We start from the raw sequence: 72,089 nt of genomic DNA on the forward strand, positions 1-72,089 counted from the left end.
GAGAGATACTGAACTAGGTTCATGTTAAAAATGTAAAACTAAGACTGGGAAGAAGAGCCTTTAAAGGTTTAGTATCCTGAAGTTTGACAAACTGAGGAGATGGCTTCTGAATAAAAATGTGAATTTGAGCCATCAGGAAATGTGTGCCACACAAAAAAAACATAGGTACTAAGTATAAGAACAGCAGTAAAAGAAATGATCACTTAGAACTAATTTGATTTATTAATAAATATATTAGGAAGTTATATCTGCATCATCAGAACATTCAGGCCAGGTTGGACATTCCAAGATGGGTCCAACCACATGTCTTGGCCTTACTCCATAGGGCTTTTGGCAGGGGTGTATGGATCAGAGTCGATCTGATCTGTTTTACTTCCCATTTTACTAGACAGAATTGTGTGCTTTAGGAGATCCATGTCTGGACAGCTTGTTAAAAATTAGAGTATACGTTTTCTGGTCTGCAAGAAATAGCTTGGCAGTTGTCAGCAAATTATTATTTTTCCCTCTCTCTCTTTCTAAAAAAAAATCAAGGGCCAAGAGCCCACAGAGTTTTGTACATATACAAAAGTATCTTAGAGTCGTTTTTTTCCTCTCCTAATGAAAGATAAATAGTTGCCACACTCCCGGTTCTGCTAGCATTCATTACACTATAGATCCATTGAGAAGGAAAACTCTAAAACTGTTCCCAAGAGAATATGTGTGTCCTTACTCAATCAGAACTCACAACGAAACAACTATCATGCCTTTCTTTTAAATATAACAAATAATAAATTGGAAAATGAAACCAGGTTAAAATGTAACATAGAACAATCCAGCAAGCTGTAATACAGAATTGATAGGACATTCTACTGGGACATTTTTACTGCCTTGAAAAAGCCTATGTTTTTCAATGAAAAAAATGTTATGAATTAAACTTGACCTTTTCCTTTACTGTATCACCAATATTTCAAATACAGTCTTTGCTCTAAACTCACAAACGGAGCTTACTAATTGCATTAAATAAATGGTTCTCAATGTCTGGTGTAAAGAACATCAACATTCTGCAAGGGGATTGTCCTTGGTGCAATATTGGGTTTTCACATTACTTTGGTTATGTTATCATCTTTTCATTAAATTAATTTTAATTAGATTGCAGACATGAAAAAATGCCACTGGGGGGAGCTACCTGCGCCAAGCTTCCAGTGGGCAGGACATTGCCAATTTTGGGTAAATGTCAAATGTTTCTGATAATGAACTTTTTGTTCACATAGCAAAAAAGATAGTTTACTTATCTACAATTTATTAAATAAATACTATACCTAACTCACATACAACATCTTGAAGTACAGTGAAGATGCTGCTGCACTGTCAGAATTCAACTAACACTTAGATATAGGCCCAATCAAGTACTACCTCCAGAATGCATGTACCTGTTTGCCATTCTTTTAAAGCTGCTATATGTCTTTTGCCAGTCTAATTTATTTTATAAATTGCTTTGCAGGTGGGACATTTAAATAAAATGAACAATAATGTAGGAGGAATATTTAAATAAAATTAGTAATAATGGCAATCAGTAACAACCACATTTCTTTTTGGATGTGAAGCCAGAAACTTTGTCCTAGATGTTTGCATTTATTCATTGAAAAACAGATTTCTCTTAAGCAAAAATCCCTTAATCAATGTATAGACTTATTTTTCATGCTTTTACATAACATTTCTCTCTTGTATTCAGAAATTAATATTCAATAGTAACAAAGGAAAAGACTTTTGACAAGTATAATCTGGCAAGGAAATGACAAGCTAGCAGTGCAATGATGTTTGAATTTATGAAAATGACAATTTCATTTCTGGTGCCAATTCTATCAGAAATAAACTGAGCTACGGCATTTAGATTTCTATTTATCTAAGCATCCTTTGCTTGCTAACAAGGTCTAATATCCAAACCTGCTTGTTTGTTTGTTTTTCAAATGAGGCATTTTGATAAATAAAAACTATTATTATATCTTCCAAGCATATTCTTATATGATTAATAATTTGAACAACATGGTCAGTAACCCACATTTATCTATGTGATTACTGCAGAATTAAGGAGAAAGAATTTTGAATAAATATGCCAGAAATGATTAAACACAACAGTTGCTGAAAGCTTAGGGGAAAATGTCATTGAGTTAACTATGAAAACCTCATTATAATTAAACACTGTAAGCATTGAACATAATATTCTGAAAGATGGGGTATCAACAGCAGAAACATTAATTGTGAGTTCTCTTTTCTCATTCACTGTTACTTGAGTGAGTTTTTATATATTGCGTTTAAGCCAACCTTTTGGCTACAGCCAGAGCACATTGTTATTACATGACAAAATTGCATTTGTGATTGGAAATGTTTTTCATTTTGGTTTGCCACCCAGAGTCACTTATTGAGATGGGTGTCTATACAAATTGAATCAATAAAACAGAAAAAACAGCAACTGTGAAGCCAGAGAGGTCAGGTTAGTTTGAATCAAGGAGAAAAGAATAATACAAGTAAATTCTGGATTCCAGAAAAAGTTAGAAAGCCTTTCAACATACATATATATATATATATACAATCTGGCTATCCAAGCTGTCACGGTTATAGCTGGATGCTAAACTCAACCCTGTTCCACTGTATCTGAGTACCCACAACATGCTAAGCTAAAATGTGATTAGTTTGCTTATGTATTTCTTCCAACAGAACCACCATAGATGGGTAATGGAGGTTTAACCTTGGGATAATCTTGGAGTTGCAACTGACAATTGTCCAAGACATCATTCAGAAAGCACACATTTGAATTTCAATATGCATTAAATAATGTAACAAATCTCTAATGACAATTTCACAAAAATGTTGTGTCTTTTAAAATAACTTACATATTGATTCTATTTGCTTCTACATTTTGATTAAATGTCAGAAGTTATGTTGATAGAATGAATGAACCAGAAACTAATATCTTGGTTAACCTTTCCAGAAGAAAAGAGATGATAGACTTTGTAATATGTTCTACCCAATATATCCTTGTCCAGATATCTGTTTCTCTGAGTAGACTATGTAATTGTCTACAGAATACATGAGTGTGAAATTCACTTGCAACCTTTCTTAAATATTGAAAATATTGGATATTTCAACTTTAAGTCAAGCAATAATAAGAGAGTTCAAGTTGTACCTGGGTTCAATTCCTTATATCAGCTAAGCTGATTGGAATAAATCTCACTTGCATTTCAAACCTGGAAAAGTAATTCTCAGTTAAGGGAGGCAATACTGGGATGGATGGATAAGAAGTTTATCTGAAATAATCTTTTAATATCTGTGTTGTTGTTAGTTGCGAAGTTGTGTCCGACCCATCACGACCCCATGGACAACATTCCTCCAGGCCACAGGTCTGCAACCCATGGCTCCAGAGCTCCCAATCTTCTGCTATGTGCAGTCCAAAAAAAAAAAAAGTGGGACTAAAAAAGTTCAACCAATCAATTCAAATATGCAGGGTAGGTGCATATCTCGCCTTGGCTCCACTCTTCAGTCAAACCCTGTTCTGCACATGCGCGCATGTACGTGCATGCGCACACATTTTTTGCGGCTCCCAGTTTATCCTTTTGTGAGGGAACCGGTTCCGAGTGGCTCTTTCACTGTTTCCGGTTGCTGACCCCTGCTCCAGGCCTTCCTGTCCTCTATCGTCTTCTGGAGTTCATTTAAGCTTATGCCTACTGCTTCAGTGACTCCATCCAGCCACCTCATTCTTTGTCGTCCCCTTCTATTGCCCTCAATCTTTCCCAGCATTAGGCTCTTCTCCAGTGAGTCCTTCCTTCTCATTAGGTGGACAAAGTATTTGAGTTCGCGCTGATATTATGTAGCCATTAAAAGTGTTCTTTGAGGAAAGCAATTGCCTCAGAGTTCTTATTTCTATGGGTCTCATCTATTGGAACCATGACATTAAACCAAGGCTCCAAATTTCAATTGTGTGGTGGACAATTGCAAGGGCTGTGTTATGGGGTGGGTGCACGGGTGAATGGCAGGGCAGGTGCAGCTTCTCTGATTGTGGGGGGGGCACAGGTGAAAGGCAAGTCAGGCACGGCTCCTGCAATTGGGGGGTGGTGGCCTGGTATGGGGCAGCAGGTGAATGGCGCATTATCTAGTACATTCATCTCATGTATTAAGCAAGCAAAGCACCAAATGTCTGTCTCAGAAACATATGATTATCATATGTTTGTGAAGTTGAGCCTGCCAATTAAATGCATTTTAAATTTATTTTTTTATGCTGGTTGCTTACTCAATAAATCCCCTCTGTGAATCAGCAACAACCAAAGTAATTGCTGCACAGCGCCTCAATTATTTATTGCCATGGCTGCTGAAATTTCAACTCATAAAAGGGCATTTAATATTTCCTGCCAGTCAGCAGACATATATGCCTCCTGAGAATGCAATCACCTGTCAGCAATCACACACCGCTCTTGCACCACCATGGCTTCTCCCTGCCACCCATCCGATTGGCTGGTGGCTAACTGTCCCATGTGGCCAAAAGCCCATCACAAAGCGGGCCTCAGCAAATGGGCCGGGCTGAAGGGCGCGAGGTGGAAAGTGCAGGGCCCATTGGCCAGGGAGAATGGGCAGGGGTGGGCCAGCCAAGAAGGAACGCTGGAGGAAGATGGGAGGAGGTGGGAGTCTGAAGGAGAAGGAAGCATGGCCAAGGGTAGGAGCCTTATGGTCCTACACCCGCCCAGTAGATAGGGATAAGAATGAATGACTGGCCTTAAGATACTCAGGGAGTTTCTCCAGCTAGTACAGGATGAAGGAATCACATAGCATTTAAGAGGGAAATTAAACCAACACATAAATCACACATGGAAGAAGAGTGGCCACTATGATCAGGAGATAAAAGTAGTTGAAAGACCTGTTCTAAAGCTCAGCTGGATTAATGTTGGTGGTATGAAAAATAGGGAAAAACAGCAATTCTTCCTTTCTTATCCATTTCTTGGCCTCTTTTTATTCTTTAGATTGAATAACTCTTTTCCTTTCCTTCACAACATGGCAATCAAAAGGAGGGATATAGTCTCAATGTACAAGTTTTACAAAAGTGTAAAACTTGTACATTGCTGATTACAAAATAGGGCAAGCATTTTGGGTAATGTTTATCTTGTATGCTTATTTTATTTTGATGTTCTACTCCATAGGTTTTTTTTTTAAAAAAATAAGTTTTATTTAGTCTGGTTTGCAGACCTGTAATAAAGAATTTGATTTGATTTGATTTAGTCTCAAGTCTAGTTTAGATTTTCTAGATATACATGGGGTTGAGATATTCAGGGGCCAGAAAGGCTATGGTCCCCAATTATAAAGCTAAAAATATATAATTTTGAATCCTTCACTGTAAACTGCCCAAAGCCACAACTGTTTCAGTTGAATGGCCATATACAGTTCTTAAATAAATAAATAAAAATATCCTGCCAATTTGTGGCTACTTCTTTACAACTTATTGCAGGTCAGAATGTTGCATTTTCTTCCCTCTTTGTGCAGGCAAAGACTGTTGGGGGAATTAAAGCCCACATATCTTCCTTTAATGATAGGCTTGTTCTTTCAGAAGATGTCATATAAGATTCCTTATAATTCCAGTGGGATCCATCCAGGCAGCCTAAAAGCACATTTATAACAGGAAGGGCAACACAGAAGCATAGTTAGTACAAATCCTGCTCATCTTACCCATCACCCAAAAGTCAATGAACTTGTGTCTGGTCAAACTAATTTAAATTTAGGTTTCAAATATCCTTTCCCATCTATCTCAATAAAGGGATGAGAAAGAAATAAAATTTATATATTAGCACATACACTTCACACATAAATCAAACATTTGGACCTCTTGAATGTTGACACTGAATATTGGATTTTTTGGCCTTTGCCAAAAGTCCATCTGGAAAGTGAAAAAGTACACATGGCTGGAGGGGTGGGGTTTTGGTTTGGGGGATTTTTTGGTAGAAGACATGGGGGTTGATGTTAACATTCACAGGATGTCAATGTTCATCTAGAATTTGAACATTCAGCGTAAACTATTCCTTATGGTATATACTTTAATATACAAATAAGATGCATTTTGTAATTAAATTTGGTACTTAGCTTATCTATCAACTTATTCTGATATTTATAAAGAATACATCCTATCCATATGATGCACCATCATCCTCTCACTTTGGAACATCTGCCTATTCTTAGAACTTTATGTTCAAAGACTTTCATCTCATGAGTATTTTGAACTGATAGAGCCAATATAAGAATGATTGACGATTTCTAATTTCTATCTGTTTCTAGGTACAATGGCCACATTCAGAAAGTTGGTATAGTCAAATAAAAAGTACGTATCCCACCTGGATTCACTTATATACATATACGGTACTTAAAATTAAAAGCAGTGAAACCTCTGTATTTTGCTTTTCAACATTTCACAAAAGCCATTTGGAAAATTGATTTCAGCTTTTAAAAAACCTGATTTTTCTTTCATTTGCTGTGTCACACTACAATTACAATACAGTACCTGTTAACCAGATGCTTTCGGAAACAAAGGCCCAAAATGAAAAAGACACTAGATCTCTAATTTAGGGGATGTTGCTTTACATATGCATTTTACTCAGGTGACATTTATTTTTTAAAAAAATCTGGAAAAATTACAATGCATTATTCTAAATGTTCTCTGTAGGCATACTGAATCTTCATAGGCTTTGAACTCATAGATCTGAGCATTTGTAGGGATTGTAGGATAACAGCCTTATAGCCATTATGACAAGAACTTTGAGATGACACCAGGTATTTTTAATCATTGAAATTGTGCTGCAACATTCAAAACAAATGGATTGTGTTTGGCTTTTTACATGATTCACGTTTTATTAACTTAACAGAAAAACAGTACAAACCGAGTATGGGATTTACTGCTTCCTAGCAGTATATATGTTCTGCAGTCATAACAGTGAGACCTAATCAGATTCTATAACATTTTTACAGAAAACAACTTCTATTTGGGAATTGTAAATGTGCTGGTATGGTTATGATAAAACCAGTTTACTGTTTATAAGAATTTTCCTTCCTTCCGTCCTATTGAGTAGTGGGCTTCAGTAGCAAGGAGCAGACCAGCATAGTTACAACATTATTTATTGACTCAAACTAGAACTGGAGAACTGCAGGCAATTGCCTGTAATTTATACTCTCAACCCACAGGGCCTTAACCAATCACAATGCTTGAAAAACCCACCCATATATGCAGGGCTTTTTTCTCATAAAACGCTCAGAACGGCGTTCCGGCACCTTTTTTTGCAAAAAAAAGAAAGAAAAAAGCTCCATCTGAAAGCCTATTGCAGGGCTAGGCAATCTTGGCCCTTTTTATGACTCATGGACTTCAACTCCCAGAAATCTTGAGCCAGCCATGCTGAGGGGAAAGGGAGAGGTTTCCAAGCTGAGTCATGCTGCCTCAGGAATTCTGGGAGTTGAAGTCCTTGAGTCATAAAAGAGCCTGCCCTACAGGAGGACATTAAAGTTATTTACTTTCTTTGGGAACTAAACTTTTAGAATCTAAAACAGCTAATTAAGAAAAGCCAACAGGAAAGAACCTCACATTTTTCATCTGCTTCAGTCTTTTGGAAGGTAAAATTAGATAACAAAATAATTATTTCCTCTGTTAACATCTCTGCAATGAAATCAAACATTTTTCTCAATGTAATATGTCTAATTTAGCTGATGCTAGAAAAAAATAATATCTTTTGTACAGACTTGAAAACTATTTTGAATCTAACCTTCTATTACAACTAAACCACTTAAAATTAAACAATTCTTAAGAATCAAATGTTCTTAATTTGGACTTTACTTTTACTGTTTGGACTGTTGTGTGTTTTGAAAAATAGATTATTTAGAATCTAGTTATGTTGCACTACAGTCTTTAAATAATTAATCTAGTATATACATAACAATATATGATGTTTTCCATGGTGAGGTTAACATCAATAACAACATTTATTAAAAAGGCTAAAATAATTTCTGGTGGTATTATCTGTACATTAAAATTTTGTTTAGTCACAATCTTTCACTTTTCACATTCTGGAAAAGCAGTGGTCATGTATCCTAGCAAAAGATGTTACATATGTGCATAAGTGTAATCAGTAGCATATGCCATTTTTAAAATATCAGACATGCAAAGAAAGAAAAATAAGTCCAAAATATCTGTATTACATTCAGAAATGCCAACTTTGCAACCAATATTTCTCATCCATAACTATGGCACCCTAAGGATACCTGCATACATGCAAATGATTCTCTGGGATCAGTAACATAGCAGGGATTGCTTTTTCCTTCCAGTAACAGATTGCTGGGAAATACCAAACGTGGCCTTGAGAATTCCAATGTTGGTTACAAAATTTTCTGGATGTGGTTGGAAAGAGGCCTAGAAATGCCAGCACAAATATATCACACTTGCTGAATGTGCACACGCAACTAATTATAATCTTCAATTATATGTGATATGCTATCAAGGAAAATGTATAGATATAGCCAGCAAACGTTTAGAGAACCTTTATTTTTCATACACTGCTCGAATTTTAATGCCATGATGATGCACAATCAAATATAGTCAGTCTTTTTTTTTAATCCCAAAGCATCTGTTTGTTAAATACAGTATAACAAAGTTTTGGATGATGGAATTATTTTTTATCTAAGGATAACTAATGATAACAGCTCTTAAATCTGTTATTTTGTTTTATTTTTGCACAAAAAAATTGTATAATTTGCATTTGCATTCATTTACAAATGGAATATGTTGTTAAAATGTATTGGTGTTGAAATAATTAGTGCACACATATACCTAAAACCAGTTTATTGCATTTGGCAATTGTACTAAAAAAATCTCGTTGTCAACCAATATAATTCATTTAATTTAAAATCAAGTGAAAAATTGATTTAAATTATTTTATTAAAACAAATTAATGGCAATTCTTTTATAAGAAGTTGCCTCAAACAAAATCAGTTTGACATGCCTGCTCTAGATAGTTGAATGCTCCAAAATAAATTCTAGACCAGGCCTGTACATGCAGCCTATGAAGCACCCTTGGACAGAGCACAGACTTTAAAAAAAAGTAATAAAATCACCACCACTGCCCTAAAAGTCATGTTGCCTAGTGTCTCCATGGCTTACCATGAACACGAGCTCCAACATTGTGGATGCTCCTTTAGTCACCAAATCATTGATTAGCCCACCAGCATTCCTTTGCAGACCACAAAGATTTTTAATTTATCAGTGTGGGCCTTTCCCTTCTACAAGTTGCACAGACCTCTTCTAGATTTTCCTCTTGCCTTTCCGAGTTAACTCCTTGGTCTGTCATTGAGCAAGAATTGACTTTATAGGGAAGCATATTATCATTTGATGTATATTTAACATATGTTCTACCTTTATTTACCAATTATATAATATTTGTATGCAATTTGTATGCACCTGGCGAAGTTTGGGGCAACTTACAATATTTTTAAAATCATAAGATTAAAACATAAAAGCAGGGCTTTTTTTCTCATAAAACGCTCAGAATGGCATTCCGGCACCCTTTTTTGCACAAAAAGAAAAAAGCTTTTGCACAAGCTATGCTACTCCCTCTATTGGCTTTCAAAAGCCTATTGGCTTTTGAAAGCCAGTAGGAATTGCTGCTGAGCATGTCAAAAGACCTGGCCCGCAAATGTTGCACCGGCAAGTTGTCTGTAGCAAAGGCGATTTGGCAGGAACTTTGTATCTCTCCCTGCTACCCAACTACACTATCTCAACTAGGTAACTAAAAGAGGACAAGGAGTGGGAAGTGGGTTCTGCGGAGTCCATTGGCACTCCTTCCTTGTGCTCCCCTGCGTCAGCCAGGCTGGTGGCCTACCTGGTGCTGGACCTGTGCCACCATCGCCTCGCCCTGCATGCCTAAGTGGCTGCCCTGCATCACCTGGCCCGCACCGCCTCCGCCGCTCGCCCCACGCAGCCCCACCATATAGAGTGGGCCCCGCTGCTCCCACAGCACCAGCTGTGCCAGCTCCAGCACTGAGGGGCAGCCCGCCACCAACACACCTCTCACCCGTGACCATAGCAACGCTCCCCCTGCCCCCCGCCTCCTGCGGCCGCCAAGATGAGAGTTCCGGCACCTTTTTTTTTTTTTTAGAAAAAAAGCACTGCATATATGAATGTTCAAAATTTCCCTCCAAAACAGTTGGAGTTAACAGTCAGGGTCATCTAAAGGTTAGTTTCATTTTAGCTTCATAAGCAGTTGGAGTTAAGTTAGTTTTAGTTTAGCAGGGATTAACACATCTTTATATATATTCAATACAAAACACCCCTTTCCCCTAGGATAGTTATCATCCTCAGTCTGTTCAATATTAATAATCTTTGAGATAGGCCATAGGCCCACAGATCCTGGTGGACCGCTGCAATGTTATTGGAGAGTCCTGTTCAAGTGGAGTATTATCCATCTTCAGTTGAACTGAGTCATGATGGCCATTTAGATCGCCCATGAGTCACAGTGGCTCTACAGCCCTTCGTCCTTTCGTTTCCCCAGAGGTGGCCACAGGTGATGTAGGCAAACTTAGAGGAAAACAGTTCTCTTGTGTGTCTGATAAAACCTTGGGATCCTCACCTGGGACTGGCCCGGCCTGCCGACACTGTAACTGATCAATGTGGTGTCTGACCATATGATCATTTTCCAGAATAACCTCATATGACAAAGATCCCATTATCTTAGTTACCCTAGCTGCCACCCCAGGTGCTCCACTTCCATAGTTCCTGGCCCAGACCAATTCACCCAGCTGTAAGTTCCTGGGGGGGTTGGTTGAGCCATCTCTGCTGCTATTCTGTCTGGGTGAAGTTGGTCGAGCTTCGTGGTGAGCCAGTGGCCCCACTCTGCTCTGCTGGGCTGTGACCTGTTGCTGTACTGGGAGTTGTGTGTTGACACAGGAAGAAGTTTGCCATGTGGTGATTCCAGTCCTCAGTCATCATCCGCTTCATTTGGCCTGACCATTGGTCGCGGGATGAAATGGAGTGGATGCTACATGCCGAATCATGTTGGTGTTGAGGAAAGATTGAAACTCTCCTGCCGTGAATTGTGCCCCGTTGTCAGACACAATTACATCTGACAAACCATGTGTGGAGAATAGCCAGCGCAACTCTTGGATGACCCTGGTTGTTGTCATCGATGAGACTGGTACCACTTCCAACCACTTAGAATAACTGTCTACTACAATTAGGAATACCTGCCTTTGGAAGGGGCCCGCAAAGTCAATGTCCATGCGAGACCATGGGGCGTGTGTGGTCTCCCAGCGGTGCACTGGTGCTTGTGGCATCTCTGGTCAGGTTTCTTGGCAGGCCTGGCAACTCCTTACTTGATTCTCAATGCCTTGTCCAAGCCTGGCCACCACAAGTAGCTCCTGGCTAGAGCCTTCATTCGAACAATTCCTGGGTGCCCCTCATGTAAGGAATCCAGCAGCCTGCAGTGAATACTGGGTGGAATGATGACCCTGCTGCCCCACAGCACACATCCCTTGTGGGCTGACAGTTGATTTTTCCTAGAAGCGTAGTGATGGAGCTCAGGGCCTGGCCAGGTCTCTGGCCATGTTCTTAACACCCAGTTGAGAACGTGGCTAAGTGTTCTGTCTGTGGTGGTTTCAGTTGCAACATCCCCTGCATGTAGTGGTGCTTGAGGCAGGTCCTGGATCACCAGGATACGACAAATTGGGACTGGGTCCATATCAGTCTGAGGTAGAGGTAGTCAGCTAAGAGCATCAGCATGGCCCATTTCCTTACCCGGCTTGTGGACTAGCCAGTACAAGTATGCAGCCATGAAAATGGACCATCGTAGCATTTGCAGTGACGGGATCTGCGCTGTCTGTTTGTCTGCTGTGAAGAGACTAAGCAGAGGTTTCTGATCTGTAAAGATGGTGAAGGTTTGTCCATATAAAAAGTCATGGAACTTCTTAATGCCAGCCACTATGGCGAGGGCTTCCTTGTCTATCTGGGCATAGTTTCTTTCAGCTGATGATAACGTTCTAGAATAGTATGCGATGAGGGCCTCTCTACCATCTGGCATCCTGTGGCTTAGTACTGTCCCAATGCCGTATGGTGAAGTGTCACAGGCTAGTGTTACTGGTAGGTTTTCATTGAAATGAGCTAGGATGGAGTCCAAGGATAACAATGATTTTATGGCCTTGAACACTTTGTCTTGGGTGCACGACGAGACACAGGGTGTTTTTTTGTCCAGTAGGTGGTGTAGCGGTGTTGCTAGGGTAGCTTTATGTGGTAAGAAGGAGTGGTAAAAATTGAGCAAGCCCAGAAATGCTTGTAGCTCCCCCTTGGATTTTGGTGTGGGGGCTTGCTGAATTGCCTTTAGCTTTGCGACAGATGGATGGATTCCACAAGCATCGATGCAGAAACCCAGGAATTCTGTGGTTTCCATGCCAATCTGGCACTTTTCCTTCTTGACTTTTAGGCCTGCCTTGCGGAAATGTTGGAGTACTGCATGGAGATGTTCTACCAGGACTGCTGCTGATTCCCCTGTGATCAGGACATCATCAAAATACAGGCAGACACCAGGAATGTTCTTCAGTGTGCATTCCATAATACTTTGGATCAATCCTGGTGCTATGCTTACCCCAAACTGCAAGCACGCACTTGGAATACACCTCTTTGTGTGACAATTGTTTGTGCTTCTGTGGTAGCATCATCTACCAGTAGCTGCTGGTAAGCCTGAGCGAGGTCTAAGTTAGTGAAGATTTGGCCTTCCTGGAGCGAAGCGAGGATGTGGCTCACTACTGGTACAGGGTAAGCGGGCTGCTGTATTGCCTTGTTTATGGTGCACTTGTAGTTTGCACAGATGCAGACGTCCCCTTTAGACTTAACTGAGGTCACTATTGGAGTCTCCAACTGGCTACAGTCCACCAGTTGGAGCATTCCCTGCCGTACCAGCTTGTCTAGTTCTGCATCAATTTTAGGCTTCAATGCAAAGGGAACCCTGCACAGTTTTATTTATTTATTTATTTAATTTATATACCGCCCTTCTCCCTAGGGACTCAGGGCGGTGAACAGGGCAATACATAAAAAACTAGATACAAAAATTAAGATTATTAAAACATAATTAAACAATGCCCATAAAATTGATACAAATTTAAGATTAAAATTCATTAATTAAAAATCCCACCCCGTCCCATCAGGCCAGGCCAGCTTGTTTAAAGAGATGGGTTTTAAGATCGCGCCAGAAGGAGCGGAGATCGGGCGCCATCCGGAGCTCAACCGGAAGATGGTTCCATAAATCCGGTGCACCCACAGAGAACGCCCTCCCCCTGGGGGCCACCAGTCGGCATTCTTTGACCGGTGGCACCCTGAGGAGGCCCTCTCTGTGGGAGCGTACTGGGCAGAGGGAAGTTGACGCCGGCTGCAGGTGCTCCCCAAGGTATTCCGGACCCATGCCATGAAGGGCTTTGTAGGTCATAACCAACACCTTGAACCTCACCCGGAAGACAACTGGTAGCCAATGCAGCTCGCAGAGCAAAGGTGTAACATGGGAGTATCGGGAAACTCCCAGTACAACTCTCGCGGCTGCATTCTGTACCAGTTGGAGCCTCCGAGTGGTCTTCAAGGGTAGCCCCATGTAGAGAGCATTGCAGTAATCAAAACGAGAGGTCACGAGCGCATGAGTGACCATATGTAAGGCATCCCGGTCTAGATAGGGCCGCAACTGGCGCACCAGGCGAACCTGGGCGAAGGCCCCCCTAGTCACAGCTACAATATGGTCTTCTAAGGAAAGTTGTGAATCTAGGAGGACTCCCAAGTTGCGAGCCCTATCTACAGGAGGTAATGACTCACCCCCCATAGTGAGGGGTGGGATATCCTGAATATCCCGAGATGCCGGTATGCACAGCCACTCAGTCTTGTCAGGGTTGAGTCGAAGCCTGTTCCTCCCCATCCAGACCCGGACCGCCTCCAGGCACTGGGACATCACGTTGAGGGCATCACTGGGGTGGTTTGGGGTCAAAATGAAAAGTTGGGTATCATCGGCATACTGATGATACCCAACTCCAAAACCACGAATGATCTCACCCAGCGGTTTCATGTAGATGTTGAACAGGAGAGGCGAGAGGACCGACCCCTGAGGGACTCCACAAGCAAGAGGCCTCGAGGTCGACCTCTGCCCCCCTGCCAACACCGACTGCGAGCATCCCAGGAGATAGGAGGAGAACCACTGAAGAACCGTGCCTCCCACTCCCAATCCCCTGAGACACCGCAGCAGGATACCATGGTCGATGGTATCGAAAGCCGCTGAGAGGTCTAATAGGACTAGGACAGAGGAATATCCCTTGTCCCGAGCCCTCCAGAGATCATTCACCAGCGCGACCAATGCCGTCTCCGTGCTGTACCCGGGCCTGAAGCCTGATTGGTACGGGTCTAGATAATCCGCTTCATCCAGGACCAGAGGGAGCTGATGCGCCACCACACTCTCAACAACCTTCGCAAGAAAGCGAAGGTTGGAGACCGGACGAAAGTTATTCAAAACAGCCAGGTCCAAGGCAGGCTTCTTGAGGAGAGGTCTTACCACCGCCTCTTTCAAGGCGGCGGGAAAACTACCCTCACTCAAAGAGGCAGATATAACCGCCTGGAACCAGCCTCGTGTCCCCTCCCGGGCTGCATAAACCAGCCAGGAAGGGCACGGGTCCAATAAACATGTGGTGGAGCTCAGCTTCCCCATGATCCTGTCCACTTCCTCCGGAGTCACAGGATCGAACTCCTCCCATGTGACATTGACAAGACCGCTCGTGTCCTGATCGCCCGATACTGCCCAGTCGGAGTCCAAACCGGTCCGAATCTGAGCGATTTTGTCCGACAGATGTTGACTAAATTCCTCGGCACGTCCCTGCAAGGGTTCCTCACTCACCTCCTGATTAAGGAGGGAGCGGGTCACCCTAAACAGGGCGGCCGGGCGATTATCTGCGGACGCGATGAGGGCAGCGAAGTAGTTAGACTTCGCCACCCTCATCGCTCGAGATAAGACCTAATATGGGTTCTTAGTCGCAATCGGTCGGATTCAGATCGGCTGGACCTCCAAACGCTCTCTAGGCCCCGTCTCCGACGCTTCATCTCCCGGAGCTCCGCAGAGAACCATGGAGCCCATTGGGATCTGCGCCGGGTCAGGGGCCGAAAGGGTACAACTCGGTCAAGTGCCTCCATGGCTGTCCTTTCCCAGGCTTCCACTAAGGCATGTGCCGAGCTGTGAGCTGAGGAGGCAGGTGGGGACCCCAGTGCTGCCTGGAACCTCTCAGGGTCCATTAAGCACCTGGGGCGGAACCATCTAGTTGGCTCAATAACCCCACGGTGGGGAGTGGCAAAATGGAAGACCAGCCGCAGGAGATGATGATCAGTCCATGACAGGGGCATAACAATTGGGGAGCCCCCACCAAGATCATCTAACCACCGACCAGATAAGAAAACCAAGTCAAGGGTGTGGCCTCCCTCATGAGTCGGTCCATGAATTACCTGCGTCAGGTCCATGGCCGTCATGGAAGCCATGAACTCCCGAGCTAACTCAGATGCTCCTCCCAGGGATGGTAAATTGAAGTCTCCCAAGACCATAAGTTTGGGAAACTCAATCACCAGCCCTGAGAGGATATCGAGAAGCTCAGGCAGGGCTGCTGCTGCGCGACTAGGCGAAAGGTACACCAGCAGCAAGCCCAACTGCGCCCTAGGACCAAACCTCAATAAGAGAGATTCACACCCGACTATCTGAGGAACGGTGGCCTCCTGCGGACATAAGGTCTCCCTCATAACCACAGCCACTCCCCCACCCCTACCCTGAGTCCGAGGCCGGTGTAGCACCCGGAAGCCTGGTGGGCAAAGATCAACCAGGGGGATACCACCCTCTGGGCCCAACCAGGTTTCCGTGATGCAGGCCAGGTCCGCATGCTCACCCTCGACCAGATCCCGGACGAGAGGAGCCTTGTTAACAACGGACCTGGCATTCAAGTACACCAGCCGGAGCTCAGGTGGCTGCACATCCCCGCTCCCAGAACCTCGGGTCGAAGACAGAGGGTCGGAGCGCCTCACCGCTTGTAAATAGCGGAGAGGCCCTCCCGGAGGTCAATACGGCCCTCTGATCTTACACCTGCTGCCATTCCCTATCATCGTGGGAATTGGCAATCCCACGACCCGCTCCAGAGCTCCGGAGATGACCGACCCCGGCTCCCCCTCAACGCGATCTGTCATGGGCCTGGCCTGAACAACAGTTGGCGGATTACCCCCCATCTCCAACCAACCACAACCCTCCCCCCTCCCTAACCCTACAAAAAATTTGGCTAAAAAAGTAATCAGGGGCCTCTTATTAAATTTATATCTTAGGCCCCTGTTCCTGCCCGGCCATCTCTCAGGGTCCCAGCAATCGGGCCCGTCAACAAGAGGCAGATTAAAAGGTAATCTGCCTCTTTTAATCAGATTGGAGTTACTGCTGGATTGAGGTTGAATGAAATGGGTGCCCCTTTGTATTGTCCCAACTCTGTGCTGAATATGTCAGCATATTGTTGGCATACTGCTGCTAGATCAGCTATTTGTGTTCGATGGATGCACGTCACCCTGATGCCTAGAGCCTTGAACCAGTCAGTCCTATGGGGCTGGTGCACAATCCCTCTATGACCACTACACTGAGGGGACCCTTGAACTCTCTGAATTGTACTCTAATGGTAGCTTCCCCCCTTACAGAAACACGGCAAGTCTGTTAGCACTAAGCTTGATGATTTGAGTGGGAGCCGCCATCGGCTATGTTTGCAAATGTGGTCGAAAGTCCTGGAGGATATAATGGACAGGACCGATCCAGTATCTAGCTCCATGGAGCATGGGACGCCTTGCAGTCTTAGTTGGAGTCTTATCTTTTCTTTGATGGAATGTTGGGCCCCTGTGCGTTGGATGCTATGCCTTCCAGAATAGTATTCAACTCTGTTCTGTCCTAGGGGCCATTTCCCCTTGTGCTGCTGTGTCACAGGTTTCGTTTCTCACTGATGACCTCTGCGAATTCTGGCAAGGTGCCCTTGCTTTCCACAGGCACAGCATACTATGTGTGGAATCTGCACTCTGCTCTTTCATACTGTCCCCTGCAGTTTGTGCAGCTCTGTGCGGAAGTTGCTTGCTCTGTGGAGCGTGGCCATCTGGGTGGCTTTCTCTGCAAATGATCGATTTCTTCACTCTCACTGGCCTCCCCTGAGCCTTCTGTGGTCTCTGGGTGGATCGCTGTGGGGCTGGTGTGTGTTTTAGGTGGTTGGAGAGTCTTCATTGCCCCTCTGGCAGCCTCTTCTGCCATGACTTCCTTCAATGCATATTGGAAAGTCAGTTTCTCCATGGCAAAGAGGCGCTGCTGTAATTCTCTGTTATGCAGGCTGCAAACGAGCCTGTCTCTGAGACGGTCTTCCAGGTCAGGGAACTTGCATTGGCGCGAAGTTTGGTGAAGGGCTGCCACAAACTCTGCTGCAGATTCCTTGGATCTCTGCTCATGTTGCTCGAATGCACGGCGCCAGGCAATTACTGAGAGTTTCGGCTCAAAATGTTCCCTTAATTTTTTCTTGAGGTCTGCATAGGCCACAGTCTCTATACTTGCCAGTGCTATCAGGTTTTCAGCGATATTAAACGTGGCTTGTCCGCAGACACATAGTAAGGTTGCTGCCTTCAGGCCATTGTCTGTGATCTGTTTAGCCTGGAGATAGTTGTCTACTCAGGAGACGTATGAGTTCCACTGTTCCGGATGAGTAATATCAAACTCGTTGAGCCTTCCAATTTAGCCATTTGGGGGAGGCCCTTGTGGTGCTGGTTAATGCCTGTACTGCTGTGGTTGGAGCTGTGCTGCACTTTGGGATCCTGGGGACAGATCCCTCAGGTATCTCTGTGCCTCCAGTGTGTCTTACTGGCAGGCAGGACAGGGAGCGTGATCCCACCAGGGCTCTTTACCTGGTCTGATACCCAGTGATTTAGGTATGCCTCCAGTGTGGCTTACTGGTAGGCAGGGGTGAGAACTAAGCTTGCTGGGGCACTTTACCCAGCCTATCACCCAGTGATTTCAGTCTCTTGGTTAGCAGCAGCTCTCTCCTCTACAGCATCCCATCCTCGTTGCTACTATTGAGTAGTGGACTTCAGTAGCAAGGAGCAGACCAGCATAGTTACAACATTATTTATTGACTCAAACTAGAACTAGAGAACTGCAGGCGATAGCGTGTAATTTATACTCTGAACTAACCAATCACAATACTTGAAAAACCCGCCCAAATATGAATGTTCAAAGTTTCCCTCCAAACAGTTGGAGTTAACAGTCAGGGTCATCTAAAGGTTAGTTTCATTTTAGCTTCACAAGCAGTTGGAATTAAGTTAGTTTCACTTTAGCAGAGATTAACACAACTTTATATATATTCAATACATAACACTTCCTGCCTACCTGCCTGCCTGCCTTCTTGCCTGCCTGCCAAGATGAAGAAGAAAGCAGCAATCTGCAAGTTAGGCCCAACTCTGAAATACTGAGCTATTGACCTATGTGCCTATTTTCAATATTTCAATTCTATCAGCTAAGAAGTCAACTTCAAGCAAAGAAATTACTTTTGGTGTAAATCTAATTACAATTAGATTTGTGGCAAGAGAATAGGGAAAAAAATGCAAATGGAAACTAATGAAAAGGTTTGTTTTTTAAAGGATAATAGAATAGAAATAAAATTTAAATAGAAAATTCAAACTGAGCAGGTAGGGTAAAAGCTGAAGGAGATGAACAAAACAAAGCAAACGTTTCTCAGATCATGTTTGGTCAGAAAGAAAAATGGGAGACATGGCACAGAAGAAGAGGAGAGAAAAAGAAAAGAAATTTAGATGAGAAAACAAACTAAAAGCAAAGAAGTTAGAAATAAGAAGAGAGCATGGGTCTCCTTTATCTATAGCAGTATTTTCCAACCTCAGCAATATTAAGATCATCTGGAGAACCATTTACAGCATTATTCTATATCTTTTTGATCCAAAAAGATAAAATAAACCTAAATAAACCTATTCTTATGCTATGCATTTAATAAGTGTGTGTGTGTGTGTGTGTGTCCTTGTTTTAAATGATGATATAATTAATAGTAGTGAATACCTGAAGCTCAGGTGTAGGATGAGGATGAAGTTTCGTTCTCTGAGCTTGTGGGTTGGTTTCCAAACTTTTCATTACCAGGCTAGGTAACATCTTCAGCAAAGTTTAGGGGGTGTCAGTGTCAAGTTTGGAGAAAGAACAAGCTTGGAGAATGAACTTTCACCCTCAGTTTAATTAATTTCAGATTTGGAAGAGGGGCATCATAGGGAAGATATGAAGAGATCCTCAAATTCCAATTTTGAACTTTAAATTTTAATCTGATAGTGTCATTATATTGTAAGGAATCTTTCACAAAAGGTAATCAATTGCTATACCTGCAGCACCCATGTCATTTACGCCACAGTGGTTTGGCTCTGAGTAATAATTTCAAAACTATCTTTAATGTCAAATTCCTCTTTTCCCATTTGCCAACCATTGTGAGAAACAGATAAAAGGTAAAGGTAAAGGTTCCCCCGCACATGCGTGCTAGTCGTTTCCGACTCTAGGGGCCGGTGCTCATCTCCGTTTCAAAGCCGAAGAGCCAGCGCTTGTCCGAGGACGTCTCCGTGGTCATGTGGCCGGCATGACTAGATGCCAAAGGCGCACGGAACGCTGTTACCTTCCCACCGTAGTGGTCCCTATTTTTCTACTTGCATTTTTACGTGCTTTCGAACTGCTAGGTTGGCAGAAGCTGGGACGAGTAACAGGCGCTCACTCTGCTACGCGGCACTCGGGATTCGACCCGCCAAACTGCCGACCTTCTGATCGACAAGCTCAGCGTCTTAACCCACTGAACCACCGCGTCCCTTCTAGAAACAGATGGGTACCCCTAAAACCTTAAATTCCAAGACAGTAGCTGAATGTTAAGAGAAATGGTCTAATAGTACAAAGTATATTGAGAATGGAATCAATTGCTTGACTGGGGTGTGAAATCTCTCTGAAGGTCTTCAAGCAGAAGCTACATGAGTTGGAAAATAATATAACTTTGGCATGATTTTCCCCCAATCAGATTTATGCTATACAGTATTTTACTTTTGTAATATTTTTACCAATCCATCCAGATTAGAAATTGCCTTTAATGACCTTGATTCTCACCCTTTTATATAAGCCTTTACTTATTCTCTTAAAGAGATTTATTGACAGTTTCTAGCTGGAATTACATTTAGACTACATCCAAATGAAATCGAGTTCTTTGTGGTTCAGCCAGTTGCATTAATCTTTAGTAAAATAACTCTTATTATTTTAACATGTCATATGAAATCAGGTCATTAAACAAAACAAAACAAAGTTATGCAAACACAGATATACTATGTGAAATCATTGCCTGTCTTAAGACAATTTAATCAGATTCCTTTCTCATAAAATATATTCTTGGAATTTCTTATTTGTCACCCGCCCTTTTCCATTTCTTCTTGTTTGCTTGCATTTCTTTTGTTCCCCCAATTTGATGTAGAAATGCAAATCCAAGCATGTGAGTTGTAAAACTTTCTAGTCATGTCACAAATATTATACATAAATCTTATTCTTCCCGCATTCACTTCACTGAGTAGTTGGGAAATGAAATTTTAAACCAGCTCCTGCTTTGACCTTATGTTTTTCAGCTCTAACAGAGTTCTGTTTCCATGTGAGCTGTCCATGTCCTGGAGGGCCTCTTTCAGACATTTTAACTATGTGCTATGTCTATATGCTTGCAATTATATATACTGTATAACAGTGATGGCAAATCTTCTAGAGACCGAGTGCCCAAACCACAACCCAAAACCCAGTTATGTATCGTTGGGTGGCGGGTGGGCATGGTCCGCTTGGTGGGCATGGCCAATTGGGTAGGCGTGGCTACAGTGGTAACGGCAGACTGGGTGGAACTAAAAAGTTCAATCAATCAATTTCAACTTTGCAATTTCTTTTTTTCCCCACGAGAAGTTGAAATTGATTGATTGATTGAACCTTTTTTTTGCGCATGGCAGCAGAGGCCTAAAGTGAAAAGATTTTATAAAACCCAGCTGAAGGCCTGGACTGGGGCGATGGTGTGCATGCCCACAGAGAGGGCTCTATGTGCCACCTGTGGCACGCGTGCCATATGTTTGCCACCACGGCTGTATAATATATGAAGCCATTTCCTCTAAAATGTTTATAGGCGCAATTGCTGGTAGACACACTAATTAAAGAAAACTATGAAACATCTTAAAGTAGTATTTTATGTATTATTAGCTGCTTGTAGCTTATATATCTATTGATTTTTCTGTTCAATTACATTCTGTTCAATTACATAACTCTCAGCAATATGAATTCCTGGCTACTTAAGTAAGCAGACACAGAAGGATTTGTAACTATAGAAATGAATACCACCTTTGGATTGGAAACCACATGAATTTTGCCATATAACTAAAAACATGCCAACTCTCTCCTGGAAGATGTAAAATGCAGTCTTTCTGACCACCAAATTCTCTCTATCATTAAATCTTAGTTAATTGTATTTACCTACCATTTTGTAAGGAGATTTTATTAATTCCATTTTCCAGTAAGTTTCTGAGATGTTTGTCTGAATTATCCTTCCATAATTCTCAGATATGGATATAAAAGAAATCTGTTAGGGATTTATTTTATTTCAAAAAGCTGTTATCTGCCAAAACAAATTCCATTGCAGCATGGACAGCAGTAACAAATGCATAAGCTTATATTCATCATATGGAGCAAGGAAACTTCACTTAAGCTAAGATGTATTTGGGAAAGCTTTATTTAAAAATAGTGGAGAAAGTTGCACACTAAAAAGCACACCTATTAGAAAGTCTTATAAATTGCATAAAGTAAATATTGCAGAAAAATACATCCAAAATGAGCCCACAAATGTAGCAGCACCAGTTTCTGTGGTTAGTTCAAGATACTTTAAAAGCCCTAAAATAGGTTAACCATATAGGCATGTAGGAAAAATTGTTCCTCTTTTGAAAAAACATATCCTCCCTTATTACAAATATCCATATTTTTTCTCCTGGACTGATGTTCGACCTCCAATATTTAAGCAAATTTATCCATTTACTGGGAATTTATGCTTCAGGATTGCACCTGTAGTCCCTGAACAAATTAAATGTAATGTCTATAATACTCACAAAATCTCCTTTCACATGCTGACTTTTATATAACAGGTTAACTTTATTAAACATTGAGGGAGTGTTGTTACCAACAGTATTAAATCAGAATCTGAAATTCTGATTCTCTTCCAATACCTTTTAAAATGAGACTCCTAGCCAATCTGCTGATTCTGCTATAAATTACTGCCTTTTTGTATTCGTGACTTGGATTGATGGATCAAAACAATTTTTGGTTACTACCCAAGTAAGCAGAGTACAATTTCTTGGCATTTTAAAGATAGATTGTTAAGAAATTGAGTAAAACTGAATAATATATATTTCATAGCAATCACAAAGATCAGATTTACAAATTTATATAAAACTGTGAAATTTGATGATGTGAAACCCTTAAATTATATTCCAGAAATGTTTACAGATCAGAAAACAGTCTCCTTTCAAGTGCTACTTTGAAGTTAGCACAATCAGCTTTTGGACAACTGTAAGCATGTAAGGGTAGTGGGCGATAAATATTAATCCTCATAAATATTAATGAGAAGTACTTTGAATTTTGAAGAACTCATATTAGTGCACAAGATTATACATGTTTTAGCAGTTTTTTCTCAATGCTCAATTTACATCTGAAGACCTTGGACATATGTTTTCTAACTTATATCCATGCATTCAAAGAATGAAAGTGTAAATGGCAACAAAGCAAAGAAAAAAGAGTGAGTTTAGCATCCACAATGTAGGAATCCTCTTTACTGCCTGCCTAGTTATAGATATACATAGTATGTAAACATGGATATGTAAATGTTTCTATAATTGTACATATGCTTATGAGTGCCTCTTTTTTTCCTGGAAGCAACATGTTATATGTTCATTACTGAAAAGGCAGGTTATCCAAATTGCTGAACAATGGTAAAATTCTCTTTGTCTCTTAGCAGGAGATTAACCATTAGCTCAGCATAGCATAACATTTAATGTTTGGTTTTAACTTATTTATGTTTTTAGATAGATAGATAGATAGATAGATGGATGGATAGATAGATAGATAGACAGACAGACAGACAGACAGACAGACAGACAGACAGACAGATTTTTATGATTTTAAGCCATCCAGAGTTAACCCTGTGGTAAGATGGGTGGCCAATAAATTTTATAAATAAATAGTAAATATACACTGTTCAGTAAGCTATGCTTCTTAAATGGCTAGGATAAACTAGGACAATTGGATTGATTGAACAGATTGATAGATCAATTTGTTCAAAGAGCAGGCAGGTTTCATTTCACAGCATTTCAGCAATGTTAAAGGGAACAATATTATACAAGTCTCTGCGTGCACAGTTGGGAAGTAAGAATTTTTTTGTGGAGATATGTTTATGTGTGGGTGTGGGCATGCACATATATAAAGCAAATAACTTTGTTAGTGAAAATGAGTTAAGTACGTTTCAACTTTAATTCAGAAAACAGATGAGTAGAAAACAATATATTGGGTCAGCACAATGTAGAGCAAGTGCTTTTTTCAATAGTCAAATAGTTTGCAAATTACCACCACCCCAAACTCAAATTGTATGTAGTGCTTTCTTAAAAAAAAATCCAACTACAGATCTGATTCCTCAATCTACAAAGCTTTCTCATTTGGCTGATGATTTCCATGGTTTCATTTTTTCTGGATCTGGCAGTAAAGGCTCATTGAAAAAACCATGCCAACAATCTGAAAAGGAAGAAAGATGTTTAAGATGCATTGTTTGGCAACTTCAGTAACAGTTCAGTACACAGCAAGAACATTTTGTAAAATTCTTGGATTTTGCATGTACTAATGGATCTGCCAGGTTAAAGATTGTTCCAACACCATTTAGAGATATGACTTTCAGAGTGGGATTTTAATGAAACCCATGTATATCGCAGCATAGGAAACTTCAACTTATTCTGAAAGATAGATTGTTTTAAAGGGTGAAGACAAGTGGTGAGATTCTTACTAGTGCTTTGTATTGCAACATTTGTGGGAAAGAGATCAGATTTCCTGAGAGCTGAGAAGATTTTTCATACTGCTTCTTGTCAACATTAGGATTCTTAGAAACCTTACTCATGAATATATGAGTTATTTGCACTTCTATAATAAATTACAGCAAAACAACAATCTTGCATAATTGAATAACTAATGTTTTCTTACATAAATTTTCATGGAATTATGTTCACTACATCAAAGCCATGGAATATATTCCCATGGAAGGAATATTATAGAAAGATTTTTTTAAAATGGATTGTCTCAAAGGTATCACAATATCTGTAATTTGAATTCTTCTGCAACTGTTATAAATGTGGGGATTTGCTGTTCTAGATAAGTGGTCACTTCAGTTTAACAAAAATTAGTAGCAAATGAAAGCAGATGTTGGAACACGTTCATATATGCGCTGCTTCAACTAAATTTAAATTATCAAATGGACTTTTTCACTGGAGTTTAAAAATTGAATTATTTTTTTAGTTCTTCATGAACACTTGGTAGCTTTAAAACTGATTATTTTAAAGCTGCCACGTGTTTATGAAGAGCTAAAAAAATTCAGAACTTTGACTAGAGTTTTGTAATCAATAGTTGAAACAAACACTAAACAACAACACTACATAAAAAGAGGCAGTCATTAAGGCAAGTCTGCTTCACTGTTCCACAAATAAAGGGAATTGGAATTCACTCTAAAAGAACTAGTTATAAGACAGCATAGCTAGTGTACATCAGCTGTAAGAGAAGTAAATAATCTGTGTTTTAGGACGACATACAGCTTCAAGCTTCTATTCTCCAGCCTTTGTGAAGCCTTCTCTCACTACTACACTTGACAACAATTTCTTATTATTTTGAGATAGAAAACATGAAATCTCTATCGAACGCCCTACACAGTAATAGCAGAAATTAAAACAAAAACACAAACCAAAGAGGAAAAGAAAAAGCATCCTCCCTCAATATAAATTCTTGCCTCACCCAATGAAGACTTTACCCTTACAAAAGAGTGTGCGATAGTAATAAGTTGCCAAACATTTACAGTGGGAAGCTCAGAAGTCCAAGCAACTGTTATCTGCAGAGCTAACTATTAACTGTTAAACCGTTAACAACGGAAGTGACTCCATTTATTCAGTGGGCTCAATCTTTTATGTTCTAATTTTGTGTTAACTCCATTCCCCACACACACACAAATTGACAGGACTTTTGAATCCAAAACATGGAAGGTGGCAGCCTAGCAGCAGCCCATTTCTGAACATGCAGAAATATTCTTCATCAAATCACTATCAATACTGTTGATATATGCTCATGCTTTAACAAGTGACTTGATCAGTGTACTACCAAAATTATAGCTTGCAATATGATAACAGGTTGAAATAAGATTTTATTAGTATACCTCAATAAATGCCAGTCCAAATGCTATCCCCATAACTATAACCATATTTTTCTTGAACATTTCCATGATTACAGCTGCACAAGTCTAAAATAAAGGCAAAGACAAATGACATAAGTCACACATGCATTAGCTATTTATAACTTAATAGCCATGTTACAAATTTTGCTGGTGTCAAAAGGCAAAGGAGAAATGAATAATATATCTTCATTTTTGAAAAACTTTCAAGATCGGCTGTGAGATTTTTATATTTCTAATGAAAAAAGTGGATAATTGAATAAATAAATAAGATCTTACTTGTTTTTGATAAGTGTTACAATTGGAACATTTAAGAAACAGAACAGTTTTGATAATTGGTTTCATACAGGTTTAGAAAATCAATCAGATAAAACAACTCTTTTAAAATCTGAACACTAAGGTTAATGAATTACTGAGCCACACGTGAATTTTCAATGAATTCCATATTTTATGTGGACGAAATGTGCAAAATAATAAAAATAAGTTGGCCTATAAAATTTGATGAGAGCTGCCAATTGTGATAACTATTAAGTCATATGAATATTAGTCTAAGTTGTCTCTCAATTATTTTCAATGTGATCATTTTCACAATCCTTCATCAATCCATCATGCATTCTTTTACAAGCATTATCAATGCATTGTTAGACAGAAGATTGTGTATCATTATATAAAGGAACACTTTGATGTATTTGTACTTATTGTGGAATATAAAAGAACAACATGCATGTCCAAAAATTTGATGTGTTCATTTGTTTATTTTATATGACTGCCTATCCATCAAGTGACTCTGATGTCTAACATTAGAAAGTATCAGCTGTTTAAAAAGCTACAAACATATATTATTTCTGGAATCAGTAACTCACATAACACATAACAAACTCTACAAATGATTTGCATATCTTGGCCCAGTGCTTAAAGGAAGGATCTTAAAAAACAACTACTGTACCCATTTTGGTATGATATAGCACTATTTAAAACTACTGAGGGATGAAAACATCTAGATGACCTTAGGCCAATCACTTTCTCTCAGCCCAAGGAAGCAAGCCATAACAAAACACTTCTGAAGTCTTGCCAAGAGAACTGCAGGGACTTGTCCAGGTAGTTGATAGTAATTAAGACTGATTCGAAGGCATCAGAAACAATCAAAGAATAAGGTAATGGAAAGTAACGGAAATGCACGTTATAATACTCATGGTTTTCATTAGCTTTTCCCTAACCAGGATGCTTCCTCGATGAAGAATAGGGCAATAGTATAAACATCCAATCAATGCCTGATAACCAACCTGCATTATTGTTCCCTAGAATGATTCCATGATATATGAATTTGGAAGCCACAAATGGCCACTATACCTAATAGTCATTGATGTACTCATGCAATTTTTTTCCTTACCTTTACATACGCTTTTCCAACACAATAATCTGTACCTATGTCTGTCTGTTCACATTCACATCCCTTGTAAGGATCAGCGTTTTTTCCCCAATCTGATTTTCCATTAAATTTGCCACAACATTTGTACTACAAGAAAAACAATAATGAAGAGTTTAGTGAAAATCAGTGACAAAAGATAGCTTAGCAAATAGTAAAAATATGTTTACCAACATTGTCAGTATGTAGATCATTTCAATGCTTTCATTTAAAATAAAAGAATAAAATTGTGAAGAGAGCTACATAATTTTTTAAAAAGTACAGAAATTAGAAAAATCAGCAATACTGTAATGAAATCATCCAAGCTGAATTGTTCTTTGTGATGGTGTTACAATTAAACGATATTCAAAAAGCAAAAATCAGCATGAGGGGGAAAACTCTCCTGATGCTACATTTAGATAAAGAATAACAATTGTTCTGAAATAATGTCTATTTAAATATTGGTTTAACATACTATGTGTCACCAAGCCTAGGCAGATCTGTTGTTGATCCTGGACCAGTTTTACCTAAAGAGCCGAAATTTGTGTGACTAAGAAAGATTTTTTTAAAAAGAATGTGTAACATTCTATTTCATACATTTCTGTTTCTCTTATCTTGTTTAACTTAAACATCAATAGTTACTGGAACCTTTATTATTTAATTCTTGGAGTGATACAATCAGCATCCTCTTTATATTTCTGAATGAGCACACTTTTACACACATAGCCCAAGTAAATTCTGATATTTTTTAAGGGTGTGTTAGTTTATCAAATGTCTGTTTGTTTTCAACTGTTCTAAAAGGAGATTTCTCTTAATTACATATCACATCTGTTTAAATTAACTGTGCTTTTTAAAAGCATTTTCTCTGTTGTTATGGTCATAAGGCTAAGGGCATCTTATCAGGGCTTTGTACCAGGTCAAATCAGTTGTTATTCCTATGATAGTCAATTTTGAGAGTTGAATTGTGGGTGCCTTTTGCACTGCTATGGGTCTGCAGGGATTGCAGACAGCCTACTTTTCCACTGGCAGAAACTAGACCACTGCCAAGGTAATAAAGTCAGGCTTAGAGAAAATGTTCCTTCTATTCATATTACTAGGTTTTGTTCTGCTTTTCCCCCCCAAGCCTAAGTGAAAAGAGGGGAGAAAAAACAACAACTTTACTGAAGTTTCACTCAGGAAATAAGCATCCTAACAAACATCTCAATTTAATTTCTAAAGACCTAATGGGTTGCTGCTTGTTTCAAGGTCCACAGTTGGGCTATTTCTTTTGCTTAAAATCCTTTGTTTTCTTAGTTTATTGATATTCTTGTTTTCGTGGGTGGGGAGGAATAACCCATTCTAGATTATAATTGAAATCTTCCACATTTGGGGGGAGTGATCATGCAATATTGGAATTCAACATTATGCAAGCACAAGCAATAGAACACAGTCAAACTAGAGTCTTGGACTTTAAGAGAGCTAATTTCAATAAACATAAAGAGAGCTTGGGAAGGATTCCATGGATGAGAATCCTCAAGGAGAAAACAACTCAAGAAGCTTGGGAAATTTTGAAAAGTGAGATAATTGTTGGGGGCAATAAGCTGACTTTGTAATAATGCCGCTTGGGGCGGGGGGCGAAAGCCCCTAATAAGCAGGCATATACATAAAATGAAGGCTATTGCTAAGCACATTGATTTGTGCTTTAAATTGTAAGCCGCCCTGAGTCTTCGGAGAAGGGCGGGATATAAATGGGATTAAAATAAATAAATAAATAAATAAATAAATAAATAAATAAATAAATAATAAAAGCTCAGTCTAGCACAATACCAACAAAGAAGAAAAATAACAGCTCTCAAAAGAAACCAGCATTGCTGCATAAAGAACTCTCTGATAAATTGAAAGACAAAAAAGGACAAGTATAAAAAGTGGAAAGAGGGTGTTATGTATTGGGCTCAATGGCAATACCACATGGGTTGCTGGAGCAGCTAACGGCTCTCCAGCAACCCAGACTACAAGTCTCCAGTGCTGCTATTGGCTGTCCCTAGGCGGCAATGGTTGCTTCAAACCTATTGGCTGCTGCCTAGGGACTAGACTATATATTGGGGCTAGTTACAGCCCAATTCCCAGTTCAGATTCTGCAAGCAAATAAACATGAGTTTTCCTGAACTCACTTGCCTCTTCTTCATTCCTGCGCCAAAGAACCTGCTACAACAGAGGGGCACATAACTAAGGCAGAATATCAGCAAATAGCCTAAGCCTGCAAAGATAAAGTGAGGAAAGCTCAAAATGAACTAAGATTTGCAACAAAAGTAAAAAAATAATAACAACAAAAAATCTTCTTTCAACATGTAAAAAACAAGAAAAAAGTTAAGGAAATGATTGGTCCATTAGTGGGAGAAAGTGGCAAGAAGGTGACAAACAACAGGGAGAAAGCAGAACTACTCAACTTGTTTTTTGCATCCGTATTTACACAAAGGGAAAAAACAGTGCAACCTAACAAAAACAGTACTGTAAAAAACAGATTAAAAACAGAAGTTAAGATAGGCAAGAAAATGGTAAGTGAGCACTTGTCCATCCTAGATGAGTTCAAATCACCAGGACCAGATGGATTACACCCCAAGGTTCTCAAGGAACTGGCAGATGTGATCTCAGAGGCACTGAACTATATTTTTCAAAGATCCTGGAGCACTGGGGAACTACCAGAGGACTGGGAAAAAGCTGAAGTAGTTCCCATCTTCAAAAAAAGGGGAAAAAATATCCAGGAGACTACAGACCTATCAGCATGACTTCAATACCTGGGAAGATCTTGGAAAAGATAATCAAGCAACAAATCAGTGAACACCTAGAGGCAAACAAAGTCATTACCAAAAGCTAACATCGGTTTGTCAAAAACAGATCATGCCAGACAAATCTTATTGCATTCTTTGACCAGATGACAAAATTAGTGGACCAGAGGAATGCTGTGGATATAATTTACTTGGACCTCAGTAAGGCATTTGATAAAGTAGACCACAACCTACTACTTGATAAGATAGAAAAATGTGGGTTAGCCAGCATCACCATCAGATGGATTCATAGCTGGCTGACTGGCTGTACTCAGCATCTGGTCCTCAATGGAACTGCATCTACATGGAGGGAAGTGTGTAGTGGGGTGCCCCAGGGCTCTGTTCTGGGCCCAGTGCTCTTCAACATCTTCATCAATGATTTGGATGAGGGGATAGATGGGGAACTCATCAAATTTGCAGACAACACCAAGCTGGCAGGAATAGCCAACACTCCAGAAGATAGGCTTAAGATACAGAAGGATCTTGATTGGGCACTATCTAACAAAATGAAATTCAATGGTGAAAAAAAATTTAGGCAAGAAAAATCAAATGCACAGTATAGGTGGCACCTTGCTCAATAGTAAGAAGGATCTTGGAGTCCTAGTGGATAATCACTTAAATATGTGCTGCAGCTATCAAAAAAGCCAACACAGTGCTAGGCTGCATTAACAGAGAGATTGAATCAAGATCAAGTGAAGTATTAATACCACTTTACAATGCCTTGGTAAGACCACACTTGGAATACTGCATCCAGTTTTGGTCACCATGATGTAAAAAATATGTTGAGTGGGTTAGGATGCTGAGCTTGTCGATCAGAAGGTCGGCCGTTTGGTGGGTCGAATCCCGAGTGCCCCATAACAGAGTGAGCACCTGTTACTCATCCCAGCTTCTGCCAACCTAGCAGTTCGAAAGCACATAAAAGTGCAAGTAGAAAAATAGGGACCATTACGGTGGGAAGGTAACAGTGTTCTGTGCCCCTTTGGCATCTAGTCATGCCGGCCACATGACCACGGAGACGTCCTCGGACAAGCACTGTCTCTTCGGCTTTGAAACGGAGATGAGCACTGACCCCTAGAGTTGGAAACGACTAGCACGCATGTGTGGGGGAACCTTTACCTTTACCTAGAAAGAGTACAGAGAAGAGTAACAAAGATAATCAAGGGACTGGAGGCTAAAACATTGAAATTGGGTATGTCTGGAATTGGGTATGTCTAGTCTAATGAAGAGAAGGGCAAGGGTGATATGATAGCAGTGTTCCAATATCTCAGGGGCTGCCACAAAGAAGAGGGAGTCAAGCTATTCTCCAAAGCACCTGAAGGCAGGACAAGAAGCAACGGATGGAAAATAACCAAAGAGAGAAGCAACCTAAAACTAAGGAGAGATTTCCTGACAGAACAATTAATCAGTGGAACAACCTGCCTCCAGAAGCTGTGAATGCTCCAACACTGGAAGTTTTAGAGAGACTGGACAGCCATTTGTATGAAATGTTAAGGGTTTCCTGCCTGAGTAGGGAATTGGACCAGATGACCGCCAAGGTCCCTTCCAACGTTGTTGTTGTTGTTGTTGTTGTTGTTGTTGTTGTTGTTCTTGTTTGCATTGGATGAAACTCATTCAATGAGTTTCAGTCCTGTAGAAAGTAGGACTGAAATATTTCTAACTTCTAAATAAACAAAAAGCTAAACAGTTTTGCTAAGTATAAACTAGAGCAGGTACTTGACTGAAAGTTTGGCAGATATCCTTTTGCAGTGCATGTACCTGTATGAAAATCATACTTTGTGATTTCTATGTATGAATAGACATCCTTAAGCCAATTATTTAAAACAAACACTTTCCTAAATAGATACCATTTTCATGTCTTCTTGGGGCTCTAAATGAATGATTTTTGGAACTTTCTCATTTCTATCTTACCAGCATCAGTGTTTCCTGCTAGAACATTCTGCCTCCTCCATCCAGGTTATGCAGATTCAAAGTGTCTCATCATGTTTTCCAAAAGTCATATCAAGTTTTCTTTTATCATCATTCATGAAATGTAATTATCACCAAACTGTGGATCCTACTTTCATGCATCAATTCATAGCTTCTGGCACACATTTAGCTCTTTCATTGATAGCTAAGCCTACATTTTTACTTCCCTGTGTGGATCCATCAGTTCCACTCCACAAGCAATATCATATACCACAAGCATAATCAAAGCCCACTTTTACTCCAAGTAGACTTACATATTGTACACTTGCTATAATCTCTAATATAAAGATCATATTGAAAACCAATATTCTACTGCCTACAACCTATCACCAAGTGAGAGTGTACAGATAGATACTTAAGAAATTGTATTGCATGTTGAACTTCTGGCAATGCTTTTTGCTCTAACAGATATAAAAAGCAAAGAGAAAAGATGTGTTCTAAGTAAGTCTGTTCAGCATCCTGTCATCCAACTAATTCTTCTGACACATAAGCAGCAAAGCTTATACTGCAGTTTTTTCAGTTCTCCACCACCTTTGCTGAATATTCTTCCCAGAAGGGCCATATAAGAGGTGTATACCATTCACTGACACAAAAAAGGGAAATTTGATGAGTTTGTAGCTGCTTCTGCAGAAAATTGAGATTACTTTGTTGTTTAGAAATGCAATGTTAGACAGACAGAAATATTACATTATATTTTACAACCTGTAAGATTAGGAAAAAAAACAGCTTGAGAATATGTGGGCAATATCTCTTTGGTCAGAAGACTGGAAAAAGAAAAGAGATTAAATATAAAAGCCTAACTCTATAGGATTGTTGGCATCCCTAGGCATATATGCACACCAGAGTCATGCTTCAAACCCTATTCTTCCATACTTGCATCCCAATGTAAGATACTAGCATGAAAAGTAATGAGTTTGTGATGTGATATCATGATGCATACATATTCACTTGCCCCATTTTCCCACATCCCTATGTCAATGCCTCCTTTAAACCAAATTAAAAAGGCTATTCTTTTTCCTGATAAGTAAAAATAAAACAGTCAGAAGTGTTCTACAATGATAGATACTGTATGTATCATTGCCTGCTAATCTCTAAACATCAAGTAATAATCTACAGCATTGTTACTAAACCTTGACAACTTTAAGACATGTGGACTTCAGCTCCAGGAATTATTCTGGAAGTACTCTGGAAAGTTGCCTTAAAGTTGCCAAGATTGAGAAACACTGATCTACAGCTTGAAAACAGAATTCTTGACAAGTCAGCAGTGTCATGAACAGGCTCTAGTAGATTACAGTTATCTAAAATTGCCTGGAATACCAGATACATGCATCATTTTCTCAGCTCATTAATGTTACTGGGATTCAGGCATTTTGGTACAGATTATTTGTATTCAATAAAGCTTGATCTTTTGCTATTGTGAAATTAAGGAATGGGAGATGGCAACATTTTTCAAATATAGTTTGATTTTAACATGTTGGAACAAGTGAAGTAGAAATAATAATAAATGTTAATAAAATTAATTTGCCTTTATCTCAAGTTTGTGGAAATGTTCCAGAGCATCCTTATCATTTGTTGAAGCAATTTGCAATACGCCAATTTCCTTCTGGAGAGTCTCGTTTACAACGCCTTCAATCTGCAAATGAATAGATGATACAATCAGCCTGTGTAATTTAATTACTACATAACTTAGTAAGATTGAAGAATGAAATACCTGAGACTTATATACTGCTCCCAAAATGCCTGCTACAATTTGAAGAAGCAGAATCATCAGTAGTCCAATGAAAAACTGATGGGGAAAAAATAAATAATAATCATCTCTGTTTCAGGAGGATGTATTTACATATTGGTTCTTTTTGTAAATGTTCTAAAATGATTTGTAAGATGTTACAAAATGAAAAAACAATCTCTTGAAAAGGTACTTGTTAGGAAAGACTGATAGATTTTGAGATCAGAATGTGAGTATAGGCAAAGCAACATAAGTTCTCCTCTTTAATGTTCAAAAGTTGTATATAAGAGATATTTTAAGAAAATACAACTTTTTATGTATTCAGGAAAACTGAAATTAACTTTCTGTACGTATGTACGATAATTGTACATAATTCTGAAACAAAGCTGCATTTTCTCTAGACAATAATTTTAACAATGCAGGGATGCCATATTGCTTTCCATCCATTAGACCGTGGGTGTCAAACTCACGACATCACATGATGTGTCAAGATGTATTGTGACTTTTTTCCCATTGCCGGCAATGGGGTGGGCGCGGTTTTGGTGTGACGCATCCGGCCCACAGGCTGGCAGTTTGACATCCCTGCATTAGACTAAACAATTGTATCCTTTCAATGAAATGTCCTTGCCTATATGGTAATTATAGTGTTTCTGAATAATTAATGAAAGTAGACCATGTATATTTTAACACATGTTACAACATTTAACCCTAACCCTAACCCTAACCTACAGTAAGTAAGTTCTGAAAAAATGAAGATCCATTGATTTCAATGGGTATAACCGAGGCAGTTTAAATGTCATTCATAATCCTGATTAGTCTAGGCATAAATAATTACAGATACTGTAGATCACTAGTCAACAAGAATGATGGACAATGTTGAATTAAAATAATGGAGCCTTATAAAAGTCAAATTTGTTTTTTACAAGATAGTATGAAAACGATTCATTAAAACCAATGTTTCAGTAGAAAGGAATATCAGAAGAGGAGAGGGGAAGAAAGGATCTTAATTTTACAGCTGACTAGCTACTTAAAACTGTTTAAAGAGTTTTGTGAAGTTCTTCTGTTTTGGTATCTACAAACCTGCCTTTATCACAATAAACTCATCAAAATAAATATATCCATTGAGTCTGAACTTGCTTTCTAATACTGATTAGACCTATCCAGGTGAGGAAATGTATGGAATCATGGAGGCAGGACAAGCTTCTGTCTGATGCAAGGGTAAAACATCTAATTAACTTTGAGATTGTCTACAAATTGCCCAGTTACTTCAGAAGCTGCTCATGACTGACTGGTGGGTTCTTGGGAAAAAGCCTCTTCTGTGGCTCCCAGATTGTGGGATGTTCTTCTATTAAGGTGTATTTATTTAGGAAAATGGTAAAGGCATATCTCCTTTGGCAGACTTCTACTTATTAAATATTTTAATGATTGGAGAAAAACAGTTATTTTCATTCTGAAATCTAGTTGGTTCAGGTTCCTTTCTTGCCTTCTTGAAAAATAGGCGTTCATAATATATGAAGTCTATGTAATCTGTAATCAAAGTTCACATTAGCCTGTATTAGACTTTCTATCTAGTGTGCAGATACGTAACAATACAGGTAGTCTCGATTTACAACCAAAAATTGAGCCCAAAATTTATGTTGTTGAGTGAGATATTTGTTAACTTTTGCCCCATTTTACAACCTTTCTAGCCACAGTTGTTAAGTGAATCACTGCAGTTAGTTAAGTTAGTAACATGGTTGTTAAGTGAATCTGGCTTCCCCATTGACTTTGCTTGTTAGAAGGTTACAAAATCTGTTCAGGTGACCCCAGGATACTGCAACCATCATAAATATGAACCAATGGTCAAGCATCCGAATTTTGATCACATGACCATGGGGATGCTACAATGGTCGTAAGTGTGAAAAATGGTCATAAGTCATTTTTTCAGTGTCATTATAATTTTGAATGGTCACTAAACAAACTGTTGTAAGTCGAGGGCCACCTATATTTATGGACTTTGGCTTAGGAAGGAAACCAGGTATCATTTTTATCTTTCATTTGTAATTCAAATTTTCCCAAAATCTCCTTAAACTTGTATCTTTCCACACAGAATATGGTAATGAATACATTACAGTGTCATTACACTCTTGTCATTGGCAGTGCAAGGCACACTCTAGTGCTTGAGAAATGTCCATAAATCCTACCTAAAACTTGCATTAAAGATCACTTATTGTCTGACAAGATAAATACATGCAGGGTCATTGCTCTGAAAATATTGGCAAAGGAAATGTCACAGAAATTTGAAACTCTACCAGGAGGAGCATGCACTGGCTCTCCTTCATGGCACCACAGCAACCGAGAAACCCAAGCACCATAATTACTGAGCCCACAGCAATGAGGAGATTAACAGCATTAAGCGTGCTTGAGTCTATTTTGAATTCCTGTAAAAAAAAGAAATACAAGATTTCAGATACAATCAATGAAATAGTTAAAGAAGCTAAAGGTCATCTAAAAAGAAAACTAGGAGCAAATGAACAGCTCTCTATTATTCATAGACATAAGTCATATTATCAGCAAACTAAATTGCCCTAAGACAATAACCCACAGTCGTGGCATTTCATTCTGACTGTTCAGCACCCAAGGATATTGCTCTAGTGCTGGAACTCCCAAGGAGGCAGTGGATTGGTTAAGTATGGGCGAGATGAAGTGGAACAGGTCAAGCAGAAGTGGGATTGCCTGGTTTTTAGACAATTCCTAGATTAGACCAGAATGATGAATATTTATGCATTACTCATATCCTGCATTTTCAGTGTCATTTTATTTCCTGGATGACAAATAAACTCATATATTATAATGAAAAGCTAGTAAAAATAAATCTATATATATACAAATAACTAAGGAAAATAAAATAAAATCAACAGTAAAAGTAAAAAAAATATCAAACCAGTAGTTGTTAACAGCTTGAGTGAACCATAACACATTTTGCTCAGTCAGATTAAAAGTGTACACAAGTATTCCTAGGATTGATTGATTGATTGATTATGTGCCATTATGTATCATTTTTGACTCCTAATCATCTCAAAGAGCATTGGAAATACATCATGATGGAGAAAAACTACCTATGTGGGAAGGGCATTTTAATGTGAGGAACTCACATAAAAAAGTCATTTTTCCAGTTATCTCTAGTGGATAAGTCATTTGTTGGTCCAACACAGTCTTCTGGTTGCCTTTGATTTAAGGCTGTAATAACAAGAATCCAGAAAAATCCAAGGTGGACAACCAGTAACCATTTGCTGAAATAATCCATTGTCCCCAAAACAGAGGTAAATATTTAGCCAGGAACAAGCAATTAGATGTTTGATTTACTTTTATGTGTGATATTGAAATCTTTATTGTTTCTGATATTTATTTTTCCCTCTGCAAACTTGTGGCCTATGTGACTTCAGTAAAAGACTAGTTATATCTTTCACTCTGTTCGGAGAATTACATTTTTATATTTATTTTTTTATAATTTTCCCTTTCAGTGTTTTTAAAATCACAAAAGCTACATTTTTCCCTCTTCACCATTGTATATTTTAAACATGGCTACTTAAAATAGGAAAAATAATTTTTACATTAAAGTTTCTTTTTTATATAAAGTAATTATTTATCACCTGAAATTGATCTCAGCTTCCAAAGTGGATTAGGGGGTGACTGCTATAGAATTTATTTCATGTTTATCCACTTTATTTTACTGTGACTTGCCAGGAAGATGCAGCTGTAATATGTGTTGACACCTACAATTATTACTGATAAAAGCATATTTACCTCTTGAATATCTTTGCTGACACGCATCCATATGGAGACTCCCAGAATAATACATCCAATTATCTAATTAAAGGGGGGAAAATCAATAAATAATGAAGACACTACTTAATGCAGACGCCTGAAACTTTTTTTCCATTATTTAATTATTTAATCCCATCTTAATATACATTAACAGTCCCAAAAACCATATACAAACTGATTCTATTAATAAAATAAATCTTATTTTCCAAGTACTGTCTTGGACAAAATGCCCATTTCTCCCTTAAAATATAATTTTGTTTTGAAAAAATTGCTATGACATGCAACACACATAAAAAGATAATGTTGCCATCTTGTTTAACACACCCTATGGAAAACCCTGTGAATTCTTTTTTTGCTTGCTTTTTTATCTCAATACTGTGTTTGATGTTGTTGGTTTTTTTTAAAAAAAGTATATTTTTAAATACCAGACAAAGGGCCTCTGGTGATTGTAACAATGTCCAGCTCTAAGAAAACAAACAAGCAAACAAACAAAAGTAGCACAGTTCCTGGCTGCAAAACAGCCATCCCCAATATATAGCTTATAATATGGTCTGGCAATCTTGCCCCCCAGCATATATGAGATTCAAGGTGCTGGTGATGACCTATAAAGCCCTAAATGGCATGGGTCCAGATTATCTTAGGGAGCACCTGCTGCCAGCATCAACTTCCCATCGTCCTGTGCGCTCCCACAGGGAGGGCCTCCTCAGGGTCCCGCCGGTCAGGGAGTGCCAGCAGGTGATCCCCAGGGGGAAAGCATTCTCGGTGGGCATGCCTGCCCTATGGAATCAACTGCCTGTGGAACTCCGAATCGCCCCCGACCTTCACTCGTTTCGCCGGGACTTAAAATCCTGGCTATTTGAGTTAGCCGGCCTGGACTGAGGGGTTTTATTGTTTTAAATTTTAAATTCTTTTGGGGCTATTAATTTAATTTTATTTTAATTTGTACATTGCACTTTTTTAATTTGCTCTGTAAACCGCCCTGAGTCCCTCGGGAAAAGGGCGGTATATAAATCGAAACAAATAAATAATAAAGTAAATAAATAAATATACCTGCTATACAAGCTTACTTGTGTCAACCACTTGTTTCAGTTCCTCTTTCTGTTACCAAAATGGGCTAGCATTGCATTTAAAAAAATGGCCTATCTCTGCTCTAAAGCTCCATTAAATAAATGTATGCCCTTATATATTCCTACCAGTGAAGGCAGTCAGTTCCTTTTCCTTTCATATTTGAAAATGTCAAAAGACATTACAGGTAGTCCTTGACTTACAACAGTTCACTTTGTGACTGAAAAAAAGTGACATGATCATTTTTCACACTTACAACCCTTCTAGCATCACCATGGTCACATGATCAAAATGCTGACATTTTGGAATTGACTCACATTTATGACTGTTGCAGTGCCCCCAGGTCATGTGATCACTTTTTGCAACCTTCTGATAAGCGAAGTCAATGGGAAAACCAGATTCACTTAACAACTATGTTACTGATTTAACAACTGCAGTGATTCACTTAACAACTGTGGCAAGAAAGGTTGAAAAATGGGGCTAAATTCACTTAACAAATGTTTCACTTAGCAACAAAATTTGGGGCTGAATTGTGGTTGTAAGTTGAGGACTACCTGTATTTTTTCATAGGATAGATTTCTATGAGTTGATTAGATTACTCAACATTCAGGTCAACCAGAAATCTTCATCAGTGTGATTAGTATTACTTGAATGATAAAGGTAAAGGTAAAGGTTCCCCCGCACATATGTGCTAGTCGTTTCCAACTCTAGGGGCTGGTGCTCATCTCTGTTTCAAAGCCGAAGAGCCAGCGCTTGTCCGAGGATGTCTCCGTGGTCATGTGGTCGGCATGACTAGACACCAAAGGTGCACGGAACGCTGTTACCTTCCCACCGTAGTGGTCCCTATTCTTCTACTTGCATTTTTACATGCTTTTGAACTGCTAGGTTGGCAGAAGCTGGGACGAGTAACAGGCGCTCACTCTGTTACGCGGCACTCGGGATTCGACCTGCCAGACTGCCGACCATTTGATCGACAAGCTCAGCGTCCTAACCCACTGAACAATTAAGTATATTATGACTGGGGGGGGATTGTTTCCTTATCCCATGGAAGGGGAGCAGGGACTTTCTTTATTTGAAATACTGGGAACCTGGCCAGCAACTGTACAGAATGGTAGTGTTTCTTTTTGTATGTAAGAGGTCACAAGAGATTAGGAGGGGAAGTTAAGAACTAATTTCTCTGATCATTAATGCTTCTGAATAAATCACAATGGGATTTCAGGTTTTCTTGGAACCTGATCAAGTAAATTTGGATGGATGACAATAAATTTTCCCATCCTCTCAAAGATGAATAGTTAGACATAGGCTTATATGTATAGATGTAATTTTACTAATAATCTATGAATGGAATATGATCTCTGAGTATCAGTAGGATATTTCAGATTTTGAGGAAGTGTCATTGTTGCCATACCGAGATAGCTAATCACAAAATGTTTGTAAAATGCAAGTGAACAATCCTAAAACATCAGTTTATCAAACCAACAATGTATCCAAGAAACTGAATGCAAGGTAAATATGAGACCTCATCTCTAAAAAACAAAACCATTCCTTTAAAATTATATTTTTTTCAGACTCACATCTCAAGGTCTCACTTTCTCTCCCCCACTGCCCACACATAACCATATTGATAAACCACTCAAAATCTGCTAACCATCATCTCACTTTCTTCCATCAAGTTACCAACAATTTTTTCATCCATTCTTTCTTTTACCTCATCTCACATCCTAAAATTGTCTTATAGCATGGGAGGCAGGCCATAACCACAAGTCATTCCTAGCATTTAACTACTTTTAGGACCCTCAAAGTATTCTCAGACTTGGTAGGGCCTAAATGTGTGTTTCTGTATGAAGGGGAGAAAATGAGAGAAACAAAAGAGAGAATTATGGGGTGATAAGCAGTGACATGTTTTAGGCCAAGACTGAAAGTAGTCATTTCACCTCCACCCAATCCCAGACATGTTATTTGACTTTGTCCCTTCAAGATACAGCATGATATCACTTGGCATGGTACTGGCTATTAAAAAAAATGGTTCACTCAAAAATCAAGTTTTGACAGTAAGGGCCACTTTACTCCACAGATTTATCTGAAAATACGTGGCTGAAACAATAACATAGAAATAAAACCAAAATATGTTTGGAAAGTGATAAATCATGGAAGTACATCACCGAGCCAGACTGGACAGAGAACAGTGGCAAATTTACTCTGAAAAAAGGTTATTGCAGACAGAGGTTCCGGAACCGTACCTATCTTAAACACAATTTTTTTGCCAAGTGTTTGAACAGATTTAATTATTCATACCAAATTCTTTTTCATTAAAAAAATCTCCACTTTTTCCTCACCTTGTAATTCATTATTTAAAGGCTACAAGGTGGGATGTCAGTCTGTTTTTGGAGTGGACACTGAGTAATAAATCACAGAAACAGGAATGGTTCAGAAAGAGTAGGAAAGTAAGCAATATGCAACTTTCCCAGTAATTTCTTGAAATTCAGTACATGATCACACACCCAATTTGAAAACAATCATGACTACATTAGGAAACAAAGCTTTAAAATTTGATAAATATGTTGGCAGATAATCTATATATTTGTATTTTGCTACAGAACAGTTATTTCAAAAGGTAGTCAACTTCCAACATTTACACACTTGTCCAGAAAAGTATTATATTTAAGGCTTTTCTCCATTTGTCCCAGACAAGTTTGTTTTCAAACTTAAGTCTTACCACTTTTTGTCCAGTCCTACAAATAACAAAGGATTTATCTTCATCCTTGTCCAGTACTGCTATTGGAACAGGTGACTCCAACTCCTCATAAAATATCACATTTTAAGGCAACCGATATTTCATTAATCATTCTGGTATATATATTTTTCAACTCAGACTTACCCAAAATAAAAAGTTGAAGACAAACATAGAGTATTTCATACATGAGCTCACACCTGCCATCTTTTCTTACTCCAGAAAGAAGGATTCTCAAACGGAAGGAAAATTTCTCAGAAGTGATCCCCTTTAAATCGTTCTACTGCAGAATCAGGAAGAAGTTCTTAGCTGCTTTCTTTGAGCTGACAATAAAAAGGGAAGTTATGAAGGAACAATAAGTTTGTTATTCATATCTGGTAGGTAATTATTAACCAGGCCACTGAACAAAAGCCAACTGGTTTTATTTTAGCTTTTCCTTTCACACACCTGCAAATTTCAAAAATGTGAGCATTGGCCATACAATTACTTTTCATCACTGTTTTAACTGCGAATGGCCACTAAATAAGTAGTCACTGAAAAAGGACTATCTGTACAGAGGTCTAAATTCAGATACAAAAACTGGTGGGGATGAGACAGCATACAGGGCGGAGGTACAAAAACTATCCATATGGTGTAGTAACAACAACTTGCACGTGAACATCGGCAAGATGAAAGAGATGGTGCTAGACTTCTGGCTAAAAAAAGGAGGAACCTGCCCCACTTTATATCGGGGAGGACTGTGTGGAGAGAGTTTCCTCCTTTAAATTTCTGGGAGTCTACCTCTGCGAAGATCTGACCTGGAAAGTTAATACAACCCAGGTGGCTAGAAAGGCCCAACAGAGGCTTCACTTTCTCAGGGTCTTGCGGAAGAACAGGGTAGAACAATGTCTAATGACCCTCTTTTACCGGTCTACTATAGAGAGTGTCCTCTCGTATGGTATTGTGGTTTGGTATGCTGGTCTGACAGCCGTGGATAGGAAAGTATTACAGAGGGTGGTAAGTACAGCACAGAACATTGTGGGTTGTCCTCTGACACCACTGGATGACATTGCCAGGGCTCGTTGCCTTGGAAGAGTGAGGAAAATTATCAGGGTAGGAGATATAGGAGTATAGCCAGCCGCACCAACAGGCTGAAAAACAGCTTTTATCCGTGGGCTGTTAGGCTTTTGAACGGGAAATATTTTTTATAAACTTTATGCAGAATTGACTTGTGAGGCCAGTGTGTGGTGCAATTAGTTCACATGGTATAATAAGATGGAGGTTTGTTGTCACTGTGAGTTGGGGGGTGGGAGCACGAAGGGAGGCTCAGCTAATCTCAATCTATACATGGTTGTACTTTAACAATAAAGTTTCATTAATCATTAGTAGCAATGATTCATTCTGGAGGCACAGGAAACAATAAAAGTAAAAACAAAAAAATGAATAAAATTAATTAGGGTGTGGGACATGCTGGCACACAGGCAGTCTTGATCAAATCTTCCAGATTCTTGAGTGTCTGTCTGAGAGCTTTCTTGAGGCAATCTGTGCAAATTATATTATGGCCAATATGAAACACAACTCTATTATCCTCAACAGAAGATACTTTTTAACAATAATATGCTTGTTGGTGACAACTATACAACTTCATTTCTAGAATGGATATAATGGTTATAGTCTTCCTTACCTGCAACAGCTTTCAACATCTATTTCTTCAATGAGAAGCAAAACATTTTCAAGGAAAAAAAAACAAAGTAAGTCCAGTTGCCTTTTGAAAAGCACGTTTGGGCAAAAGGCTTACTGTTCAACATCAGAAAGATAAACATATGGCCCCAAGTATTCAGAGGTTTGCAGGATTGATTATAATAATATAGATCACAGGGATGACTGTAATAAACCATAATTGCAATATATTGATAAATTTCTTTTTATCTTTTTTTCTTCTTTTATAATTTTATATTCTTTTCCTGTCTTTGATTTTTGTATTTACCATATTTTCCGGCGTATAAGATGACTGGGCGTATAAGACGACCCCCTACATTTCCTGTTAAATTATAGGGTTTGGGCTATACTCGCCGTATAAGACTACCCCTCTTCCAACGCACACCAAATAAAAATTTAAAAACATCAGATTTGATTTTAATATGGTAATTTTAATTCAAATGCTTATGACATGCAGGTGCTTAGTAGGAAAACTGTCACTTATAAACATAAGGCTGTTTGTCATCAAACACGTAAACATAAAAAAGTGCAAGTGGATTAAACTATTATTATAATAATAATAATAATAATAATAATAATAATAATAATAATAATAAGAAGAAGAAGAAGAAGAAGAAGAAGAAGAAGAAGAAGAAGAAGAAGAAGAAGAAGAAGAAGAAGAAGAAGAAGAAGAAGAAGAAGAAGAAGAAGAAGAAGAAGAAGAAGTTGGAGGGGACCTTGGAGGTCATCTAGTCCAACCCCCTGCTAAGGCAGGAAACCCTATACCATTTCAGACAAATGGCTGTCCAGTCTCTTCTTAAAAACTTCCAGTGTTGGAGCATTCACAACTTCTGGAGGCAGGTTGTTCCACTGGTTAATTGTTCTAACTGTGAGGAAGTTTCTCCTTAGTTCTAGGTTGCTTCTCTCCTTGATTAGTTTCCATCCATTACTTCTTGTCCTGCTTTCAGGTGCTTTGGAGAATAGCTTGACTCCCTCTTCTTTGGGGCAGCCCCTGATTCCAGCAACCATTCCCTATTTTCCTAATTCACTTTTTCACTTTTCCTAATTCACTCTAAAGCTTTCCCTGCGCAGAGCCTTAAGTAACACAAGCTGCCTGCAATTAGTGCAGGTTCGCATCCCACCAGACTCAAGGTTGACTCAGCTTTCCATCCTTCCAAGGTAGGTAAAATGAGGACCCAGATTGTTGGGAGCAATAAGCTGACTTTGTAATAATGCTGCTTGTGTGGGGGGGTGAAAGCCCTAATAAACATATACACAGGCATATACACAGAATGAAGGCTATTGCTAAGCACATTGATTTGTGCTTTAAATTGTAAGCCACCCTGAGTCTTCGGAGAAGGGCAGGATATAAATGGGATTTTAAAAAAAAAGACCAAATGGGAGATCCGCTCCAGGTTTTCCAGCCAGCCCGCCCAGTTCCTGAGTCAAATGTGTCCTTACAGCTAAGCTGGTGCTCTGGCTGCTGCCTTCCCCACCTGCCTTTCCATTTGGGATATACTACAGCTGCTCTTCAACTTTAGAAGGAAAGACGCCCAGACCCCAATCTGTAAAAAATCACAGACTGCAGCTTCTTCTCCAATTGGTCCCGCTTTCCCTGCACAGACTAAATGGTAGATCCGCTCCAGGTTTTCCAGCCAGCCCTGTCCCTAAATTTTCAGCACCCGGCATATAAGACGACCCCTGACTTTTGAGAAGATTTTCATGGGTTAAAAAGTAGTCTTATACGCCAGAAACTACGGTAGTTAATTTTTAAAAATATAAAAAAATTGCTGGAACTGGGCAAAAATCTTCTTGGTTACAGCCACCAGTTGCTTCTAAACCAGGAGCTGTGAGGCACAGAGACCCTAAAGTGCAAACCAATTTTATCTTGATTAATGCTAGTTCATTCTGAGTCAACCATGAAACCTCATTGGAATAGGTAGGCCTTTGAGCCCAAAATCACTCCATCTTGCTGGGATTGGGTCTCAACCTGTTCTTCCCATTCCAGAACCTGTCAGCCACCAGGTACCTGGCAGCACTTTGACACTGTGGGAAGTAAGCCCCCCCCCCCAGAGAAAGAAATATTTTTGGAAATATTAAAAAGGCAGGATATTATATTTCCACAAAGGATTTTAAATGCAGAAACCAACACCCCTCCCCCCTAAGTCTTTATGCCCCAAACAGAAACCAGGTCTGCAGAAATGCAGATGCGATAATCTTGTCAGAAAGACTGGAGTCAGGAAACTGGGATTAGGAAGAAAGATCCCTAGAATCAACAATCCCTCACACCAAAAATCTAAGAGTCATCAGCCCCAGCCCCAGGAAAGCAGAATATGACCTTTGGGACATAATAGGATTAACCCACCACCATCAGAATACCAGAAAGGCACACTCAGACTCAGGTCACAGTTCATGCCACAGGAACAACTCCAAACAAAAGGCTCAAGAAGGTGTAAAACCCCACCACTCCCTACTACATGTGCTTTTTCTCTTTTCTTCCAGAGCCATCTTCCTGTCTGGCTCTCCTCTTAAATAAACTGCAACCTTCTTTCTAAAGCAGTTCACCATGTTGTTTATTCCCGGCTTGGACTGAACCATGATGAAGACTTTTCCTTCAACAACACCATCACTTATTTGGCCATGTGTCAAGATGTAGAGTTATAAAAACCTAACCCCACATTGACAGATTATCCCACCCAGAGATTTCATGTGCATTTGAATAGGAGCGGAGAGAGTATCAAGTCTTGTGGCATTTCTTACTTGAAGGACTTAGAGCTCAATCTCTATTATAGAAAATTTCTCACAAAAATTCTTTAAATAACCTTCCTGCCCATCACTCCCCCAGAGTGTGTAGAGCCAAATAACAGATCTAGAGGGTAGCCTCTACAATGTGTCAAACTCGTGAACCACATCTGATTCCTTTCCCAGAGAACTCCTCAAATGTTGAAATCCTCAAAGACAAGTAGCCTCAAGAATTGTACCACCAACCTCCCAATGAGACTCAGCAACACAAGAGGGGAAGCTGTTCTGTCACACAAAAGACAATACAAGAGCAGCATTCCAACCTTAGAGACCAACTTTACTAGTAAGGCCTTACACCCAGTTGTCTGTGGGACAGTGATCTTTAATCTCCCAAATGACAATGCCATTCCACCTTCCTTCCCCTTAGTTTGTGGCTATGAAAGACTTAATTGAGCATATCCCAAGAGGGGAAATGCCCCTGCTTCCAACCACATTTAGATAGTGTAAGATGAGGCAACCTTTACTTTAGTCCAGACATGTCAAACTCGTGACGTCATGTGACGTCGTGCGACGTATCGGAACTTTCTCCCTGTTGCTGGCAATGGGGTGGGCGCAGTTTCCTCATGATGCATCCGGCCCACAGGCCAGCAGTTTGACACCCCTGCTTTAGGCAGACTTGGCATTCAACAACAGGAGCTGGATACCAGGATACCACCCTAATGGAACAAATAGTTAAAATGGAATCTCTATTGCAGGATTCATGTCATTCTTCCAGGATAAGTTACACAGGAAAGACAACTAGATAAGCTAAGGCTACATTAACTTGCAAGTAACTACATATAACTACCCTGCATATCTGTGGATGAATTAAGACACAAAGAGGCGAATGGCATAATTGCCATAAATATGTGAAAGGAATAAAATATTATTCAGAAATTCCTAATGAGTCTAAAGGACATTAGAAGAAGCCACCTGAAAATCCTAAGTAATAATGATTGTCTCTCTATCTCATCTAAAAGTTGACAAGTACAAATGTAACAAGCTGAAAACGCTAGCTTACCTAAACCGCAAGCAAAGGAAATACAGAAATAACTATAGGAGCCGAGCAATGGTGATAGATAGAATGTGTACAAAGGGGCTTCCTGGGACATGGGAGGGACAGTGGTTTAAGGTGGTCCAGCTAGTTTATCAGATGATTAGGGAAGGGGCGCTGAGTGCAATAGGGGAGGGGGGAATCTGCATCGGGGATAGGATATAAAAATGTGTCAAACAGCTCTGTAAGGTGGGACTGAACTCCTGTGTGGGTTTCAGTTCACCAAGCCTTTGCAAACGCTTCTTTTTACATAAAAACTTTTTTACTGAATTCCAAGTGAGTTTGTTTGTTTTGGGATTTTGAGCCACGTTCCTAAGAACTTGGGGGCTCATCCGGGATATCCAAACAGTCCCTGGATCACCAGGAGTGGCCACCCCTAAGGAGACAGGCGCCATGTCGATTTTGATGGTTTCCTGAAAGGTGACCACCCCGGCCCAGTACCCATGAAGAACCAGATGCTAAATAGTGGATTCCAGGAACAAAAGAAGTCAGGTCATTTTTTTTAATGCCCCGAGGGTCCTGGGAGACTGGCAAGACATACACGCCCAGCAAGGTGTGAATGTCCTGAGGGTCTGAAAGGACTGGCAAGGCAAGGAGAAGAGTCAAGTACCAATTGCCAGGAAACTGTGCACAAACCCAGGTAAGAAAATCAGGGCATTTTCATAGTTACCTGGGCAGCTGGGTGAGTAGGCTGGTGTGAATCTGAGACCTGTGAGAGGATGAATGAGATGCCCCGAGAGCCATAAAGGCTGGCAAGGCAGAGTGAGAGCGGACTCCTTTGACCGGAAAAGGAGGAAACAGCTTGGTGAAGCGTAAAGGGGTCTCACAAGGTCAACAACGATAACAGAATCAGATGGTAACCACTGATGGGTAAGAGACTGTCCAAGAAGCCACAAAAGGATCAAAGAGGGGACTCCCAAGATCAGGGAAGAGGAACTAAAGATGAGGGAAAGGGAGAGAATGTTTTCATCCCTCCTCACAGTCTCCTGGGAAAGATCCTGGCTGGATGGAATCATCCTCCTTATAGTAGAATGGTAAAAGATTTAGATAAAGACCTGATGATTCAATATTGTTATTTTATTTGGGGACAAAAACAAATAGATGAGGGAACTCAGTGGCCACAGTTAGGTAATTTTAATTACTTCATTTGAGGGTAAGGTTGGCAGAATAAACTATATACTTGAGGTAAAAGTAAAAGTATTATGATAAAGTATTGCTGTTTTAAATGCTAGCAGGATGGGATGGAGTCATCTGGAAAATACACCTGAGATAAGAGTAAAGGTAGCATGACTCAATATTGTTATTTTGAGTGGACAAGAAATCCTATTAAAAGCATTAGTGCATTTTGCTCAAAATATGGAAGTTTTAAAAATTGGCTATGTCATGCACTAAACATATAGTTTAATAAAAGAAGTTTACATGCCTGTTGGACCCCAGGTACTATATAGTCCATTTTTGTTAGAGGAGTGTGGAGGTAGTGTATGTGTGTCTGTCTGTGTTGTGTCTAATAATAATAATTAATAAAAAGGCCTTACTTAAAAACAAAGAAAGAGATTTGTTGCTAAAAAAAAAGTAGCCCATTGGCTTTTGAACAGCTCCTTGAAATTATAATAATAGTTATTGGTTTGTCAGGAGAAAGTATGAAATGAAATATCTGTATGTGAAAGTGTTTATGCAAGCAGTTTGAATGGAAGTGAATGTGTGGATATGCTGATCCTGTTTCTCTGTGTGTGTGTGTGTGAGAGAGAGAGAGTGTGAGCTCTTTCCCCCCTGACTATGAAAGAAACAATAAACTGCAGATTTTTTGTTGTTTAAGCGTTTGCACGAGGAGTCTCATGGAGGATGTGTGAGAGACTTCATGGAAAATGCATGTGAAAAAGAGAAAACTATTTTGTTAGTGGTGAGATTTTCATGTAATTTCTTCTTATTTTCCTGTCTCTACCCCGCCCCCTGGCTGTGTTGCTTCAAGATCAAGAGAGAGAGAAAGGAAAAGGGGGGGGGGGTCTGATCTTTTTAACTATTTTTTTTTCTCTGCTTAGAATTCTGGTTTGAAGAAGGTGGGGTGGATGTAAAATTTAATGTTTTAACCTACTTAAGGGAAATTTGTTTCCATCTGAATGGAATCTGATTAAATTGAAATTTGACTAAATTTATATTAAAAGCAAAGAGTTGATACTAAATGACATGTTTATAAAGCAGTGGTGTAGCGTGGGTTGTCAGCACCTGGGGCAAAGCAAGTAATTTGCGCCCCCTAACCGCACCGCACGCCTGGCACCCCCCCCCCCTCCACAGTGGGCGGCGACCCGGCGGCTCGGATCGGATTCGCACAGCCAGCACTGCAGTGAGAGAGAGTGAGTGAGCCAGGCAGGGGCAGAGAGCTGCGAGTGCGACCGCGCCCCCCCAGATGTTGCACCCGGTGCGCCCGGCCCCCCCTGCACCCCCCACGCTACGCCACTGTTATAAAGAATTAGATACTGGGGCTGTTTTCTGCTTTGTCTTTTCTCAGCAAGCAAGGATTGTTAGCCCCGACACCTCCATTGGAGTTTGCTGTCCACAAGTTTCAGCCTGGTGATTGGGTCCTGATAAAAAGCTGGTGCGAAGAAAAACTTACTTCAGCCTGGGGTCCCTACCAAGTCCTCCTAACAACTGAAACAGCAGTTCAAAAGAAAGAAAAAGAGTGGAGCGAAAAGAGTGGAAAATAATTCCTGGAGAAGACCCTCTTGGAATAAAAATTTACAGAAACCTGATGTGGTCATTGTGGGGTGAAGAAATAATAGCCTGGGTTTGTTTGTGATTTTTCTCATTGCAGGAGTAGCAGCTTTCTGGCTTTTTCAATCTGAGTGGTGGCCTATGTTATTCCATCCAAGGACTCCAGAAGAAGCTGTGGACCTCCGCATTCTACAAACTTCTACATAATGTGTTGGTTCTGTGATTGCAATGGTGTCACTGAATGTTGTTCTTATCACTATTGTGATTGTGGACAGTCTGTCCCTGTGAAGAAACGTGTGACACAGTAATAGCGGAGGATTGGTTAAAAATATGTAAAGGTCTGACATCAACAGACTCTTTAGCCCACTTACCCAATTATAGGAGAAATTGAAATTTAGGCAGCAGAAACACAACCTGAGTTAAATTCAATTATATTGGGAGATAGTGATATTCAAATTCTATGGGATATAGAATGGATAGATTTAAGGTGTATACAGGCTAATCAAACATAAGAGGACTGGTACAGAGATTAAGAGAAAATGCCATTAATAAAATAATGTTTTTAGGAGAACCCCCACCATATAAAAATGAGAAAATGATGTGTCTGAGGGATAATGAGGAGGAAGAATAACAAGAAAGTGAGATACTGGAAAATCCCAGAGAGGTAGAAGAAGAACTATCAGAATGGATGTGAACCCCTTTATAACTGGGATCACTATAACTTAGGCTTGCTTGCCGACATATAACTATAAAATGTAACACATATATGAAAAGTGTATTTTTGAATTATTTATAAATTTCTGAAAGGATAAAGAAAAGAAAGGGTGGATTGAAAGCAATAAAATATTATTCAGAAATTTCTAACGAGTCTAAAGGACTTTAGAAGAAGCCACCTGAAAATCCTAAGTAATAATGATTGTGTTAAGTCGTGGGCTCTTGGGAGCAGGAATGATGACACAAGGCTGAATACAGGATAACTCATACTTCTATTTTTGTTGGAACTGTACTGGAACTTGGGCCGCAACCAGCCACAATATATAGTCTAGCCCAGACATGTCAAACTCGCGACGTCACATGATGTTGCGCAACGTATTGGAACTTTTTCCCCATTGCTGGCAATTGGGGTAGGCGCGGTTTCTTCATGACGCATCCGGCCCACGGGCCAACAGTTTGACACTCCTGGTCTAGCCCCTAGGCGGCAGCCAATAGGTTTGAACCCACTTTTGCCGCCTGGGGCTAACCAATTGCAAGACCGGAGACGGCTTGTCTGGGTTGTTGGAGAGCCGTTAGCTGCTCCAGCAACGCACGTGGTGTAACACCACAAGCCCAATACATAACAGATTATCTCCCTTATCTCATCTAAAAGTTGACAAGTACAAATGTGACAAGCTGAAAATGCTAGCTAATCTAAACCGCAAGCAAAGGAAATACAGAAATAACTATAGGAACTGAGCTTTGTTAACAGAAAATTTGATGGTGATAGATAGAATGTGTACAAAGGGGCTTCCTGGAACATGGGAGGGACAGTGGTTTTAGGTGGTCCGAATAGTTTATTGGATGATTAGGGAAGGGGCATTGAGTGTGATAAGGGACGGGGAAATCTGTGTCAGGGATAGGATATAAAAATGTGTCAAACAGCTCTGTAAGCTGTGACTGAACTCCTGTGTGGGTTTCAGTTCACCAAGCCTTTGCAAACGCTTCTTTTTAAATAAAAACTTTGTTACTGGAATTCCAAGTGAGTTTGTTTGTTTTGGGATATTGAGCCATATTCCATACATATGGAATCTTTTGACAATTGGGGTCCATTTACCACCTTCATTACAAAACTGTTCTTTGTTACTTTCTCATGAAAGATGCTATGATGTTGTGTTAAAAGCTGTTTTAATTTGCATTTACACTAGAAACTTTCTTGAGAGTATTTGTGTCATATGTAAACTTATGACATACACACATACATACACATATGTCTATAAAACCACCAATGTAAAACAGATTGGTATATATATATCTTTAAAAGCTAAGACAGAGCCTTTGCTGACATTCCTTTTAAGTCTCTTTCTCTCACTCCACACAAACCAACCGAGTTGAAGAGATTGTTTTTGCCAGATGTGATTACTTCCAAAAACCTTCTGAAATGAGACAGAAGATGGCCTAAAATTAGACTGAAGTTGAATGTGAACTATTTAATGGTTGGATAATGACCACTACCCTGCAGCACAGTTATTAATTTTTGACTGACATTTCAGATATAAGACAATGCTATAGCACTATGGCATTTCTATGTGATAAGCAATGTTAAGTTGCAGTGTATGTTCTAGGACATCAAACCTTGCTTTAAGCATGTAGATATAATGATATGAATCCTCATATAAGTATCTTCATATAAAAATGAAAGACTGATTCTTTAAAATCAATTTTGGTCCAATTTAAATAAAACTAGACATGAAATATGATAGACCTGAATAGTCAATATGGGTTATGATAAACAAAGACGTCATCTTGAATTGGAAGAAAATATATCTATTCAAAGGTAATCGGCATGTTCAAAGTCTATGAAAAGCTTTTTGTTCTATGCTTTCCCATTCATATGAATTATATTCCTTTATTGTAGCACCATCACTAAATAAACATGCATAACAAAGTGTATGAACCCAGTAGGGATTTGCTGTTTTTTAAAAAAATCTGACCTCTCCCAAAAGAGCATATTAATTTATATCTAGTTTGCCAGAAAGTGTTGTAGTAAAACTAAAACCAACAGATATTTCTATACAGATTTATATAAAGAATAATTCCTCTATTCCTGTTTTATCTGTTTTTATTTTTCTTACTTATTTTTATGTTTCATTTGTTGTGTTGTTACTTAAACTCTCTTCCTTGTTACAGATTCAGACTTCCAAAGTTAGGGCATGTAACTTTGCTGACTAATATTTAGCCTCAAAGACTAATGGACAGTTTTATCCTTGATGATGTAAGTTGATATTCCTGGAGAGTTTACTTACTGGGAAAGGGAGTCAAGAAATGTTTTAGATTATTTTCTTGTTTTATGTAATCTTAATGTGGTCAATTTCTTGGTAATCAATAATCATCTAAAGAGTGATGACCTATGGTACTGCTACTAAGATATTTTTATAGATATTCATCGCCAGAAGAATTTTTTTACCCTATGTCTTTGCTAATAATCAATTCATCAATTTAGATGCTCCCCCTAAGATGCAAAAGCCGATAATTACCTTGTGTTAGATATGGCAGCTGGACTTCATTCTACCTATTCTGCAGAAAAAAGTTAATAACTTAAAGCGTCTACAAGACTGACACTGTTTGCTAAAGGCTTTTGAATGAAACAAACTGGCACGCAAATGAGGCTGTATAGATCAGTTATCCAGTTAGAAAAGGGAAGGGCCTTCTGAGCAAAGGTTCATGGTCTGAACCAGAATTAAATGTTTATTAAGTTTGCAGAAAATCATGAGCTACAGTAGGTCAAATTTCTAGTCCAACTGCTGTACATCTGTCTGGTTCATTCTTAAATATATTAAGCTGGAAAATGCACAATCAGATTTCTTCAAGCTATGTTTCAGTAGTTTTAAGTGCCTAACTCAGCACTCTGACTTGAAGTGGGTCTGATCAAAGTTGGAACTTAAGCTTTATTCTTATTGATCAATTATTGACTTAAGCTAGAGACCTGGTGCCTTTTACCTTAGTATATGAGTACATGTACAATAAGTTTCATGTCAATTTTCACCTAATACAGTATATCTACCTATAAAATTTTGAAAAGTTAAATAAAACATTGGACTTTTTTTTTTAACTGTGCCCACCAACCAGACTTGGATAAGCTAACGGTGGTTAACTTGGTGGATTTTTAGTCTTTTCCAACTGGATAGATGTTTATCTATTTAACGACTCTCAAGCAGCAAAAGGCATTTATGTTAGCTCCTTTTAATGTTTCTAAGCAGTCTTAGAAGGTAAATATTGTAATATTCATCTGGAGGCCTGTATTTTTACTAATAGATCAGAGAGCTGTATTACATCTCATTTCTTTTGGCAGATATAGATTCAGGTGTATTTGTGGGCAACTTCTGTTCTATGCTTATATAGCAAACAAATTATCCTTTTGGATTTGGCTCATAATGAACTGCTAGGCCCAGAATTTTATTTGGCATAGCTCTTTTGCTATATTTTCATCTTGTAGTGCTTTGATTTTATGCTGCCCAAAGGCTGTATTTAAAAATACCACTCTTTTAAAAGTATTTCTCAAACATGATGCCATATAAATGAAATACATGCCTTCATACATTCAAACCCCACCTCTGTTCTCTTATGTTTCAGAGTAATCTTTCTGTACGAGAAACCATTCATACCCATATTGACATTAGAGCTCAGAATGTTTGAACTGTATGATATTGCCAGCAAACAAATGTCTCACTTCCTTTCAAGTGCCTTCCAGTTGGTCAAGGTCAACTGTCAAACATAAGGAAGTTTCTCCTAGTGGTTATGTCATACTTGATGGAATCAGATATTTCTGGGCCATAAGGACAAAGTAAGTAAAGAACAATTACACTTTCCTCTATTGAAATCCTTACTGAAAATGATTCTTAGCTATTTACTATTCTCCTGTAAAACTGCTGGTCAAAAAATAAACCAAGTCCTGATATCAGAGAAGCTAATGTTAATACAAGGAAAGGATAATAATTATCAATCTTTTAATTAGGTCACATGCTAGGTTAATAAAATGAAAGAGTACATGGCTGGATGTTTGTATATTCCTTTTATTTATTTATTTATTTTATTTTATTGTACTTATATACCGCCCTTTCCCGAAGGACTCAGGGCGGTTTACAGGGTGATTAAAAACAAAAAATACAAAAGTTAAAAACCATTAAAAAATTATATCAATCCCTGACAAATAAAAACCCCAATTAAAAATTAAAATTAAGATTCTCAGCCTGGGCCAAAGACCTCGAAGAACCAGGTCTTCAGGTCCCGGCGGAATGAACGGAGGTCGGGGGCAGTCCTAAGCTCCACTGGCAGCTGGTTCCAGAGGGCAGGCGCACCCACTGAGAAGGCCCTCCACCTGGGTGTTATCCGCCGGCAATCTTTTACCGGCGGCACCCTGAGAAGACCCTCCCTGTGGGAGCGCACTGGACGAAGGGAGCTCAATGCCGGCAGCAGGTGTTCCCTCAGATATCCCGGACCCTCACCATTTAGGGCTTTATAGGTCATCACCAGCACCTTGAATCTCACCCGGAGGGCAACCGGAAGCCAATGCAGCTTGCGGAGTAGAGGTGTTGCATGGGAGTATCAGGAAACCCCCATCACAACTCGCGCAGCCGCATTCTGCACCAGCTGAAGCCTCCGAGTGGTCCTCAAGGGCAGCCCCATGTAGAGAGCATTGCAGTAGTCTAAACGGGAGGTCACGAGCGCATGAGTGACTGTGCGTAGGGCATCTCAGTCCAGGTAGGGTCGCAACTGGCGCACCAGGCGAACCTGGGCAAAAGCCCCCCTGGTCACGGCTCCTATATGGTCTTCAAAATTGAGCCGTGAATCCAGGAGGACGCCCAAGTTGTGAGCCCTATCAACGGGGGGTAACACCTCACCCCCCATCGTTAAAGGTGGAATGGTCTGGTTAACCCAAGATGCCGATATGCACAGCCACTCAGTCTTGGCAGGATTGAGACGAAGCCTGTTTCTCCCCATCCAGACCTGGACTGCCTCCAGGCAAAGGGACATCACGGCGAGTGCCTCCCACTCCCAACCCCCTGAGACGCCGCAGTAGGATACCATGGTCGATGGTATCAAAAGCCGCTGAGAGATCTAATAGGACTAGGACAGAGGAGCAACCCCTGTCCCGAGCCCACCAGAGATCATTCACCAGCGCGACCAATGCCATCTCCGTGCTGTGTCCGGGCCGATTGGTACGTGTCCAGATAATCGGTTTCCTCCAGGAAGAGAGGAAGCTGATGCGCCACCACTCTCGACAACCTTCGCCAAAAAGCAAAGGTTGGAGACTGGACGATAATTATTTAAAACAGCCAGGTCCAGGGAAGGCTTTTTGAGGAGGGGTCTCACCACCGCCTCCTTCAAGGAGGCATGGAAGACACCCTCCTTCAAAGGAGCAGTTATTACTGCCTGGAACCAGCCTCGTGTCTCCTCCCGGGCCGCATAAATCAGCCAAGAGGGGCACAGATCCAACAAACAGGTGGTGGTGCTCAGCCTCCCCATGATCCTGTCCACATCATCAGGAGAAACAGGATCGAACTCAGTCCAGATAACATGCTCAAGACCGTCCGATTCCTCCACATCAGACTCTGCCCAGTCAGAGTCCAGACCGGCCCAGATCTGAGTGATTTTGTCCACCAGATGATGACTAAACTCCTCGGCTCGTCCCTGTAAGGGATCCTCCCTCACCTCCTGGTTAAGGAGGGAGCGAGTCATCCTAAACAGGGCGGCCGGGCGATTATCTGCGGACGCGATGAGGGTAGTGAAGTAATTAGACTTCGCCATTTTCATTGCCACAAGATAAGACCTTATAAAGGTTCTTAACTGCAATCGGTCAGATTCTGATCGGCTGGACCTCCAACCACTCTCTAGACCCCGTCTCCGACGCTTCATCTCCCGGAGCTCCGCAGAGAACCATGGAGCCCGACGGGATCTGCACCAGGTCAGAGGTCGCAAGGGTACAACACAGTCAAGTGCCCCGGTGGCCGCCCTTTCCCAGGCATCCACCAAGGCATCAACTGGGCTGTGGGTGAGGGTGATGGGTATAGACCCAAGTGCCATCTGGAACCATTCCGGGTCCATTAGGCGCCAGGGGCGGAACCATCTGGTCGGTTCTGCTACCCAGCGGTGGGGGGTGGCATAACGGAAGACCAGCCGCAGGAGATGATGATCTGACCATGACAGGGGAACAATGGTTGGAGAACCCCCTCCCAGATCATCCCACCACTGTCCAGACAGGAACACCAGGTCGAGAGTGTGACCCCCCACATGAGTCAGGCCCTGAATTACTTGGGTCAGGCCCATGGCCATCATGGAAGTCATGAACTCCTGAGCTAACTCAGACGACCCTCCCAGTGAAGGCAGGTTGAAGTCACCCAGAACTATAAGCCTGGAGAACTCCACCGCCAACCCTGAGAGGGTATCGAGCAGCTCGGGCAGGGCTGTTGCCACACAGCTGGGCGCCAGGTATGTGAGCAACAGGCCCAACTGAGCCCAAGGGCCACATCTCAGGAGGAGGGACTCACTCCCGGCCATCTGGACAATGGTGGTCTCCCGTGGGCATAAAGTCTCCCGGACAACCACCGCCACCCCACCACCCCTTCCCTGAGCCCACGGCTGGTGTAGCACATGGAAACCTGGAGGGCATAACTCGGTCAGAGGAACACCTCCCTCCGAGCCCAACCAAGTCTCCATGATGCACGCCAGATCCGCACATTCTTCCTCAATCAAGTCCTGGATGAGGGGAGCCTTGTTAACGACGGATCTGGCGTTAAAATAAACATAAAATAAAATAAAATAAATAAATCCTGAAACTTTAAGCTTGCAAGGATTTTGTAAAATTTCATTTGGCTTGTATGATTTCAGACATTGCTTTCATTAAACATTCAGTTAATTTTAAATGCAATCTGCCTTGGTGGAGCAGTGGGCTAATGCCTCCTTAAGTAACACCAGCTGCCTGCAATTAGTGCAGGTTCGCATCCCACCAGGCTCAAGGTTGACTCAGCCTTCCATCCTTCTGAGGTAGGTAAAATGAGGACCCAGATTGTTGGGGGCAATTAAGCTGACTTTGTAATAATGCCGCTTGGGGGTGTGTGAAAGCCCTAATAAGCAGGCATATACATAGAATGAAGGCTACTGCTAAGCTTGTAAGCCGCCCTGAGTCTTCGGAGAAGGGCGGGATATAAATGGAATTAAAATAAATAAATAAATAAAATAAATAAATCTAACCATACAAAAAACTTGATCGTTGATTAATTAAACAAAATGTTTGCTATTTGCAAGTATATCCAAAAATATTATTGATTTTTGGATAATTGTGTTAAGACCAAAAAGCATTCTTAAATATGTCAGTAATAAAAGCAGATTTTTATTTCAGTTGAATTTAACTTTGAGCAAGTAGGAACTGTAAACACTCTGAGAAGCAATTTAATACTGGGTGAAATATAGTTTTATGTAATTTTATATATGTATATGTAACAATATCTTGAGTTTTATTCAAAAAGAAGCCAAAATAAGGAGAATATTAAAATGAGAATCACAGCACACTGGGCAGTTAAATTCTTTATAATGTAATTGTGACAAAAAATATTTTGTCTTCTGATTTGTTATTTACTATCAGTAACTGTAAAGCCTTTTTTTACCTCTAGTCTGTCCACATTCAAAGATTTGAACTGTGGAGCATAAACTCCCATATACATGTACATATACATATACATATACATATACATATACATATACATATACATATACATATACATGGAAATACAAGAGAGAAAGGGTAAGTTGTTGTAACTGTTTCTCAATATTAGCAACTTTAAGATGTGACAGCTTCAACTCCCAGAATGCATGTTGGCTGCAGAATTCTGGGAGTTGAAGTCCACACATCTTAACATTGTTAAAGCTTAAAAATACTATAATAGATTGTCAGAAAAAAATAATATTTTCTCTTGTGTAGTATTCTAATTGGAATTTCCTTAAGTGCAATGATATCTGTGTCATCAGTCCTCAATCTAGCATTAAAGTGCTGGAGCAAAACTTGATCTCTAGTCTTTTTTCCTGACATGGAAACATTTCTTATTTTTGCAAATTATGTATTAATCCTATAAACTCTATAAATCTCTGCCTAATGTTATCTTCATTCCAATCCCAAATATTAGACATGTCTTCTGGAAATGCTCCAAATCTTTAGATGGAATTATGTTGAAAGGGGTGATTTTTAATTTTAAACAGCAGAGATTCAGATTAGAATTGTGCGTATATGTGCCGAGAGGAAAAATGGAAGTCATTTCTTTCCTCCTCCCCCCCCCGCCCCCATGTTTTCTGACATTTGATATTCTTTATTTTTTCTATCTCTTTATTTCTTTTTTCTCTTTTATATTTACTATATTGTTTTATTTGAATCTAACCATTTTAAAAAGCACTACAATGGAAGGAATATCTATATAAATATTCAGCATCTTTGAATGTGTGCAACTAAGACCCAGAATTATAACCTCAGATAGCTTTCCCTCCCTGTTAAAAGTAAAGGTTCCCCTGTTCAGTCATATCTGACTCTAGGGCATGGTGTTCATCTCTGTTTCTTAGCTGAGGCAGCCAGCGTTGTCTGAAGACAATTTCCATGGTCATGCGGCCAACATTGCTATATGCCAAAGGTGCATGGAATGCTGTTACCTTCCCACAGAAATGGTACCTTTTAATCTACTCGCATTTGCATGCTTTCGAGCTGCTAGCTGGGCAGGAGCTGGGGCAAACAACAGGAACTCACCCCATTGCACAGCACTCAGATCTCAAATCCAGGCTGTCAGCTCTCCAGCTGACAAGTAAGCATCTTTAACTGCTGAGCCATCATGCCCCTATCCCATTCTGTTGCCAAAGGCGTTATTTTTTACAGCCCACTGCTACTCTCACCCAGCTATTTTCAGAAGCATGAAACGAAGCGGATGTTCTACATAAGTTAAGAGAGTAAGGCTAGCAGGACTCTCCTTATGAAAGGAAGTGGATGCAGTTTATATAACTGCCATTTTTCTTTTGTTCTGTCCATAGGCAACTTCTAGTAGATTCCATAAGAGTCACATGCGGTTTTCAACACCAAAAGATTGGGCACACAATTTGCAATTCCCTTAAGCCCTTTAAAACGTTTTTGTAAATTCTAAACTCCGAAGTGTTTGAAATGAAAGCTTACTCAGTACATGGGGAAGAAGCATAATTAAAGTTTACTTAAGAAAATTATTTTAAATTGCATTTAAACTTTTGTCCTGAGCCTCACCATGTTATACAACTGTGGTCCATGGAATATTACATTCAGTTCTTGATCTGAAAAGGTTGGAACGTTCTGCTTAAATGAGTATCTCTGCCAGCCAGTTATGATCCTGTGGAATTTTATTTTCATCACAGACTACGGTAGTATTGCTGCTCAGATACATGTTCCATATAAGAACAATCTAAGCACTGGCCAGATCCTCTTGCTTTATTGCATGGAAAACCATGTCAATGGAAAAAATAGAAAGCATTTGATGTGTTTATTTTTTTTAATGTATCCCCTGTCTTTCTGCTTAATTAAGCACTCAAAACAACTTTCAATTAAAATTTACAAAAAACATCTACAAATACACAATCTGCATGTATGTTCATGATTGAAATAACAGTTGGATGTAGGATTGTACATTTCTGTGTCTCAACAAATCATCTAGCAGTAAACAAAGCTTGACTTTGCATATAGGGCATCCTATTTCATAAATGATTGAACTGACCACCCATCAGGCATGGCTTAGCAAAATTATTCTAGTCTAATTCACTGCTAAACTAGAGTCTTTTCAACATGTGAACAAATTAAGCACCTAAACCTGTGCCCAAAGATTGCATGCCCAACACAAAAATCAATAAACAATTCATAACAAGCATGCACAAAATATTCAAGTAATGGGAGAAATAATTGCCACTGAAAATAAACTTATGTTCAGTGAAATTCTCTCTTCACATACTTTGTTTAGTGAGTTTCTGATTGTTTAGATTGTATGGTCTCCATATTTATGACAAGCCACATTTTGCCAAATAAAACTGTTGATTAGGTACAAGCTACAACAAATAAAAATAAATCTGAGTCAGCTGGAAAAAATGTGTGTTTTCCATTTAACTAAACTATTGCGGTAAATGTAGAAAGTTGAAGCATTAATGGAAAACTTGTAGCACTATAACAAATCTTTCATAGTGACACTACTCTTTCTATAAGAGTACATTTTCTTGTATATTCATTTTCAAAGCTTTAAAAAGAAATCCAAACCAAATCAAAATGCTGATCAAGGGCAGAAAAAAAATATTGCTTACCAGTGCAGAGTATGTTGATTTCTTACATTAAACCTCCCATTCTAAAAAAAACCAGTCACCTCAGAGTGCAAGAAAAAAGCATAAAGAGAAAATACTATGCAGGAAATCAGTTCAACAACAAGAAATTAGTACAACGAATACTGACCACAACTTCCTGTGATTGTGAACACTCTTTCTCGTTATTGTGGGCTTACCAGCAATAGCTTCTAATTGCTGCCCTAGAGCTTTTAGTGTAATAATTAAGTACCCTCTAAGCCATGGGTGTCAAACTCGCCACATCACGTGATGTGTCACGACGTATCACAACTTTTTTTGCATTGCCGGAGCTGGGGTGGGCGTGGCCTCTGCATGATGCAACCGGCCCGCAGGCTGGCAGTTTGATACCCCTGCTCTAAGCTTTGGGGGAAATTGAAAATAGCAGCAAGCTTTCCAAGCTCAGTCATTCTACAGATAGAGACCAGAAGGGATGGTGTGGTTCTGTCATGGCAGCTGGAGTCCCTAGTGCTGAATCCTAATGGCCCACCAAGTCCAAAATGCTACTCTATATCCAATGGGCAATCAGATGGATTTAGGAAATTGCACAATCATGGCTAATAGCCTTCTCATGCTTCCAAACAACTGGCATTTAAGTGTATTTAAGTATTAAGTATGCTGCCTGAGATTTTGGAGATAGTCAACTGACACCAACATTAGCACCCATTGATAATTTGAAGTCTTCATATCTAGTCCCTTTACTGAACCAACTAAACCAGTGCTTTTCAACCCATGGTACATGTACCACTGGTGGTACTTCGGCACCTGTCAGGTGGTACGCATAAGATGGGTTGAAAAGCATTGTAAAAAGTGTTAAAAAAGTGTAAAAGTGTAGTGGGGGGATGAGCTAAAGCGGCGGCAGCGCTGCACAGGCCTGTGGGAGAGTCAACTAGAGCTGCAGTGTTGCCAGGGCTCTGCTGAGCACCCAGGATTGGCGTGGGGCTCCAGCTGTTGGCGTGGGGCTCTAGCTGATTGGTGCTTCCAGGAGCAAAGCACAATCTTGGGAAGGAGGAGTCAGCTGGAGTTGCACCAAAGGGAAAAGGAGGAGGGGGAGAGAGGAGAGGATATAAAAGCAGGAGGTTTTGGCAGAAGAGGGAGAGAGAAAAAAGATGACAGGGAAAGAGAAGGGGATGGAGAAAGAGAGACAGAGAAGAGGAGAGACTTCTTTGAGACAAGTAGAGGGAGAGAAGGGGATAGAACAGTGCAAAGATTAATGTCAGAGAAACAGGCACAAGTTTCCCATTAAAAGTGTGGTAAGTGGGTGTACAGAGAATCCTCAATCTATGACCACAATTGAGCCCAAAATTTATGTTGCTAAATGAGAAATTTGTTAAATGGGTTTTGTCCCATTTTACAACTTGCCACATTTGTTAAGTGAATCACTGCAGTTGTTAAATTAATAACATGGTTAAGTGAATCTGGTTTCCCCATTGACTTTGCTTGTCAGAAGGTTGCAAAAGGGAATCACATGACCCTGAAACACTGCGACCATCATAAATACGAATCAGTTGCTAAGCATCCACATATAAAACACATTACTCTGGGGATGCTGCAACGGTCTTAAGTGTGAAAAATGATCATAAGTCATTTTTTCAGTGCCATTGTAACAGTCACTAAGCGAACTGTTGCAAGTCAAGGACTATCTGTAATTTATCATTTTTTTCCTTTTTTTGGTCATCAAGCTTTTGACACCTTGCTAGGCAGCTGGTGGTACTCGAATACTGCCATATCCTAAAAGTGGTAAAATCTGGAAATGTTGAAAGCACTGATCTAAACCATCTGAATTGAAGGTTATCTCTACAACTGGGGCCAGTGCATTTTATAGTCTAACTACAGTAAGCATTAGGTAAAAGCAAACAACAACAAAAAATACCCTTGTTAATCCAGAATCATCTTGTATTTATTTTCGTTGGAGCATCCAGAGTTTTGTCATTATGAGAGGGAAAAAAATATTCTCTATTCATATTATATGTGCTATACAAAACTTTGAAGGGGCACATCAATTCAGCAAAGTTATCTATCAATAAAAAATGATGAATCAGAGACTCAGTGCAACAAATCAAATAAAATGGCAACAAAGTGCTCCAGGCCATGCACACAAATAACCGATTTGTTTTGTTTTTCTGTTTGTTCTGGCTGCTTCAGGCTTTATTACAGACACTCTACAATATTGTAACTTCATTTGTACTTATGGAAAACTCCAGGTAATGGGTTGAATATCAAAGGACTCTGACACTATGAGTGATTGAGCAATGGATTTTTCACTTAATTAAAGTCTCTTCCTATCATAGTTCTACTTTAAGCTTCCTTCACTTTCTAAGCTTAACTCTCAGCGGTATGATGTGGACTCAGGATTGACCAATCAAGGGCTTGCTTTAAGATCAAACCTTACCTTTACATTCTGCATAGCTGAGGCATTAAAGGCCCTCATTAATGCAAAGACATTAGGCTAACACAACAACTGCTGGACCAAATGTTAATTGTTTTCAAGGGGTGATGCGGCTACAAATGTCATCTTGTTTGTGCCAGACTTTCTCTGTAACCTGCTTATCTCACTATCCCACATTTGCTGATGCCTATGCTAAGTGAAGCACATAGAACATTGTCAGCCAGAGACAGCCTGGATAAAACTGAGCCTTGCCCATGAGAGGTCAAGCTTTATCAATTTACCAAGTCCAGGGTAGTATCTCACTGAAACTAATGACTGGAGGGGGGCTTTCCATGAAGGATCAAGCTTTCCTTTCAGCTGTCCTTCCCCTTCCCCACCCACCCCCCAAGTTATTTTTTGTACAAGAACAAATCAATGATCCCTTTTCATGTACTCTCTTTTTATCCCTATTGCTCTTTAAAAGAGGTACCATAAATATAAACACTGGCAGGGTTAATGTCTGGTAATGGATGTACAATCCTATTTTTGTCTGGGTCTGCCCAAAATGAAGCTACTGCAAAATTTGAATGTTTCCATATGGTTTTTTTTTTATGTAACCTCATCAATGCAGTCCACAACGAATCCATATGTCTTTGAATCTGAAATCACAAATCTATGGTGTCCTTGGTACTCTCTGAGCTTGGTTGTTTTCTTGCAGACTTTTAATTACCGTACCCAACTAGATAATATCAGTGCTATCATGCAGGAAATCACAAATCTAAATGAAATCATACTGTTTTCATATCTTAAATCTCCAAGTCATCAGAGTTAGCTTGCACAAGTCTATTATGATAGCAGTTTTGTCTGCTTTGTAAAACTTAGATTTAAAACCAAACTCCTATACAAGTCATGATTTTATGATGTGCAGTTCCAGTCCATGATCTACCGAAGATGAGACTGGTATCTCTGAAGCCCACTGACCTTTCAGAAGCACCCACTCACATTTTGGAAAAATAATATATCTGAACCTGAAACAGCAGACAGGAGAAAATAAGGTAGCATGTAGTAGAAATTACTAGTCTAGTGTTATTGTAAGAAAAATATTATTTTCCACACTGGAAAACAAGCTAATGCTAGATCTTACTACTAGAGCATGGGTGTCAAACTATTGATGTCATGTGACATCTAGTGACTTTTTTCCCATTGCTGGCAATGGAGTGGGCGCAGTTTTGGTGTGACACATCCGGCCCACAGGACAGCAGTTTAACACTCCTGTACTACAGGATTCTTTACTAAATGCATTAAACAAGAGAATTGCTTCTCTCTCTCTCTCTCTCTCTCTCTCTCTCTCTCTCTCTCTCTCTCTCCTCTCTCTCTCTCTCTCTCTCTCTCTCTCTCTCTTTCTCTCTCACTCACTCACTCACTCACTCTCACACACACCTATGCTCAAATTCCTATGAGCTAAAATGACAAATAGGTGCATTAATGTTCATTGGCTAAAATCAGTTTTCTCTGTGATATATTGGAGCTTTCCTTTACCATTTCTATTGGCAGAAGGTAGCCAAAAGCATAAAGAGTTCTACTGTGTAGGAACCTTTGGGCTGCCACCTATGGATAGCAAATTGATTTGCAGTTACGCGATATAGCAGAATGTAATATGTCGTGAGTCATCTTATCTGAATTAATTGTAAGTAAGTTTTTATCTCATTGGTACATGACAAGAAATGAAGAGTTTTGTATGTAAGGATACTAGCCAATTGTGTTTAAACATTGTTTATCCATAGCTCAGGTGTGTTCATGAGGTGTGAGGCAGATTTGCATTTGGTTATATAGCTTGGGTTCTTGGGCATGACTTGACCTTGACCACAAACTATGTGTTTGTGGGTGTTTCCCCACCAGGACTCTGACATCTTCATGCCCTGTAAACACTATATAGTTTACTTATTATTCAAATTCAGACGAACGCAGCAGCTCCGTGTTTCTTTCAAACGTGGATGAACGCAGCAGCTCTCCAAATGGGGAGGCAGAGGTTTGGAGAGCTGCCAACCCATGGTCTAAGTCTCCACCGAGAGAATTGGGCTGTGGAGGCTTGCTGCGCATTCTCTCGGCAGAGACTTCTTTCAGGGGATCCAGCCTCTCTGCCGAGAGAATCGGGCTGTGAAGCGCTCTGCTGAGAGAATCGGCAGTGGAGGCTTGCTGCGCATTCTCTCGGTGGAGACTTCTTTCCTGCGGCCCGGCTTTCTCTTGCAGAAAGCAAGCTGAAACGGAGCGAGGGAGATTGCCAGGAACGCGAATCAGTGCATGCTGAGAAACGCTGATCTCTCTTATCTGCCCCTGCATTGAGGTAGCATTACCAACAGCTAATTTCACTGGCCTTACAAATAGAGCCAGCTCTACCATTTAGTAGAATGTGGTCTCAAACAGCAGTTCTGAGGTAGCAGCATTTTTTTTTCAGGAGGTTAGTTTGCTTAACTTTTTTTTCTTGGCATTGTACTGTATTGCTGGAGTCAGAGAACTGTACTCGTCATATTTTCTGTCCCATGTGCCAAAATAATTTGGCTAGTTTGAAGTGTTATGCACTTTGAGTAAATGAGGGGGAGGAATTCATTTGTTGCTCCGTCTTGAACAGCAAAGTACCTTCAGGTAATTGATGCCTTGAACCCTGTTCAATTCCATTTTGGGGTGTATTGACATTTTAGGTTTTATTATGTTTTTGCTTATCCTACTTATGGCAACTAGTCTGAAATTGACTGGGTTCATATTCTCATTAAGGTTAAAAATATTGATGTATTAGACTTGTTTGCCACCCATCTTGCCTAGAACATTTGCAAAGCACAAGGCTAGGCTCATACCATGCAAAGTCAAAAGAAGACAACACTAAGCCAGTGATGGCTTAGTGTCCTAGGAAGGACCACCCATCTGCTTGTAAAGAAAAACAACAACATGGAATTGGTTTGGACATTAGTTGTGCCAAACACATTAGTTGTTGCCTTTAAAATTTTCAGGAGATGAGGAAATGTTTTTAATATCTCTCTCTGGTCCAGTAAGACTTACCAATAATGTTAATTCATTGTTTCTGACATTTATTATAGTATCTAAATAAGCCCTGTTTTAATTACAACTCAGAAAGTTCAAAAAGAACTTTTACAGTTACTGGCTAGATTTGTGAAAGGTACCAGAGGTACATATTCCAGGCAGGTCACATGTGTCTCCCACTTCTACCATTTTGTACTTTGTGAAGAGCTTGTTAACTTTTTACAGAGAAAAATCCTTACCAAGTTCATCCTGACCTTCTCAAACTGGACAGCCCTCTCTTTCATTCCCATACTGAGTTTTCACCCCCATGGCCAATATGAAAAAGAGATTCCTCCTCCCTCTCTGAACTTAGCACAGCATATAAATGTTATGGTAATCTTTGCTTTGAATGCTTTACCCCACTGAAGTTCACAGTTCTCATTGCCCAACTCAGCTTCAGGATATGCTGAAGTTACAGTCAGAATTATTTTCCCATCTTCGTCTTGAGTTTCAAAATTTAATTCCGATCAGTAAAGCTTCAGCAATACAGGACAAATGAAAGAGATCAGTTTCACTTGGCCAAACAAAAAGAGGATTTTGTTCTATCACTTTACTAATACTTTCACAAGTTAAAAGATCTGTGGTTCAATGTCTTAATATCTTTTTTCTTCTTAAGAAAGCAAATATTGGGCACGGTGGGGGCTGGGGAGATGTTTTGGATCAGAAATACAGTAACAGAAGATAAGATCTAACCAAGGAATACCGTAATTAATCTAACTGGACGGACCCTCTGTTGACAGAATGTAGTGGATGCATAAAATGGCTGGATAGGAGGTACCAATTAGCAAAATGGTTGCCTCTCCCAGGCTATCATAAAGAGCCATAAAACATAAACCAGCCATTTATCATAATGAAAAAACAGTCTCAGCATGTCCTTTATCATCCAATAGAGGTGTTTTTGTATCCCAGTATATTTTTGCAAATAAATATAAAGGATGGTGTTTTGAGTTGTATAGTATGCCAGTTTACGCACTATTTTTTTGACAGATATTTTAAAACAATCCTTTTAATTTTTTAAAAAAGTAGGTGAATACTTCCTTTTTGTGGACCACTGTACTAGCACAAAAATCTAATCCTACAACTGCTAGAAAACTATTACATAAGCACATCACAAGTAATCATCAAAACTTTCTTTTTCCATCAGGCTGACCTGGATTGATGATGGGTTTTTAAATATGTTTTAATTTTTAACTGTGTAGTTAATTTATTTTGGGGCTATTTAATTCTTTTTTAATTTTTGTATTGTTGTTTTTTATTGTTGTTAGCCACCCTGAGTCCTTCGGGAGATAGGGCAGCATATAAGTCCCAAAAATAAATAAAATAAATAAATAAATCATAGGTTTTATGCTTTGCAGCTAAAAGCAGCATGGAGGGTTTGCACAATTTACACAAAGTGTAAATTGGTTGTGTTGATTTGCAATGGGAAGAAAAACATTATTAGTCCCTTCCGAAGACTGGTTATTTTGATTCATACACTATACTAAATTAGGCCTAGTTTTGTTTATGGTTTGTTAAATACATTAGTTATTCAATAGTTTTATACATATTACCCTATGGCCCCCCCAAATAATTTTCAACCATAATGGCTACATAGCAAGTTAATCATATCCAAGGACATCACTTTATGGCTTGGTGGGTTATACAGAAGCAGTTACTCTACTTCCCCTTTATGTGCCTGCATGCAGTAGTATATAAGTATGAAAAACACATAAGCTTATAATTCTTGAAGTGGCTTGCAATATTTTTCTTAAATATGTAATACCTTTACTAACAGTCTTCTTCAAATGCATTATTTCTTCATAATAGTACAATGCAGTTTCTCAAGGATATGGAACAGAATACCTAGCATTCTGGTGAAGTATACTTCTCGGTGACTATATATATATAAAGATCTGATTGTGTGTGTGTGTGTATGTGTGTGCACGCGCACGCGTGCATGTATATTAGACACATATATATGTGAATAATAATAATAATAATAATAATAATAATAATAATAATAATAATAATAATAATAATAAACTGCTTCCATCCTGCGATGATATCTATAATACCAACTGTTCTGTATCAGCCTGCTACCGGCCCTGCAGCAAAAGCAGGGACAACCCCTTTACAAACAGCAAGAGGCTGGAATAAAGCCTGCCAAATTTATTCACATAAAACAGAGCAAGACAAGACACCAACCATGAAACAGGAGCTATGAAACAGGAACTATCCAAGCGGTTGCCTTCAGCAAACCAGCCCTCCCACACATTCCCCTTAAATACAGTTCAGGGTGTGGCCTCTCTCTGCCTCCTTCCGAGGTGACCCATTGCCTTCCTCTGTTTACTCCTGATTGACTGCCTCCTGCATCGGGCGTCCTTGAACAGGGCCAGCTGTGGGTCATCTTCATCCACGCTGTCAGGCTCACACAGCTGGGTCTCCGTCGTGACCAGGTGGGAGGGGCCTGGCTGAGGGCTCTGCGGAGCCTCAAAGCCATCATCAGCAAGCTCTTCAACACCCCCCTCCTCCTCCTCTGAGTCGTCCGACCCAACTGCCGAACCCACAGGCTGACCCTGAATCACAACACCATCAAACATCCACATCTGCCTATCCCAGGTCCTTGGTAAGGACTCGATAGGTAGACAAAAATGCCAAATCCAGTCTGAACATCTGGCTGACTGTGCAATGATTAATGATGATGATGATGATGATGATGATGATGATGATGATGATGGAAGGGACCTTATAGGTAATTTAATCAGGCAGGAAACCCTATACCATTTCAGACAAATGGCTGTCCAGTCTCTTCTTAAAAACTTCCAGTGTTGGAGCATTCTCCTTCTCCTTGATCTTGTTCTGTTCATACCTAAGCTCCCCCCCCCTTTTGGGGGGAGGGTCATTTTAGGATTTCAAACTTGTCTTGATGACACCCTCCCTTAAGTCAGTGGTTGCCCTTCAGAACACTCTGTTACTTCTTCAGTCCATGAACTTCAGTTGGAAGTACAGATAAAAACCTCACTATTGCCTCAAACTCTTTTGACTTATAATAATAATAATAAACCTTTATTGTCAAAGTACAACATGTGTACATTGAGATTAGGTGAGCCTCCCCCCGTGCTCTCTCCGCTCAACACACAGTGACAACAAACCCTCCATCCCACCACACCATGTGAACCAACTACACCACACACCGGCCTCCCAAGTCAATTCTGCATAAGATTATGTCCCATTTAAAAGCCTAACAGCCCACGGATAAAAGCTATTTTTCAGCCTGTTGGTACAGCTGGCTATATTCCTATATCTCCTACCGGATGGTAGGAGAGTAAAGAGATACCATCCAGGGTGTGAGTCATCCCTGAGAATCTTCCTCACTCTTCCAAGGCAACGAGCCCTGGCGATGTCATCCAGTGGTGTCAGGGAACAGCCCACTTCTGCCTAGATCTTCAAAATCTTTTTCTATTCTTTCCAGACCTGTTCTGGTGGTGTCATTTATTCCAATTTGAAACAGAAGAAAGTGATAGTGATCAGTTGGTTTGATTAGTAAAATCAGTTTTTATGTCATATCCTGAATTTTCACAGCAGGAAGACAACACACTTCCCTTGATCTCACATCTGGTCTGCAGATGGTTGATTCCATTCCTCTTAGCAGCCAATCACTGGATGAGTGAACAAGTAATTCTATTGTAAGTTTCTTTACTTACTTCCAAATACTTTACTTAGTCTTCCAAATACTTTGCTTACTATTTGAAATACTTTACAATTCTATTGAAAGTTTCTTTGCTTATTTACAAATACTTACTTTGCTTACGGTACTTATCTACTGACACTTTCTTACAAAACTTGCCTACCAACCTTTGTAGAAAAGATATGCCCATTGTACCACCTTGTATATGAAATTATTTCTGTCCACTATGGTACACTACTATGCATATTCATGTTACTGCTAAATATCTGCTTTTTCAATTGAAAATTATAAACCTGTATCCGTATCTTTAGAGATAAAGAGCAAAGTGGCCTAAAATGTTAACAGAACAGCATATAGCATAATTGCTTACTTAAGATCTTATAAGCTGCTTAGTTTGAGAGATAATTTCAATAATACATTTAATAGGCCACTAATATATACTATTGGTCATGTGTTTTTAATGTATTTTTTACATAGTATCTCTTTTTATTTTCAATGTGTAGATTATTGGCATTTTAAAATTTAAAATTCAGATTAGAAAAAGCATTCTATGTTGATTTGGACCATTGCAGATTAACATCTGCTCTTTTTTTCCTTACACATTCCTTTTTTTCTTCCTTACACGTAAGTACAAAAGATCATTTGAAAAGTACTTTCCACTTAAGAGTTTAAGAGAAAATCTGCATTGCATCTGGATGAATCACAAGTCATGTATTCAGTTTCAAAGGACTTTTTTTTCTTTTTTCCAGGAGCAGCATCTATATATCACATTTTTACTCGTAATAAGCTTTAGAGAAGCCCTGTTGTCATAAGAGTTGAGCATAAAACCCTTCAGAACAATTTGTAACTTTCCTGCTTCTTATTGCAACATGATATTAATTGAAATTTTGAATGCATTGTTTTCAAACAGTTATTTTCTACACAAGAAAATTACTACTCATATCTAGATGGAATGCATTACAAATATATATTAAATTGTAAATTAATTATATTTTATATCTTCAAATATTTCTTACTTAGTAGACTTTGGAGATAGCACTAAATTCTTATCAAACAGATCACATTCATATGTTATAAAACCAATGTTAACTTTTTATATGATATCTAAAAAAATATTGGCGTTACAGTGAGATCAGGATCAAATCATTCACATACAGTATAATATTCTGAAATATCACTGGACGTGATGATGCTGAATATGAAATAAAAGTGTAAAACATAATATGCTATTTCTTTACTTTGAAGGGTTTTAAAAAATAATGCTTGGATAATTTCTAAGTATTAGATGAGATTACTAGATTAATCCAAGTCTTATGTTGATTAAAAAGTTAATATACCCAAAGCTAGCTTTCTGGAGAACCTTCTAATTCTCGGAAAAATGGAAAGAAAGCGAAAAAATATGTGAATGGATTTAGTGGTGATGGATGCACCATTAGTTGAAGGACCAGGTTAGGAAAACAACATTCTATGTGTCAATACAATATTGCTTATTGAAAAACAACAATTATGCAAAGAAAGTTTCTTTGCCATCACAATTGTGAAAATGAATTCCCCCAAATTCATTTTGAGCCTTGGTGGAGCAGTGGGCTAATGCCTCCTTAAGTAACACCAGCTGCTTGCAATTAGTGCAGGTTCGCATCCCACCAGGCTCAAGGTTGACTCAGCCTTCCATCCTTCCGAGGTAGGTAAAATGAGGACCCAGATTGTTGGGGGCAATAAGCTGACTTTGTAATAATGCCGCTTAATAAGCTGGTATATACATAGAATGAAGGCTATTGCTAAGCACATTGTGCTTTAGCTTGTAAGCCGCCCTGAGTCTTCGGAGAAGGGCGGGATATAAATGGGATTTTTTTAAAAATCAATGTGCTTCTATTCCACTTCTAAAACTTCTGCTTTCTAAATGTCTGCTGTTTTGTTGCAAATTCCACTGAGATCATCCCATATCAATATTCAAGCCAATAGCAATAGGGATATGGTTGTCCTCTTCTGCTGCTTTGTCTCCAATGTGAGAATAAAAAGAAAACTCTTCAATTCCAAAAGCAAGACAATATTTAGTTGCAGGAACTAAAACAAAATATCTGATTTCCAGATTATGTCCAGAATAAAACACCACAGTATGTGTTTTGTTTCACACTGAGACTATCTGAAAGTAAATGTTCTTTGCATGAAATAGTTCATAACAGAATATTTTGCACATCCCTAATGCATAGCTATGTAACTGTCACACTAATTATAACTACAGCTCTCTGAATATCTTTTTTTTCCTGCAATCTACAAAAATATGCATTAATTTGTTTACAAAGTCATGTTGTTTTTACATTTGTGAGTGCAGGACTGAAAACTATGTTATACCTCAGTTAATTTGCCTGCTAACCCATGTGTAAAAATATCAATAACAGTTTCTTATTTTTCACTTAATATGTGGGTATTCAAGACCTTCCTAATATTATGTAGTACATTCTGCCCATGGGGCAGAAAAATAATAATATAAATTGCTCCACTGGATTGGATTATAATTCTGTGTTTCCCAATGAGCATGGTCCTATCTGGGAATCATGGAAAAATCCTTATCCAGCACACCTTTAGGGGTGTAGGGTGGAGAAATCCATTTTTAGGGCAAGT

At 39.6% G+C, this 72,089-nt stretch overlaps 1 protein-coding gene across 1 annotated transcript; it reads right to left on the reverse strand.

Moving 5' to 3' along the window:
- Window positions 1-23,444: 23,444 nt before the first annotated feature.
- Window positions 23,445-60,373, reverse strand: TSPAN8 (tetraspanin 8). Its single transcript, XM_083366197.1, has 9 exons — window positions 60,325-60,373; window positions 41,211-41,386; window positions 37,247-37,309; window positions 35,752-35,880; window positions 33,446-33,520; window positions 33,260-33,367; window positions 26,951-27,076; window positions 25,546-25,629; window positions 23,445-23,870 (listed from the first exon to the last, which is right to left on the reverse strand). Exons 2-9 carry the CDS (start codon window positions 41,268-41,270, stop codon window positions 23,817-23,819), a joined length of 699 nt encoding a protein of 232 aa, XP_083222323.1. The 5' UTR covers window positions 41,271-41,386; window positions 60,325-60,373; the 3' UTR covers window positions 23,445-23,816.
- Window positions 60,374-72,089: the final 11,716 nt, after the last annotated feature.

The sequence above is a fragment of the Vipera ursinii genome (assembly GCF_947247035.1).
Source record: "Vipera ursinii genome assembly, chromosome: 6".
Lineage (NCBI taxonomy): Eukaryota > Metazoa > Chordata > Lepidosauria > Squamata > Viperidae > Vipera > Vipera ursinii.

What these genes read in the sequence shown, in the direction of transcription:
- TSPAN8 (XM_083366197.1), bottom strand. Translation starts at nt 41,270, where the DNA reads ATGGCAGGTGTGAGCTCATGTATGAAATACTCTATGTTTGTCTTCAAC. An exon ending in GCCAGTGCATGCTCCTCCTG is followed by an intron (nt 33,521 to 35,751) that starts GTAGAGTTTCAA and finishes TTTCCCCATCAG; the next exon opens with TTTTTCATTGGACTACTGAT. An exon ending in TTGGACTGGCATTTATTGAG is followed by an intron (nt 23,871 to 25,545) that starts GTATACTAATAA and finishes CTTCCTTTTCAG; the next exon opens with ATTGTTGGCATGGTTTTTTC.